The 60642-nt window shown below is 38.1% G+C and overlaps 1 protein-coding gene and 1 long non-coding RNA gene across 2 annotated transcripts in view; both read right to left on the bottom strand.

Moving 5' to 3' along the window:
* Positions 1-14481: 14481 nt before the first annotated feature.
* Positions 14482-32564, bottom strand: LOC107837910 (uncharacterized). The gene is made up of 3 exons (XR_001663958.1): positions 32041-32564; positions 21395-21400; positions 14482-14492 (listed from the first exon to the last, which is right to left on the bottom strand). It is a non-coding gene; the product is annotated as an uncharacterized LOC107837910 (long non-coding RNA).
* A 12921-nt stretch (positions 32565-45485) lies between these two features.
* Positions 45486-60642, bottom strand: part of LOC103147702 (zinc finger matrin-type protein 4) — a 72057-nt gene continuing 56900 nt past the window's right edge. The window contains exon 7 of the mRNA XM_007566171.2: positions 45486-49557. Coding sequence (XP_007566233.1) covers positions 49536-49557 — 22 coding nt within the window. The 3' untranslated portion in view covers positions 45486-49535. The remainder of the gene's footprint in view (positions 49558-60642) is intronic.

Raw genomic sequence — 60642 nt, 5'->3', positions numbered from 1 at the left:
CATTTTCATGTAAGGCCATTCTGTTTGCCGTCATGCTTTGCTGCCTTCATGCCCCCGAAGGCCCAGGCTGTTGAGAAAGATAACTTCAAATAAACTCAAATCAAATCGTCTCGGCCCCACTGACAGCTTGAACCATTACGGCAGATGAAGATCGCCCAAGCGGCATCGTCACCTTTATTAAAAGGTCATGTTGGAGAAAGGTGTGAAAGTACATCCAGACCCTGCAATTTTATATAGTGCTTTGAAAAAAAATATTTGCCCTTTAAGCTGATTTTTTTCTCTGTTTAACATTGTGCCATATTATTATTTTTTTTATAGCACCCAACTAATTTTAATATCAAAGTACAAAAAGGAAGTCTGATATGACCATTTAATTTCTTGTCGCCCATATCTCTGTATTTATTTTTATTTCATTTTATTAAAATACTCTGATTCAAATCACATTTTCATCTGAATCTGGGTCCAACCTAAACTGTCACAGATCTATTGAGTGATCTGAAACCGCTAAGAGTGTCAAAGAAAAAACAAACATCTAAAACAGATGGGACTCTTTAAGACTGCAAGTATCTTTTATGCCCCTCTCCCTTATAGCACATTGCAGAGTTCAGCTTGCAAGCTTACCTGTGCACTGCAGAATAAGTACAAGCTGAATCAAACAACAGTTTGCGACTTACTTGTGCAACTTGGCACAACTTTATCATCACGCAATCCTGATTTATTCAGACGTCTGCTTGCAGGGGACGGTTTACCGAGATGCGTGATAGGAGCATGTGCACATGAAGATCTGCTGGGTAAAGTGAGACTAATCTCATATTAACATGTACCACTGGTCTGGAACTAAGAGGGGGAGCAAATCTGAATAATTCACTTTAAAAGAAACTGCTGAGTCTGTGACACAGTATCCATAGAGTAACCTTCAGCTAATGAGGGAAATTGCATGCAGAGCCATTCGCATGTTTGAGGCTGAGCTTTTGCTTACATGTGCGTAATAACATACGTGAGTGCACAGACTTGCAGCGTCGGACCTCATGCTGTGTAGAAAAGTCGAACTTGAAATAAACTGTTGTCTCCCTCATTAGCAGCAACATTTGGTGACAAAACAAAGTTCAGGACAACGTTTTTTCTGAAGTTCACTAAATCCGTCATGGCTTGACACTTTTGTTAAGACCTTTTGATAAAAGGACAATTAAGACTATGAGAGACAAAACATAGATGGTAATTTATTCACATAAAAAAATGTTATACACAATTTATTACCAAAATATTTCACTTACCCTTCAAGGTTACACACATTCGTGTACGTATGTGTGTGAAGGTAAGTGACTCAATACGTTTGACAATATGGTACTATTTACTCAAATAGCTTTACTCAAATCAAGATCAGAAAAAAAAAATCACATCTGACATCTTCTGTCACTTAATTCTCTGTGTAGCACTACTGGCTCGATATTTGTGACTGAAGCAGTTCAAAAATCTATCACACAGGCGACATAGTACAGGGTAAAAAGTTAAAATATAAGAAAGCAGCTTAAAAAATGGAAAATCCAGAAAGGGAGGGTTTGGAGTGAGGCTTTGTCTGCGGCTTTAGGGAATTTATCACAGTCACTCTGCTCTCTGCTCATATGCTCCTTTGCTGCTTATTTTCCAACCTTGATTAACACTGTTTTTTTTTCTTTCTTTTTATTCTGCGGCTGAACCGTTTCAAAAGCTTGACCTTCATCTTCTGCCTCCATGTGTGGGCTCTGACTGAGTTCCCCTTCAGTTTCTCATGTTTACTCCTCACCTGCTGCTCTGCAGTGCTTGGTGCATGGTTATGGGAAGTAACGGGAATTGAAGCACTTTATACTAAAGAAAGAAAACTCCTGCTACAATAGGAAGCAATAGAAAATCGATTCATGCAAAATTAGCCCAAAAATATACATTTCCAAACTATTCTTAACTAAAAAACATTGTAATCATTACTCTCATTTTCTCAAAAAAACACACAACAACTTTAATCTAATAAGTGAACAATGGAAATCAACATTATAACATGCCAATCTGACAGCAGAGTCATTTATGCTGCTCTTTATTGTTCCACATCTTCTGGATATTTATACAGAAGAAAAAAAAAACACGACAACAGGTCAAGATTAACTATAAGAAGAGGGTATCCAGAAAATCTCAGTTTAATCCTCTATCCTAGTTTTGTGAAACAGCCCTCTGGTTTTTCAGAACTGATTTAAACAAAAACATTTTGAAACCGCAGCTACTCCTCTGGGCTATTCAAATCAGAACCACAAGTACAGGCCTTTAACCTCTGTGGGTTTATGAACCCACAGAGATATAATGCTGGTTCCCAGTGCCTTAGAATGGACTCAAACTCTTGAGGGTTTCATGATATTTTACCAGACTTTCTTGATAAACTCAAAGGATTCACAAATAAAGTGGATGGAAAATGACACAAGCCTTACATTTCTACTAATCTGAAAAGTATGTGAATTTGATCAAGATATCTGTTGTGCGCTCCATGAAATGGATTTTCGTATATGAGAGGCAAGTGTGTTGACAGAAAACTACAAGAAGTCCCATTGGTAGTTTGCCTAAAGGTCTATCAAGGACTTGATAAGCTTCTGGAATAAGGCGCTCCGGTCAGATGAGACCAAAGTGCAACTAGTTGCCATAAAGGTGAAACACAATATATGGCAGAAAACACAATAATCCCAGATGAAAACCTTAGTAAAAGTCTTCATAAAAGTTGAGCTAGATCTTCTAGCTGAAAAATGGCTGAAAACAAGCAGGCATACTTATAATGGAATGGTTTAGATTAACCAGAGCCTTTGTCTCTGCAGCCAGTTTCTTAACTGGCTTTTAGAAACTCTGCGAAGAGTTTCTAAATAAAACTCTTCGCAGTTTAACAGGGAAGAGTTTTATTTAGAACTGCAGCCAGTTTCACAACAACCGAATTGTGAGAAGAATCCCCATAGATGTCCAGACACAGCTTCTTATAGACTTTTTTAACTGACTCATACCTATAGCACATTTCTGCAAAGTGGTTCTGCAAAGTATTGACTGAAGGTTGCTGAATACAAGTATATGTCACAGCATTCATATATTTATTTAATAGAAAAAATTGTTGATTACCACATAAATCTTTTGTTTAACTTAGATAAAAAATACACTTTTGTGCTGTTGTTGTGTACGTGCTAATGATTGCAAAAAAAAAAAAAAAAAAAAAAANCTTATTCATGTTCATGACAGGTGTTATGTCATGTTTATGACGGTGTCATGACAGTCTTATTAACCCCCTTCAAATAAAGTGTTACCCAATTTATTACCAAAATATTTCCCTTACCCTTCAAGGTTACACACATTCGTGTACGTATGTGTGTGAAGGTAAGTGACTCAATACGTTTGACAATATGGTACTATTTACTCAAATAGCTTTACTCAAATCAAGATCAGAAAAAAAAATCACATCTGACATCTTCTGTCACTTAATTCTCTGTGTAGCACTACTGGCTCGATATTTGTGACTGAAGCAGTTCAAAAATCTATCACACAGGCGACATAGTACAGGGTAAAAAGTTAAAATATAAGAAAGCAGCTTAAAAAATGGAAAATCCAGAAAGGGAGGGTTTGGAGTGAGGCTTTGTCTGCGGCTTTAGGGAATTTATCACAGTCACTCTGCTCTCTGCTCATATGCTCCTTTGCTGCTTATTTTCCAACCTTGATTAACACTGTTTTTTTTTCTTTCTTTTTATTCTGCGGCTGAACCGTTTCAAAAGCTTGACCTTCATCTTCTGCCTCCATGTGTGGGCTCTGACTGAGTTCCCCTTCAGTTTCTCATGTTTACTCCTCACCTGCTGCTCTGCAGTGCTTGGTGCATGGTTATGGGAAGTAACGGGAATTGAAGCACTTTATACTAAAGAAAGAAAACTCCTGCTACAATAGGAAGCAATAGAAAATCGATTCATGCAAAATTAGCCCAAAAATATACATTTCCAAACTATTCTTAACTAAAAAACATTGTAATCATTACTCTCATTTTCTCAAAAAAACACACAACAACTTTAATCTAATAAGTGAACAATGGAAATCAACATTATAACATGCCAATCTGACAGCAGAGTCATTTATGCTGCTCTTTATTGTTCCACATCTTCTGGATATTTATACAGAAGAAAAAAAAAACACGACAACAGGTCAAGATTAACTATAAGAAGAGGGTATCCAGAAAATCTCAGTTTAATCCTCTATCCTAGTTTTGTGAAACAGCTCTCTGGTTTTTCAGAACTGATTTAAACAAAAACATTTTGAAACCGCAGCTACTCCTCTGGGCCATTCAAATCAGAACCACAAGTACAGGCCTTTAACCTCTGTGGGTTTATGAACCCACAGAGATATAATGCTGGTTCCCAGTGCCTTAGAATGGACTCAAACTCTTGAGGGTTTTATGATATTTTACCAGACTTTCTTGATAAACTCAAAGGATTCACAAATAAAGTGGATGGAAAATGACACAAGCCTTACATTTCTACTAATCTGAAAAGTATGTGAATTTGATCAAGACACCTGTTGTGCGCTCCATGAAATGGATTTTCGTATATGAGAGGCAAGTGTGTTGACAGAAAACTACAAGAAGTCCCATTGGTAGTTTGCCTAAAGGTCTATCAAGGACTTGATAAGCTTCTGGAATAAGGCGCTCCGGTCAGATGAGACCAAAGTGCAACTAGTTGCCATAAAGGTGAAACACAATATATGGCAGAAAGCACAATAATCCCAGATGAAAACCTTAGTAAAAGTCTTCATAAAAGTTGAGCTAGATCTTCTAGCTGAAAAATGGCTGAAAACAAGCAGGCATACTTATAATGGAATGGTTTAGATTAACCAGAGCCTTTGTCTCTGCAGCCAGTTTCTTAACTGGCTTTTAGAAACTCTGCGAAGAGTTTCTAAATAAAACTCTTCGCAGTTTAACAGGGAAGAGTTTTATTTAGAACTGCAGCCAGTTTCACAACAACCGAATTGTGAGAAGAATCCCCATAGATGTCCAGACACAGCTTCTTATAGACTTTTTTAACTGACTCATAGCTATAGCACATTTCTGCAAAGTGGTTCTGCAAAGTATTGACTGAAGGTTGCTGAATACAAGTATATGTCACAGCATTCATATATTTATTTAATAGAAAAAATTGTTGATTACCACATAAATCTTTTGTTTAACTTAGATAAAAAATACACTTTTGTGCTGTTGTTGTGTACGTGCTAATGATTGCAAAAAAAAAAAAAAAAAAAAAAATTCTGATTAAAAAAAACAAAACAAAAAAAAACAAGGGGAGTAATTTTTGTGTGCATTCTGCCTACACTGTAAACCAGCACTTGAGAGGATGAAGGGCTTGAACGGTAACTTGTTAAAAGTGTTTCCACCAACACCTTTGATGTTGGCTTAGCTGCCGGGAAGGACGTGACAGAGGCCTAAAACGGATGAGAGCCTTAATGGAAAAAGACCCCTGCAGCACCTCTAAACCTCCGTGAGCTGACGTGAGGACAGAAAGACTGTAAGTGTGTGTGTGTGTGCGCGTGTGTGTGTGTGTGTGTGTGTGTAGCAAAAAATAAGAAAAAAGAAAATCCTGCATCCAGAAGGCACGTCTTCCTGCCTATCTCGCTGCATTCAGATTACTGTCTTCAAAGGGGCTAATTTAAATGCTACAACAGCAGATATGTTGGAACACAGTGTAGCGGAAGGGCTGTCATTGAAAAAAATAAATAAATAGATGACTAACACTAAGAATGAGGAGTAAGTTAAGAAAAAAAAACAGCAAAGGTAAAGTCACAACTAATGCCGGAATTTTTGTGAGAACTTGTCAGTATTAAGAATAAGATCGTCATTTAACCTCATTTCCTCAAAAGGCTTTATATTTACATTTTCTACATGCAGTCTTTCTCAATCTGAGGATCAAAGCAGTGAGCCACAAAAGACCTTGTGTGTCTGCATGCTGTTACTTTAAATTAATTAATTTTTATTTAAGTCACAGACAGTCATCACCCAGGACAACCTCTCTCATCTTTGGTGGGGCCTGATTTATCTCTGGCTTGTCATGATGTGTTACGACACATTAAGACGGCTCTAATGGCTTCTTGCATTACTTATGACTTTTACTTTATCATTCTGTAGCTCTCAGTGGGCTACATAAACTACTCACTTATCATTACAGGGTGTGGAGGGGGGGCTTACAGTGTGAGATGAGTAGGGAGAGAATCTGTCACTTCATTGTGGTTTCAGGGTTGGAGGATTTTCACCATCAGTAGTTGTCAAATTTTCTCATCCCTGCTCTGCTCACTTTAGACCTTGCAGAATTTATTACAGGCTGTCTTTTTAATGGCATCAGAGCGGCTTCATCTCTGACTGTGCCCTTACCTCACCTTAGACAAAAACAGGATCGTTTACCCTCCAAAATATTTGAGAAAAATTCAGAATTCTTCACAAATTTTACTCTTAACAAACACAAAAAGAGAATCTTGCGGTTATATACGTACTTTATTTAACAAGCGTCGGGATAAAACGGTGTTGCATTTCTAGAAGTGTCTCTTGTTGAAAGATAAACTGCATGTTTATTCCTTGGTTGGGCTACTGAACAGTTACACCTTTAAAAATCACAAATATAAAGAATCTTCTTTCAGAATTGAAACAAAAGCTAAAAGAAACTCACATGATGCAAAAATAATAACAGCAATAAAAACGATGAAAAATATTTTCAGTTACCCAAGGCAGCACAAACCTAGATGCTTACCTGGATTTCTTTAGTTTCTTCGATCCTGACCACTTCTTGGAAGTAGCAGGCCCATAAACAGTTATCAGAACAAAAACAATTTTTAGGGCAGTAAAAGTTGCAACAAGTAACAAGACTGTGAAAGGTCTTGTTAACCCTACCCTCCACTCAACTGATTTAGAAAACCCTAGGTGACACAATTAGATTATCAAGTCACAACAACCCAATCACTGAACTAAATGCATGATAGTGCCAATGACTTGTGTGACGATAACACTCCCATTAGTGACTTCAACAAGGTGGACAGAGAAGCTCTGACAGCATCATCTGCATACATAAATAAAGAACATTCTTGATTTGACCTTGTTTAAGCTATTGAACCATCAAAGCATCAAGTTTCCATCCTGGTGGAAATGTATACCAAATCTGTGGCCCTTAATGCCAAAAAAATAAATAAATAAATAAATAAAAAAAATGCCCAATTGATGTTTTGTATCATCTTATGCTATGATCAGAAACAAAAGTAAAAGAACAAAATTTTGGCTTGATTGTGAAAGAAACATAGGCAATTTAGATTCTATCAAAAATAACAAGATTATTCTTCAACCATAGAAAGATTCTCACCATTTGTCCATCAAACACTTCACAGCCTGCTTTTGCAGGCTGAAGAAATGAACAAGTTTTTTTTTTTGTATACATTGACACTGAGCCTTTATACAGCTGTTACATGAGTTAGTGGAACTTCCTTGGGTAAAACACTCCTCAAACGTCTCACCTGAGTTTTCTGGGAAATTTACCAATTGTCAATTGTTTGGAGGACTGCAGCCTGGATCTTTGTAAAATATTTTACTTCTTTAGTTGCAGTCGATACTCATGCTTCATGTAATCGAACATCCATCTCTGGGACACAGAGCCCATCTTGTTCTTCAGTTGTATAATGGTTGCACTGTTTGATTCTATTTGTGTTGGATCAGATGAATATGATGCTTTCAGACACATGGAGACTGTACTCAAGAATGAACCGGACCTGTGGAGGTCCATAGTTCACATTCTGCTGTCGTAGGATTTCTTTAAAGTTTTTTCACGATGTCACACAAGGAAACATTGTGTTTTAGTTGTTGCCTTAAATACATTCACAGGTGTACCTGTTATTGTTAAATCATTGTAAACTTTGTTTTTTATATATATATATTCAAATAATATTCAAACAGTTGTAGCATATGTACACTTTTGACTCTGAAGAAAGTAAAAATACACTATTTGCTCTCACATTCTTTATTTTAAAAATTGTGACAGACCTTATATATAAAAGGTCTGTCACAATTTTATTTTAATTGTGCAGTGAGAAAAACAATCTTTTACACACTGTTTATCTGGTTCATCCATCCTTTCCTCCAATAAGTGGCTTCGGGTTGTAAAAATCTTGTTTCAGGTTTAAATAGTAAAAAGCTGTCAGTCTAGGAAAAGTGAAAAAGAAATGTCTTCAGGCAACAGCAACATGTTCACACTCACATTGTTTATGGTACAACAAGCAAGTCTGAGTCCCAGCACTTTTTCCACTCCAAATTCAAAACCTGATGATCTGAACTGAATGTTCACTGAAAAATTGTAAAAAATAATCTTATTCTCACATATTACTTAAAGACTCTGTAACTGTATGTATTTCATAGCAATTTATATATATATATATAATTTTGTAAGAAAATCAGCAATGCAGAAGTTAACTGTTTCAGCCATTATATAACAATTTTATTCAACTGGCACAGTTTATTTACACTTAGTCATTGCAGAAATCCTCCATCTGTTACAAAAGCTTTTTATTCAAGAAGAGAAACAGGAAACGTCGTCTCTTTGACTGAATGACGCCCAAGTTAAAGAAAATGGATCAAATTGTTCATGTTGTGTTCAATGTAAAATTATTATTTTGAAGAAGAGCTAAAAATACAATATTGAATTCCTGTATGCTCCTTTCAAATCAAAACAAGAAAAATGTGTTCCTATCAAAAAAAGGTAATTTCTGTAAATTTGAAAAGCTATCCAGCCAAAACTCATTATATGTAAATAAATACAATTTCAAAAAGCTAAAATTGTCATTCTGTGTGTTTGATGATGGACCCAAATGCAGAAAAAACTGAGACGTCAAGTAGTGTTGAAGATTTAATGAAAGAAAAATTATCAAAAAGCTCACAAAAATCACATAGAACCAAGGGAGCCAGGGAAGAACAAAAACCATAATCCAAGGAAAAAGGACAGCAGGGAACTGACAGGAAAGACACAGGACTTAACAAGAGGAACCAGCGAGGAGTGAGAGGAGAAAAGGTGTATAAGTACTGGGAGAGTGAGAGCTGGAACAACACTAACCCATGAATTGAGAAAATATGATGTAATAGGTCGATTACTAAGAAAATAAGGAAAACGTCAGGGATTTCCAGCAGATCCCAAAAGAAACCAAAACATCAGAAGCACTGCAGCTTCCAGTTACTCGGGCCACAGTTCAGGATTCAATAATTAGAAAGAAACTGAGCAAAAGTGGCACCAATGACACGGTTTCCAATACAGCTGCTGACCAAATAGGAGACAAAGGCCGGAAGATCTTAAAAGAATGATCTGTAAGCTGACAATGTCAAAGTGAAGGTTTTTGAAAGGTGTGCTCCATTACAGCTGGCGTCAAAATGTCATCATACCGAAAGTCAAACATAGTTGTGTTGATGTGATGATCTGGAACTTCTTTGCTGTGTCAGGACCTGGAAAATGTTCAATAAATGATGGAACCATGAACAACCAGCAGAACATCCTGAAAGAGAATATCTGGCCACCAGTTCAGGACACCAAGGACATGCAGACAGCAGGACAATTATTCTAAGCTCAACAGCAACTCTGAATGACTCAAAAAAAAAAAAAGAAAAAAAGAAAAATACAAGAAGGTTTTGAAGTAGCCTCGCCAAAAATCTGGACTTACTTTTTCCACACTAGGGCGAGTTGAAAAACGTTGTTTCATTAAGAATTGAAACGGAATAATTTATTTTCTTACAAATAAAACTGTTGGGGGCAAATGCTTGTATTTTTGCATGTATTTTTAATAAAATGTCTCCAACCAAAAAAAAAACATGTCCTATCTATAAAGGTTGTGGCTGATGACCCTTGAATTCAGATTTTACAGATTTTTTAAGTTGAAGGAGATGTAAGATTAAATTCACACCTTAATTTAATCTTTGCCAGTGGGCAAAGAGAGAAATAATTTGAGATTTTGTCAGGGTTGCTTTACACTTCCAGATTCAAGGCAGGGATATCAAATAACTGTGACACAATTCCCACTGCTCTGCTCGTCTGTCTATCCATCAGTTAAATCTCTTTCATGAAACGTTCCTGTGCGACGCCGTTTCCCAGATCTGCGCTAATTATACCGAAGCATCCAGCTGTATCATTAGTGTGTGTGAGAATGTGTATGTGCTTCATTAAACTCTGTGAATTTTCAGAAGACACCAGCTGAAGCTCGGTGTGCTGATCTGATTTTCATACTGCGGGTGAGATGTGGCGGCTTAGTGTGGTTTTGTGAGTGTGGAGACGATTCGGGAGGTCAGACCTCGATGTTGTGGCTGCGTGCTGACTGGAGCTGTGCTCAAGGTGAAGAGGAAAGAGCAGAAAAAAGAAAGATGACAAATACACTTACTGGTATGCATGTGTGATGTAAATAGTCAACTGTACTCACCTTCTATCTGCTAGGACTTTCTATGGATGTCCATCGGAAACCCAGATTTATGCGCAAGTGTACCCCAGAGCAGCTGTGGCTACTATCCAGTAGTATTGTCACAAAAAATAGAATGAATACAGTCAAAAATAATGATGCCGCAGCATAAAAATCTGTACTTTTTAAAAGTGCATCATGTCACAAAGGACAATGAGATGAAACATATAATGATTTAAAAGATAGGGCCAAATCACCACGAAGTGGTTCACTTGACACAATATCAACCTTCTGTCATGGCCGTCACAGCCTCCAGGGCTAAATCCTGAAGAGAAGAAAGAATAAGCAAGAGTTCAGGCTCACTACTCTGAGTATTATGTAAAAAGTGATGTTCAAATGTTCTAACCTTGTTAGGCATTACAACAGAAATGTGGAACTATTTGTAAAGAGTTGGTAGTACAAAGTAGCAGGGTGCCAATAGTTGCACCATGATGAAAGGTCATCTGTCATGCGCACACAAGCTCTATTCATAAAAGCCAAGCTCTATTTATAACACAGAAATACGTATGTATTAATTTTTAAAAAAGGAAATGACGAGATCAAACCTTATTTAAGTTATTCATCATTTGCACCACAGCTGAGTATTTTGGCTCTGATGTTAGCTGCGACTTGATATTCTCTGGGCCCTTAGTCAAAAGCCCTGTTTATGAAAAGGCCTGGTGAATCATTTAGAGCTTTTAAAATATATATTCAAAACAGTAGCGGGGCTAGTATTTAGTACGAAGAAAAACAGTTTTGTTCTGACTTCTTTGTTTAGCCTTTAAAGGTTATATGAGGGGAGGCAGAGTGCCACTGAGAGCTACATGCATAGTCATACTGTGACAAAACGGCACTCAGATGACAGAAGCTATTTATATAAGCAATGGCCAGTAACGTCTTCCCAGATTTCGCCTTCCTCCTCCTGTTCTGTGAACACAAAGTCCTTGTGTTTCTGAACTCGATCCAAGATTGAAAACACAGGAATGGTTGTAATGGTCTTTTCACACACACATACACACACGTATGCGTGTGCGTTTATACTCATGAAGCTACTCCAAGCATTTATTAATGCTATGGGCTCTTTCCTACACAGACCCTCCCTCAGCAGGAAGGTTTTTCCACATGATGTTTTGTTTCAGCAGGAACGAGCAGCTGGGGGAGAGATATGGCACAAACCTGCGGGAGAGGAATAAAAATTAATCAAACCTAAATAGTTTTTGGGAACTTTTTTTTTTTTTGAGACTCAGCAGAAAATCTTAATTTGTCCCCCATCTGAGTAGCGAATCTGATGCCATGAAATTACCGCAGAGAGGTATGGACTATTTAATTACATCTGTGTGATTAAAGCGATCACACAGAGAGGGGCCTGCAGAGAGCAGCTGACAAAACTGAAATTCACAGAAGAGGGCTGGCTATTAAAAAAAAAGTTTGGCTGGGAATAATTCTGTTATTATTGATGGGTTGAGGATTTGAAGCCGCTGTCTAGCAGTTTTGATGCTGTGAAATCAAAATGACACCAGGCAACCCAAGCCACCGGTGTCCTTTCACCACCGCGCGATCGCATTACATCAAAGTCCTTCGCCGCCTCATTTCAGACGTTGACATACTATTACTCTCAGCTGAACATGCCAGTACAGTTAGCACAAGAACCCAGGTTCTTCTTTTCTCCCTCATTTCCTGTCAGCTTCTGCCTCACTGGTCAGTCCATCTCCAGATTTGTGCCTATCTGCCCGACGCCAAATCTTCTCTTTCTGTTGGCCTGTCAGATAAATGATTGACATCGTTGAGCTTTCACTTAATTGCATCATAACTTTCATTTCTTACACCACAGACTGCAATGTGCATAATAAATATAATGAAGACTGGATTTGCATGTATCATTCTCCGGACTGATTCTACAGCCTCGTTATCTGTCAGTGACAGTAATGGTGTCCATTTTCACTGAATTGAATCTGTCGCCAGGACAACTTAATGTCATGAACGCCACAAATCTTGCCTTTATGGATCAGTGACATGAAGATAGAAGTTTTTTTTTAAAGTCATGTTTAAAGTTTGTCATGAGCCATGCCACAGCAGACACAGCAAAAAAGGGATGAGATCAAAATAGAAAATTTTGTCAATCTCCAGAATACAATGTAAGGTTGAAAACTGGGACTGCGACATTCCCATGAGGAGACAGAGGGTTTTAATACTGTGGAGGTGCAATTGGTGACACGAAAAATATGATATAATTAAAAGAATAGGAGACAAGTGAGAAAAAAATAAGGAGCTATAGAGAAAGAACTTAACCCCCCCGAAAAAAACTGAAAAACAAAATGAAGCCAGCATGGGTTGAATCAAAAACATGTGGAATATACTAACCAAAGGAGATACCACTAAAGTAAAAGTCAAAACCAAGATCTATAGAGAATAGAACTAAAAGAACTTAGATACTCAACACAAGAGAAAAACAAACTATACGCAGAACACACCATGTGACTGAAAGAGACAAAGTTAATAAAATCCATCAAGTGATTTCCAAAAACCGAAATACCCACAGATTGTGTCACTTGGAATAAAACCTGCTGCGATAGGCTGCAAAATATTGAAACCATATATGTTTTATTTTCAATTCACCATTATGCGCTACTTTGTGTTGGTTTATCACATGAAAATGACTAAAATAAACAACCAAACATTTAGTCAGGAATGAAAATATTTATTTTTCAGCAAAATAGGAATGCAACTCAGTAATAAAGTCTTTTGATGTGATAATTAAATCAAAAATACCAAGGACAATTAAAGCTTTCCTAATATTTTCACATACACAGTTAGCTTTATTGGCGGCTATGATACTTGATACAGTAATTTAATTAGCATCAGTTTACAACTTTGTGCCAAAAAGAATACTTTTCAACTGAAAAACTAAAATTGAATAGCTTGATTGTTGTACTTAATTTTTTGGGTTGTAGACAGATTATTTGATTATTATTATTAATAAGATTAAGATAAGTGACCTTCTTTAAAACTAGCTTGCAAATAATACATTTGTTAGGGATTAACCAGTCCAATGCAAAAGTAACAGGCATTGCATTGGCATGATCAGTATCAAAGTATCTGACCTCATTCACTCCCAATGCCTATCATTGCTCTGCTGTGAAAGGTTTTAGATCAGAAACTTGCTGTTTGCCTCGTCTAAAATAAGGAATTTAAGTATTTTTAAGGTGGCAATGAAACGACTACATGGTCGTGTCTAGTAGATTCCCTTAGAAATGTTCCCAAAACAATAAAGCTAAAAGAATGGGGGACTAAATTTGTCACTCTGACCTCCACCGCACTGATGAGGTGCATGATGAGCCACAGTAGGTCTTTCCCTGTCAACACAGCAACGACTCGCCCTGGATAAAGAAAAAGTCTGGCCTCACCTTTGAGGATTGTTATGTAAAGGAACAAGTATTGGCTTTTGTGCAAACATTTGCAGTCCAGGGGTTTGCCTCCTTATTGATTCAACCTGTTCTGCATGCCCAGCAAATCCACTTTTTTACAGTGTTAATGTAAGAAATACAGAACAACAATAGTTGATGTAAAGATTCCAAGGATGCACAATCTGATTGTTTATGCAACTTCTGTGTCTCTCTGTTGCTGTTTTTCTGTAATTTTTCTATATGCTCTAAAGTTTATAATTGTTAAAGTGACCTTGATTATTACAGAAGCTCTGTAACTCCTCCCAGGAAAAAAAAAAATGCTGCTGAACTTATGCTATGGTTCTGTAATCAGCTGTACAGAGATATTGTTAAATATAACTGTCCAGCTTTTTTCCCCTTCCTACTTTTTTTTTTCTTTTTAACTCCCTGCCCTCAGATCCAATGTGACACACACTGTGCTGCTGCACAAGATCTGAGCTGGCTTCTCACTTCACCCCGATCTGCATGGCTTCATCATGGGGCAAATGCTGTTGTCTCCTCCAGCGCTGCCATGACACAAACGCGCATAAAGACACAAACAGCCGCATCATTCAAAGCACTCATGAAGCTCAATGGCTATTTCTGTTTCCAGGGAGCTTATGATTCATCTTTGGGTGTCTGTTAGTTTCCCATGTTGCCTCATCTCTTGTCTCCTGTGTGACTTCTAACACCTTTCTTATTAAACAATCACCTCTTTTTAGGTTCTGTAATCGGATTCATGCAAATATATGCTTCAATGTGTGGAATTTGTCTGTCTGTTTGCTTTCACTATTTTATGCTAATCTTATATGTTTTTGAATGATTGTATTGTTTTGTAGAAAAATATTTAGTCGCTATAATTTAAGCAAAATCAATTGAACAAATGCGATAGCAATATCTTTGGAAACTATTGACCCACAGTACTGAGCTATCCTTTACCATCTGTTTTTTAGTGTTGATTTATTTGCCCTCACTAATAATCTAATGAAGAAGCGACCAGAAGAGGGTCTGGTTGCTTTTAATGTTAGCAGCTTTTTAATGGCTTTCAGTTGTGAGAACTGAAGTTTTCTGATTAACTATTAATTATTACATTTTTTAACAATACGTTGACAAAGTGTGGAGTTTGAGTTGACAGCTATGTTAAAGCAGTCGACAAAAACGTTGTGACCCGCCAGCATTCGTAAGCACAGATTAATTTGGCTGATATGACATAAGCAGTTGGAAATGTTATAAAACAATTGATACATGTCCAATTGATGCAATTTATTAGAAGGAACTAGAAAACTGCTACTATGATGTGCATGGCTGACTACATGTTGTAGGGATTGAACTTAAAGATTTGAGAAGTTTTATTTCGATCAGAAAAAAAAAATGCATGAAAGCAATTGAGAAAAAAATGAAATTCATATGCAAAATTGTCCTGCCTTATTGCTATGCTGGAGGTAAAGAGACCTTGACATTTTGTAAACTTTTCGTCGTGATGAAACCATTTGGTATTAACACTGTGTGAAATTAAATACAACAATAAAGATTTCAGTTTATTGTTAGTGAAAAGGCTTTTTGTGTCTCTGAGGGACATCAGAATGCTGTTGAAATCTGTATCTCTCACTTCTGAATGCCATGATGCACACATTTCAAGATCTTGTTTTGAGCTGCAAGGAAGATCCACACTGTAGCTATTGTGCGACCAATAAAAAAAGAGTATTAATGCCCCTATATGCCCTAATGCACCACATGCTACATCAGAACAAGCAAGTGGCAGATAATAAAACTCTTCCAGATGAAGTGGTTTTTTTACTCGACTGGCGCTCTGGAAGCTTTTTTCATAAACTACTCATTTTAGAAGTGCTCTGAAAAGTCCAAATAACTGGATTAAATTAATATGGCTGCATTCAGCTCTGATTAATCTTAAAAGGTGACATTTTTCCCCTCTCAGACAGTTTTTCCACATTGAGGGTAGAGAATTGCATTGCTCAAACAAGGAGCATATTTTCCATTTTATTTAGTTTTAGCCATTTGTCTAGCCTTTGTTGTCTGTGCTATGTCGTCTATTCCTTGGGTTGTGGGTAGCCTTGTGTCTGTCTCTAGAAGCCAGCAGAGGAGATTTAGCTCAGACTCTGGCAGGTTGTCAGCCCATCATAGTTAACAGCTTCATTGCAACGCAGCCTCATATTTATTTAATGGTAGTAAGATGTTTAGCAGAACCCTGAATCATTGAAACCACTATTCATGGAAAGGATGTGATGATTTGAAGGAAGAAGGGTAAGTTAAAGAAGGGCAATGTCAAGGACGTGGTAACTGGCCTGGGCTCTGCTGCCTGATCACATAAAAAATTTATACATGATGGGACCTTGTCACATGTATGATTACAAACTTTAATCATCCATCCAACCAACCAGTCAAAGACGTGAAAAGAATATCCACATTTATCTGTATTACTAGATTAGTGGCTTTAATAGTAGAGTTCATGACCCCATCAGGGTGTTTCGAAACCTCAATTAAGGGGTCGTAAAATGATCCCCAGAAATCAAATTACAGCTCAGAGTGATTGCTAATTACACATCACATTTGCTCTTTTGGACACTTTAAATAGTCAAAGTTTATGAACATTTATCAAGCAAAGGTTTTAAATTACTTGATCTCTTGATAGATGATTAACTGTGTTTCTCTTCATAAACTTTTATCAATGTGTTTCAAATGCCCATAGAAATAACGTTCCCTCTTTTGAAAAGTGGGTTTTGAAAGTTGGTGTCTTTCATGTGTTCTGTAAAAATGCAGTAAATAACCTTCCTAAAAATAGATAACAGTTATGTACGTATTTTATACCTGTTTTCTGGATGATTAAATATTTCTTTCTGCACAAGTTCCTTTTGCTTCAGGAACAAAATAATTTGAACTCAAGGTTGTTTAATATATCAATATTTCCCTCTTTACGCTTCCCCTGCCTCCTTCTTTCTAGCTCTGCTCTGTATCAAGTAAATAAAGCATAGATTTCATAAAGCTATTTTTAAAACTTTAATCTTCTCTTGGTAGTTTTCCAGCAGAACCTTCTTCAGTAGAGTCAGGCAACTGCTAGAAGATCCCAGGAAATAATTTATTTCTCCACAAGTGGGTCACTAAGCAGCTGTGGAAGGTGAAATATTGAGATGCATTAAGTCATTGGTAGCTTAAGGATGGGAAGCTGTGAGCTTAGAGACAGTGTGGGAGTGCACCAGCTGATGTGTGTGCATAAATGGATGTGTGTATGTGTGTCAGTGTGTAGGCAGGAGCTGCACACTCTGTGTCTTTAATAAGTTAGGGCCGCTGGAGTCCATGGTTTAATTAAGAGACGGAAACAGACTTGGGCCTCGGCAGCTCCATGCTGGTCTTGTCCTTGGACACACACAAAATGTCCTTGGATGTTTTATAAAACACATACAAACTGGGGGAAAAGACCAGTAATTTGCACAGCAAGCATGCAAAGAGAAAAAGCAGATTAGTAAAAGAAAAATGAAGGAAGATCATTTGTGGGGAAATAAAGTGTTACAAAGTGGAGTGAAATACATTAAGAAAAATGTGTTTTTTTTTTTGTTTTGTTTTTTTGGTAATGTTAAATCTCAGGATTTAAGAAAAAAAGTTCACAAAAATTTGGGTTTTCGACTTATACAATTTAGCTTGCGACTTGTTTTCTTCAGCTGCAGTTCAGTTAACGTCAATAAGACTCCACTCAGACTTCTGCTGCATATGTTCCTTTGTTTTCCATTTGTTGCTGTGCTTCTCTAAATCTGTGAATGCAGAAAAATGTGTACATCAAAGCAAAGAGTATGCTGAAGAGCACAGTGTGGGATCATTAAGCTCCAGCATTTGAAGTTTTATTCTCAGTGGTGCCTGAACTCGTCACATTTTTATTTGCAGACTTTTATTATGAAGTTATACATTAAATCTAACATCTTTATCTATCTTTTTCTTTTATTAAGCCTTTGTCTGACAATGTTCCAAACTTGAGTTTTGATTTAAAGATCATCTCTTAACCCAGAGATATTTTTTTGGATCAATAATTTAAATGCTTGTTCAACTATGTGAAGATGGTTTTCTTGCATTTATAATGTGAAGTAAACCACGGCATCTTATTTGTTTTAGGTAATTCCTACTTCCAATAGATAAAAATATCCCTTCGGCTAGAGAAAATCAATTAAAACTTATCATCTTACATACTTTAAACCAAAATGGCAAAGAAAACAAATTGGCCTCTTCTGGCTGTAGTAATTGTGTGTCATGGATGTTTTATCTATTTGCAGGTTTAGTATTAAAGGATATTTTTACAAGTCAAGGTTTCTCTATCTGTGCAATTGTGAGGTAGAAACACAGCAGTTAAACTTGGCTGTCCTGGCTGTTAAAATTACAAAAAGGGAGAAAACTGAGCGATTCTGTGCATGAACCTTAAAGGTCACGAACCCCAAAAGCCAGACTGAACTTTGCACACAGTAAATTTGCACTGAAACGTTTGAACTCCACTAAGCAGGAAAGACCTTCAGTTTACCCCCACTGTTATAATGAAGTGAGGTCACAGTCGCAAGGTTGTGCAATCATAGAGAAAAATCTGATTTCGCTGATGGTGCTTCCCGGCCATCATTTCCTTACTTCGTCTCTCATCCTCAATTCCACATGATATCTATCGACTTCACAGGAATCTTTTTTTTTTTTTTCCTAAAATGGCAAAGAGCTTCTCGTTAGTATGCAGAGTAGTCTTAGAAGAAACAGCACTCTTCTCTTTCAGAAGTGTGAAAATAAAAAATTCATGACTACAGAGTGCTATCTTTGGGTGAACGAGAGGCAGAGAAAGATAAGAGAGAAGGAAAAGCTGTTGTCATTTTTAACCAGTTTTCCAAAGTGTTCCTTCCTGCTTTCAGGACAGCTGCACTTGCCTTGCACCTGTTGTTTTTTTTTTAGACTTAAAGACAGGAGAAAAAAAAAAAAAGCAACTCTCATCAATTACCCTTTCAAACTGTTTGTCGTTTGTGCCATTTTTCTTCCTCTTTCTCTGCTATTGGCAGTATCTCCCTGGCAGTGAATTTCCAGGACACAGCCCTGTCATTGCTGACAAAAACACGGTGAATGGCGGTCGATGCTACATGTTAGATAAGTGCTTTCCCACACCTGTCTTTCCAAAAATTGATTGTGCGCTGTAACAGAAAACAACTGAAAACAATTGACTTTTATGTCATCTCAGAAGATCACAGATGTTTAATAAGTTAAATGCATATAGGAGTAAAGTGTAATTACAGCCCTACTGCTTGATTTTTAATTACAGAAAGTGTATTTGCATGTATCTGACTAATTTATTCATAATCTGAATGTGACAATGCTGCAATTGTAACGGTGTCTATTTTTAGACTAAGCACTGGAATTCAAATGAAAAACACACAACCAATAGAAAGTATTTTGAATAAATCCATCTCGTCATGCCGAGGCAGTGGTTGAGGCTTTTTGGGTCCTTAAGCTTCATATTTCTGCCTGTGACAGCTGTCATCCTAATGCTTGTAAATAATACAGGATAAGATTCTCTAAATACACTTAACTTCCTTTAATATTAGGCTCTGAATGATTTAATTCACTCTAAAGGGTTTACAAGGACTGATGAGTAGAACACAGCTATCAATTATATAAATGTTACCACTCTAGCTCATCTCTTCTATACGTCAGATAAATTGCGTATTATTGTTATTTTTTTTAATAAAGGACTGTCAATACCAATAGATGATGTTGTTAGTGAGATCACATCAATACAATACAAACACAAAAACAATCAGTGTTGCTGTTCTTTTGAGAAGTTTTCTAAACGGATTAAACACTTGATGGAGATCAGAGCTTGATAATGAAGAACTTATTTTGTGTTCTTCACAAACAGAATCTTTTTGTTCATCTTTTTCCTTTTCAGACTCTCTGTTCAGTGCAGAATGTTGTTGAGTTTGACCTAAATTTTCTGGATTTTTCTATAGGAATCATGGAGTGCAGACTGGACTTCATGAATCATGAGATAGAGCTTTAGCGTGGCCTCAATAAGAAACCTTGAACCAAATTCAGCATCGTTAGCTGTCATAGTGTGCCGACATTCTTTTTATATAGTGTACACACTGTGGAAAAACAATGGAGTGTCCATCCCCCATTGACTGAACATAGTACATACTAGAAAACTGGCTCTCACTGAGGCTGCTTTCCTGACGCTCACTGACGCAAAAATGTTGCAAATTGACGATAGCCAAGTTAAGGAAAAGCAAAAATGAAATGATCACTATTAAAGTTAACCTATTATTTTGAATTTTGACACTTATTGTCTGCACAATTCACAAAGGGATTAGTACATTTTTTGCAGATATTCCCTGAACATAAGGGAGAGGATTGCCTCTTTAATGCTGAGGACAACAATAAGAACGAGAAGTACATTTTGAGACACAGCAGAAAGGCAGCCAGCACCGAATTTCGAATGTATTGACTCAGGTGCTGAATAAGGAATCATTCATACGCACAATGGGAATGCCACGCAGGTGATAAATAAGCTGGGCTTTCGTGGCTTTCTGGCCACAAAGCTGCAGAAGAAAACAACTTTTCCACAGTGAGATAAAGAAAGGACAAGCAATGCAAAAAGTTAAGCGGGACACGCAAAAAGATTCAACTCTTGCACCTACTGCCAAACATTTACTAGGCAGCACAGATTTTGATTTATGAACGTTTTTAATAGTTGCATAATTATAATTGAATAATTTCACTATTTCTCCACTGACGTTGACAGTAGCATTTTGTTTGTGTGTTTGTTTTTGTGGGGAACACTGTGTGCTTGTGTGCAGTGAGATATCTCTGGAGCTCTGTTGGAAAGACATTGAGTCACCTTGATTTCAATACACCCCTGCAGGCTTCTGCATTGGGAGCCTAATGACTTCACTGCACCAAGGCTGGTGTAGATAGCCTGAGGGACATCTGGACATGAAGGACAGCTTCTTTAAGTGACACACTGAAAGCACACCCACATATTTGGCCAAGAAAGACAGAGCATAGCATGACGACTTGGCTTCATCTTATGTTGAAGGTTATTTATAGTAACTTGCCTTTTTTTTTTTTTTAAATCTATGATTATGACTCTCCTGGCTAAATGGATATCATTTTTTTCTACCGTGTTTCTAACATTTAGCATGCACTAATTTGTTATTATTGAGATATGAACACTTAAAATCTGATGAAAGTTAACTCTGTGCTATTCTGAATAATGCATACAAATGTTCTCTAATCATTTTTATAATGGTTAGAGAGGTCTGAAATTTTTTTTAAATAAAAGAGTTTGAACCTGTCTCATTTTCTGTACAAAACAAACAAACAAAAAAAAAGAAAAATATGTAGGTGTTCCTACACCGACAAATATGCCACTGGCATGTACAATTATCCAAAAACCATTATCGCATAAAAAAAAAAAAATAAATTAAAAATTGCTTTTTTGAAGCCAGATCTGCCTAAACCCGGAAGATAACTTGACACTATTGTGACCTTCTGCATTTCTGCTTTAAAGTTTAGAACGTGCTTGTATGGAGACGATAACGCAACACGTCTGCGAGTTTATTCATCTTGGTTGACTATGTGGTGGGCTTCACAGAGGGCAGATGACTTATTGATTAGACAGACTCATTTATTCAGATGAAGCAGCTGGAGTAGCCTCTGGGCTTGTTTTAGTCATAGAATCAACCTCTCTTGATTCCTCATTCCAACCGCCGAGAAGCACCGCTTTAACATTCACAAAGGGAAAACAGATTTTCTTTGGAAACTTTACTTTATGGATTACATTAAGCGGGAAGACTCAAAACCTTGACTTCAGTATTCTGATTCACTTCAATCCAAGGTATTTCTCCTTTTTATTGGTTTAAGGAATAAGGACTAATCCGCTTAGTTAAAATGTTTGCTAATAAGAAGAGCAACACATTCTGCTTTCTGATTTTATTTCATCACCTAGAGCATATTTGTGAAGTGGAATATTTTGACTTTTTTTTTCCTTTTTGAAAATCTGAAAATGTAGCTTACGTTTGTTTATCAGCTACTTTCTGTTCAGGCATACCTGGAAGAAGCATTCCTCAAAAGACCTGCATTAATTGAAAAAAATGGATATTGTGCTTGCAATTAACTTTTATTCACTACTTGGGATTGATCTCCAACAAAAAAATAATAAATCAAAACAATACACAACCATTAAGGTTTATTGTTGTATTGAGACAAAAGGGGAAAATGTTCAAGAGGTTTGTAAAGTTTTAGATTGCATAGGAAACTGTTACCACAGTGAGTTCATGTTGTTGCTGCTAAAAAAGTTGTGCATGCTATTGTGTGAAAATGCCAAAAGGTATTTACCTTTATCCCATTACTATGTCCATCTCCATCATAAATTACTATTTAATGCTAAGATACCAAAGGAAAAACAAATGATCAAGGCTTGAAAAGAAACAACTACACTTCATGATTGTGTTTTTAAACAATATCAACATATCTGTCAGAGACTGAAATTTCCCCAGTGCTGCCTGGATGCCTGTCTCCAATATTATTTTTTACCTTGGATGCAGATGAGACTCATATTCAGCATTATTTTGTCAGACCCAGCAGTCATAATTTGCATAAAGCCCTGATATGAAGCATAGTTCATGTGCCGTACTTACGCAGCATCAGAGTGGATGATGCTCACTCCACGTTCTTCGCTGAATATTCATTCTTCACTGAAAACTCCGGTGAGGTCATCCACTCCCTTGTTTGACACGGGGGACGCCTGATTGCTTTTCAAAGCTTTTTCACGCTTTCCCATATTTCTACGTTGAGGGTGACAAAACTCCAAAAGAGCAGCGCTCGAGGATAAAGCACACACACACACACACACTCTTCACTCTCTGCAGTCTGCCTCCTAAGCCTGTGTGCTGACACAATCCTGTCCAGCCTTCAAGTAATAGGTCACTGTTGTGATGTTGTTTTGCCAGGCTGTGATTCATGTGTGACTGGCAGAGTAAATCTTGTGCTTTGGCTTGGGCTGACATAACTTACATCAGCTGGATGGGGAGAGGTTCGGATTTACGTAGCTTTTCACCCAGGTGCCAACATAACCTGTCACTAATCTGCCTCAGAGCCCAGGATTTGCCCCATGCCGACATGGGGGGATGGCGGGGGGGATTGCTCTACTTGATGTGTGCAAGATACTGACTACTGGAAATAAATGTGTCAATATTTACTCATAATGTGAGAATGTACAACATGCTGAAGGGTAATGAGAAGCACTGGTGTATGTTTAAGGGGTCAGAGAGAGAGAAAAAAACAGCTATTAGTCTGACAAATTAAGATGAACTCTGTGGATTCAGCCTGTGAGTAGTTTTTTTTTTTTTTTGCTTTCTCTGAAATACAAAGCCTTTAATCTGGGAGTGTTATTTTTTTCTGCAACTCTGTATCTTAGCTGCAGTCCTCTATGCACCTCTGGTCATGATTTAAGTAGAGGTTTAAGTAAAACCTCGTGTTTTGACAGGTGCTTGAATCAAAGATTAGAGCCGAGATGAGAGGTGCATTAATAAAATGATTCAGTCTCTGCTGCTTTGCTCATTTTAGCGACAACGAATCCTTTGAAGGGCTCTGAAAGCTTAGCGACAGGTGGACAGACACGGCAACAGTGTGAATGTGTCAAATGGAGGCAGTGGCTGTTCTTGCATGAATGTTGCCCTGAGTGAGCCCCTCCATCTGCACACAGAATATCCTGGGTATGCAAAGAGGTTTTAAATACATGTTTGAGAAAACTAAATATTACCAATTATTGTTTTCACAAAAAAAGATTCACACCAAACCTGTCTTTTAAAAACCTGTGAAATGATTTAGCCTGTCACGGTGCTGGTTTAAAAGGTGAGAGCTGGGTGAAATACTTTCTTTAATGAATGAACCAATGAACGTAGAGAGAACCAATGGATGACCAGTGACACGGTTGCACCGGGCAACAAGGTGCAACAGGAAAAAAAAGCAGCGTACTAGAAAAGGAGGAAGTAACTGATTACAAGTATCTGATTGCAGCTGGGACTAATGAGGAGATGACCAGCAGCTGGGGGAAGGGAGCAAAAGGCAAACTCAATAGGACCAAACCTAAACAGAAATAAATAAAATACAAAATCTAACAAGATGAATCCAACGTCTAAACGAAGAAATGACAAAACTCACAAAACGACTAAATCAAGGGAGAAAAAAATAAACTCCAAATGAGAAAAAAAGGGAACAAATTCAAAACTCAAATGAGAGAACTGAACAAACAAAGGGAATAAACTCCTCAATCCTCAGGTACGAACCCAGCCGCTGAGAGAAAACTGCCCCCCAAACCCATGCCAAGTGCTGCCCCTTCACAGAATGATGCCCTCAGCGGTGAGCCTTATTCATATTCCTTCAGCCTATAAAAGAAAACCAACAAACAAAACCCTCCACCCGTCAGAGGTTCAGCACTAGAAAACGAGACACGAGTGTCTCAGTCCATGAACCTGAAACAAGAAGGTGAGCTGAAATTGACAAGTCTGAGAGGTTTGTTTGTTTTACCCCCAAGCCTTGCTCTCTTTTAGCTCGTCTAAAACTTCTAATGCAGTATTGCAAGAGGCAAATTGCTCTCTCCATGCCTCTCTCTCTCTCTCTCTCCTTTCCCTCGTTATGCAATTTTTTTAGCCGCCAGTTGCCTGGCTTTTGCATGGAGGTGTTGAGGTCACACCGAGAGGACATTTCTGCTCTCTGAGTTAAATTATTCAGCTCCTCTGTTCATTTGTCACCCCGTTCCTTCATGACTTGTTTTCAACAAATGGCTCTTATACCTCCAGGCCAAAAACCTGCACTCATAAAAGCAGTGACCCCCGAAAATAGAGAAGCCATTACTTGCGTTTTTACACGGGGCTTTGTGAGACAGAAGTCCACTTTCTGCAATGTGACCTTCAGCGAAAAGATACAAGTAATCGCAGGAGTTTGGATTGGAGTGAGTTTTTATTTGATGCAATGCTTTCCTCTAGTTTAAGTTGAATACACTCAGAGTAACCTTGAGAGAAGCAGATGTGTCTCTGTTTGTATTTTAAATCCACAATGATTCCACAAAAAAACCCCAAAAAACCTGATGAGTTGGAATCCAAATCCATCCGCTGAAGCTGTGGCATTAACCGCGCCGTGACTTTGGAAATTTGGAAAAAGTGTGCGAGTTGGCAGCACTGAGAGAAGAAATCAAATTATCCATTCGAAAAGACAAAAGCTTTGTAGATTGTTTACTGTTTTGCGTTGTCTCGGTTGCCAGTTGGCTCTCGTCCCTGTCTGCTCCTGCGTCTCCTCGTTCTGCTCGATGAAAACGCCAGGAAGCTCTTGGATTAGAGGACTCTTTAAAGCCTCGGTTGCATCCTGCTTGCATCACGTAGAGTAACCACATTTAACACACTCACACCTTCAACGGCATCACTAAAAAAAAACAAAAAAAAAACTATTTCTCTTTTCACAGCAAAGAAATGTTTAACTCTGTGATCGTTCCTATAATTTTTAATCTAACTTTCTGCCAAAATAACACACTTTTGGTCATTATATGTCTAATATTCACATCTATTAGTAAAGAGCTGGTATAAGACATTTCTGTCCGACCTCTAGAAATAGTTTTTTTTTTTTTTTCTAGGACAGATGAGCTGAGGAGGCAACATATTCATGTCAGTTCACACAGTTATGAGTAAATGATAAAATCTGAGCTGACCTGTTTATGTCATTGCAATAAATATAACAAGAACTGGGCAGATGTCGGCAAATGAAGAAATGAGACTTTGTGTCTCAGGAGGGGAGAAGCTGTGGAGGAAATCATGCCTGTCGCACTACACAGGAGATTTCATTTAAGTAAATCTTTGTTTGGTTTAATTTATTTGAAACAGCTGAACAGCCTGGCCAGGTTTACTTTAACATACTTTATGCCATTGTTGGGTGCAGGTCTTTATTTGAGACCTACTGCTAAGTTCAGCACATCAGACAATGACAAGAAATGGAGAAAACATGTTTTTAATGGAGTGCCCTCTTGACTTGATTAAGTTTGAATAGAGATTCTCCTGCAGGACAAAGTGAGAAATGAGAATTAAAACCACTTGTTTAGTTTTGGGGAAACTTTTCCCTCACCTCTAAATGGCAATTGGCGCTATACGAATAAACTGAATGGAAACTGAACTGAATTGAAAATCTGTAAGGAGTTCAAATACTTTCCTACACCATTGCACCTACTGTAGCACATGTATTAAGATGTGACATACCACAATTGCCAAAAGGACTATTTTGCACAAAATAATTCATTCCAAACATATATATTACTCACTTGAAAGCAAAAGTTTCTCCAGGCATTGATTCAGTTCTATAGCAGTGTAAGATTAAGACTCCCCCCCCCACCACTCTTTTGCACTTCTGATCAAATCTTTTCATTATAATATCACAAAGTGTTTTACAAACACAAACACTGTTGCTCCAGGAAACAGAAAAGAGGCAGACTCTGTTTGGAATCTTAAGTGGGAGAGACGCAGCGCTGGCAAATTGCTCATATGTAGGTCAGGGACATGAGTATGTGTCTATGTGAAGATATTGTGAGTCTCCGGGTGTGCCTGTCAGAATTTTATTGGGTGAATCTTTTTGCACTCTGAAGCGAAAGCAGTAAACAAACATCAGTGCTCAGTCAAGGCCTGCAGCGGCTGAGATGCGAATCATTGGAAAGACTGTGAATTTTTTAAAATAAGTTATTAAAATGAAAGCTTTCTGTTGATCGAATAATTGAGAACAAGCACAGCCGGTGCTGTCGACTTACAGTCAGTGAATCATAAACAAAATCAAATGGAAGGGAAATCAAGTGTAACCATTGAACAGGTTGTGAACCTGACATATAAATAACCCGGAGGGATCACGCACTTTTACAGGGAGAACACGCGAACTCCGTGCAAAAAGAGTCCAGGCCAAGATTCAAACCGGAGATCGTGTTGCTGCTAGGCAGCAGGGCTTGTCAATACACATTTGGGTTATTTTTGAAGGAGATTTCATTTAAGTAAGGGTACTTCCAGTAAAAGGAACTCTTAAGACCCACAGATTGTTGGGCATACTTCAACTCTGCAGAAGGGTACTTGAAGTGAACTTAATTCGGACTCAAACGTCCGATGGGTGGTAAATTTTTATGTCCTCACCGAGCCGGTAAGGTAGGAAGTCGGCGTAAAAAGTTGACTTGCACTCTGTGCCGCACTCGCAGGTGTGCAGTGGCTGCCCTGGAGGGGCAGATGTCTATTTAATGGACTTGGTACTATCCATTCGGATTGTAGGAAATGAAGTAATTTCATCACAAAAAATTTGATGAAATCTTAAAAGTCAGTGTGAGTAGAGTTCACGAAGGTCACAGAATGTCCACAGTATCCCCAACTATGTGGGAGCTTTTGATATATGAATATGAATAAATTTATCCAGTGCATAAAGAAAGGACTGGAAGACTAGAATATTCATAGAGCCAATCTTGGTTCTTTTATCTTCCTTACAGCAGCAGTTGCACATCTGTTCTTGCTGCTGTTTCATCCATTTGAAGGATTTAGGGAATTTAGTTTTTATTTGGATAATCTACTCCTGAGTCAGCTCAGATTAAATGTTACTCAAACCTAGGGAACTAGGTTTGAGTAACCTAGTTCCCTAGGTTACTCAAACCTAGGGTTTGAGTAACCTAGGTTTGACCTGTGTGACATCAGGTCAAATGATGTCACACAGCATTTGACCTGTGTGACATCTCTGTAGCTTGAGCTGCTTCATCTATCAGCAGCACACGGCTCTGCCTTCGGGAGGCACAAAAACGACCAAACATAATGGAAGAGACACAAGCATTCCCAGTTTCAAATTTAGAGATGTGAAATTTCTGCAGGGCACCAATTCCAATCACAGAACAGCTCTCTTGAAGTGTCAACAGCATGTCTTGGCGTTCGCAATTTCCCACACCGCATAATAAACTGTCCTTGTCCTCGCATCCATTCCTGTGGCGAAGCCTTCAACTGGAGTTGTTGAATGTGCTCATCATTTCTGCAGCCGTTGTGTTCACAGTTTTTTTTTTTTTTTTCCCTTTTCATGCGTTCCCTTGTGAGTGTGCCTCAGAGTCTGGCACCACGGTAATCCTGAGAATGTGCATGTGTTGGAGCCGTGTGCTTAATCCTTACAGCAAATAAAGGGAGGCTTACCCAGTCTGGTGCACACATACAAGAGCAATCGCACATACGCACACTTCACATGAACTGGCATGCTCTTCCTGTTCATAGCTTTGATTTTTTCTTCTCTCTCTTCTCCATCTGGCTCATACGTCCATCCTTCTGTTATTCCACCTATCTTCTGCAGGCTGTGCTTTACCCGTCTTCCCAGCCGCCCATTTTTCTTTCCCCCCTCTCTCTCTCTCTCTCTCTTTTTAACTCTCACTTGGAAAATCTCACACAATCCCCTGCTGCTCCCAGTGTCTCCATCGCTTTGCCAAGCCAATCTGGGTTTTGGGAAGAAGCTCAAAAGCGCGAGGATTACCCTCACACTCACAACAATTAGCCCCAACTTTCCTGTTCGGGGCACAACAGCTGCTAGCGCCTCATAATGAGAGAGCTGCAGAGTTGCTAAGATGGGATTTATGATTATTTATGGTGGACTTTGCCCCTCTGACCAGTCCAGAAAAACACTGTCAATGATGTAAACTGTTCTGTGGACACAATGGAGCTCAAAGGAAAGCTTTGTGGTCCTTTGGTCATAAATATGCTCGCTCTCTCTGCCTCTTTTTTTTTTTTTCCTGCAAAGACTTATATCCTCTACATTCATTACCCAGACACCCCGGGGCTTTGGTTGTCACTTAGAATTTAAGATCCTCCTCTTGTTATTGCATTTGCTCCGCGATAGCAAATATGATCAAGCAAGTGGGTGGGCTCAGGTGTTTCATTAGCCGCACACAGCTGTGCTCCTCGGCGCACATGAATCTGACACAACAAATGAGAATTTCTCAAGTGTTGATTCTGACACGTTGTTTCCAACCTTGAAGTTCAGACCGAGCCACCTGACCACAAGAGAAGAAAAAAAGTGGTCAAGTTGCATTTCTTCAAGCTCAAGTGTGACACACAAAGTTCCTTCTTTGGGGTGGCGTTTGGACGAGACGGGAAACTCTAATGACATGCACAGGTTCAATCGACCAGACACAAAGGAAAGCCATGTTAACTAGCAGAACAACATGGTGGTTCATAATCTCTTTCAGTTTTTTACTCAATTCTGATTTAGCTAAGACTCCAAAATTTCTTACATGTATCATGTAACCATTTCCAGAGACAGATTAGCTTCTGAATCTAAATCTTTTGAATCCCTTTACCTGGATGTAAATTAGAACTACTTGAAGCTACGCTGCATTTTACTGCCTTGTAAGTGTATATTTAAAAGAAATAGAGAAGATAGCATCATAGACATTTTTTTCACAAAATGTAAGAGTATTTAAAATGATTTTAATTTAAAAGACAATTGCTCATATTTTTGTTGAAATGTTTTCAAGCAGGTGTAACACTGCGTGCACTCCACCATCTGCAGTGGCTGAGTGTCATTTTACAACTCAGTAAAACTCAGTCTGAATTTAGTCCACAGAATCTGTACACTGTGGGGTTTTTTTCTTTCCACTAGCTAGCTTTGCATCAGTAATGATGACTTGGCAAGTTTTGGAACAAGACCTGCACACTGAGCTTCCAGGTACAATACTCAGAGATGGGAAGAAAAAAAAAAAGACGAGTCAGAAAGCCAACCAGCAAAAAATATTTCATTTCCTCGATTCTGTTTCGTGTATTCAGCTTATTTTACAATTTTGTGTCTTTTATTTTACTGGTGACACATTAGTCTCACAATGCAAGAAGTTTATTGTCAAAAAAATTGTGCCACAGCACTTTACGTTTCTTAAGCCAACATAAAAAGACAAGACTTAACCATCTGTAAAATGATGAGGCAGTTAATCCATATCGAGCTCTAAAAAAAAAAAAAAAAAAAAAAAAAAAAACGTATTATGAGTTTGAGAGAAAAGTCCAAGTCAGTGTTTTTGAGTTGTGGGTCTTATTTGAGCTTTTTCCATTTCTAACTGCAAGATTAGGCTGCTGATGTCTTCGTCTGTGGGGAGAAAACTCACACTTACACACACACACACACACACATACACACACTTACAGGACACTGTACCAAATGTCTGTGAGTCTGAGAAAAAGAGAGAAGAGCTTCTGGATGCTTAAAAATAAGCATCATGATGTAATAATAAATTGATTCAGCAAAACACTGCATGTTTATACTTGTAACATTGTTTTTCACACTTGAACCAGATTCAGTTCCCTAAGCTAGATCAAGGATTTGTTAAGGTATTTGCCATTAATTTCCATCTTGGTCAGTAGGCATTAGCATTAGCTTTTTCATATGTAAAGTACTGGATCAGTTAAAGGGTGGATGGATTTTGACTAAGACATTTTTTCCAACACTTGGTGTCTCAGGAACTGTTTTATGAACTGTGCTGTTTGTGCTTTGTTATTTTCAGCAGAAAATAACAAAGATTGGAGGGCGTGCTTCAATTCAGTTGGCTGCGCTTTTATTTTTGGGACATTACTTTGAGTCATTTCTGTTTTAATGTGTTTTTTTCCTCTTTACGTTTTCCCGTATGCAGCATCTGAGGCCTCAGTGGCTGTCGGTATCAATTCAAACTGACGTGAAAATGTTATTCATCATGCCTTCCCAGATTTTGCCCCCTTTTCAGTTCAAGTTTGTGTTCAGCTGCACCGCTGCCCACTCGGATTATGTGTAATCTGGACACAAATAGCTTTTGAAGGAAAATGCTAATTCAGTGCAATTATTATGAAAATAAAAAAAAAGCACTGCATTGCTTCCATAGTCTCTCTGACGCATAGACTCCACTGATGGCATAAAAAACAAAACAACTTGCTTTTCGCAAAGTGCTTTAGGGACACATCCTAGTCCCTTCATTGCTTTTCACATATAGAAAAGTTTCACTTGTATCTTTGCTGACATTTAATAACTGATGACGGACAGCACTGGGCAGACTTTGGTCATCTGTTTTCAACACTTCAAGATCAAGAGTCCTTCGTGATGGCAGCTTCAAAAATGATTCAGACTCTCCAAATGCGACTCTTTTTTTTCTAGCTGAAAACACGAGTCCTTTCCTTTGTTCTTATTTGCTTTGCTATATAATTTGAGTTCTTTTTCCAACTGCGCATCACGATGTTGACTCAGATGAGCTTTAGGGATGGAGCTGTTTTCAATCTGTGCACATTTTTATGTGGCTACTTTCCCATCTCCAATTCTGTGTCAAGTATATTTCTTGTTTTTAGCGCTTGGGAGCACACATGAATTTGCATTGTTTTGTTCTAGTTTCTGCAAAGATTATGGCTTATTTAGGATGAGTTTTCATGATACACCCAGGTTGATATTGGGTTAAAAAAAAGGAATATTTCTAGAAATATTATTGGTGAAACACAAAATCCCCATGTTTAAGTTCTTACAAATAATATTTTTACAGATCACTAACTGTGTTTTAAATGCTCCATAAACAGTCTGTGTAGAAGTTTCAAGTGCAGATTTGACTAATCCACATTTTATGGTTTTTATGCTTGCCTAATTATAAGCTTGTCCTAATGCAGCAATTGTTTTGTTTTCATGCATCAAATAAAGTTTCATAAATTGAAACTCTGTTTTAAAGAATTAAAGTGGACGTATTCTGTATTCTATATTTTCCAGGCACATAGAGCAATTTTATAGCACAGTCAAGGAATTATGTTACCTTCTATTGTTATGAAAATGCTATATATCAAGGACATTTGATTTTGGAATTTAACACCTTGAAATTGGGCCTCTGTCTCTTTAAGAAGCTCTTGCTCTCTCCAATGCCTTCAGCACGTCATCACAACAATGTTTCTCCATTAAGCCTATGAAGTTGTTCATACAAAAAGCTCAGCAGATGAGCAGTTCCACCAGGTGTTTGCAAATTGCTGCTGCTGCTAGTCTGAAGGAGCTGGGTGGGAGGAAGGATGCTCTGTGAGCTGGAAGCTCAGAAACTTGGAGACTGCAGGTCTGAGGAGGAGCTTTGTGTAAATAGGCGCTGGATCTTTGTCACAGGAGATTAAAGAATTTCTTAAACATCCTTGAAAGAATCAAGGGAACACTTCAGGTATGTTTTTGATGAGGGAATAACATTATAGCATGATTCAGCGCTCAAAAAAGTACCTCTAATTCAGGAAATTGAAGAGGCTGACTATAAGCTTCTTCTTGTATAGTTTTGATTGAAACTACATACTCAAAGTTGGTCCCTCATAATAACTAAATATAAATCGCCACAGCTAGATTGAAGTATTTTTTCGTATTTTCTTTACCTCAAACTGCTCAGCTGAAGCTCCCATTGTTCTTTTTCTGTTTGACTTGCTAGCTCCTGAGCTGTTAGATTAATCTTTGTCTCCTTAAGCAGTGCAGCATTATTAATTTAGTGAAAGGTGGTATTATGCGAGATGTTCAGGGATGAATAAGGGTGATTCCTTTGGCCATTACCTCCTCTGTTAGAGCGGAGCAGCACAAGTACGTCGGCACTCGCCTTGATGAGTCCAAGTTTGCCTCAAGCAAACACCAAGGTGATGGAAGCTTTGCTGCATGCCATGTGCTGTCTGTCTGTCTGTCTGTCTATCTATTTATATGAATGTAGTTGCCTGAGAGTGCTGCTAACATGATTCTGCAGGTGGATAACATGACATGTGTTTTATGACTGATCCATCAGCTACAGAGTAATGTGCATGTTTTATATATTTGTGATTTTCGTTTATTTAGCAGTGGTTTGCATCGTGACACTGATATCTGAGATTGGTGTCGGTACCTATTTACTCCCGATATCGATCCTCTCTTGGACCTCTCTCTTGTACACACTTGCTCCCCGCATTGCAAATTTCCCTCAGGGATTCGTTGCTCCTTCCTGACCTTCATAGGGATCCCAAGGCTCTCCTTCATTCTCTCTCTCTCTTTTTTCCGTTCTCATGCTTTCTGTGTGTGCTGGCGTTGAGCTGAGGGAGCAGTGCACTAATAGAAACTCTATTGACTGGGCCACTCACTTATTACTGCTATTATAGCTGCTGAGGCCTCTGGACGCCAGTCGATAAAACGGCTTGTCTCTGTTCACTGGTGAGAGACCTCTGTCAGCACAGGAGGAAAATTATATGTTTGATCGACCACCTTATGATGCAGTTTACTGTGGGGTTGGGTGTGAGCATGCAAGAGAGGGACTTGTCTTGTGTGCGTAGAAGAAAATAAGGAAAGAAAATAAAATGAAGCCAGGATTGAGAATGCAGCAGTAAATCAACTGTGTCTATCAGTGTGTGTTGCAGAATACCATGGTGAGCTGGAATGGATCTTGTTTGCTTCTCCAGATGAACAGACAATTAGTCAGGTCAATTTCTCCCAAGCTAACTTAGCATTGGTGGTTAAATTAAGGTAGCAAAGATAAATGGCAGAGTTGTGCAACTGGTAGCACGGTGGCCCATCAACAAGAAGGTCCTATAGGTTCAATGACTGACCGGGGGTCTTTCTGCATGACGTTTGCGTGCTCTCCCGGTGCATGTTTTGGTTCTCTACCTCCAGCTTAACTTCCATTCATTTAATTTGGTTAAATACACAACATTTTAGAGAAGAAACCAAAAACAGAGACCTACATCCTGTGCAATTTATTAAGAATTGACATGAATATTACACATGTGGTTTGTTGTTGTACAGGTAAAACTGATAAAATAATACAAATCAACATTTTAAGGTTCACAAGTACTTTCTATTTGATGATTTTGACCTGTGTAGCAAAATGTTTGGGCACTACTGCTTTGACCAGATGACGATACCCGACTACAGTCTCAAAGGGCTTTCTCTTGCTTTTTTATGCTCCACCCAACAAAGTGTCAGGACCCCAAGATTCAACAGTCAGTCACACCCCCAAGCTCTCTTTGGCCTGACTTCAGGAGAATCCACTGGTATTGCAAATTGTGACAAAATTTGCTATGTTCTGAGTCAATCAGAGTTGGACTTGGTGGTATGTTTCAGATTAAGGCACTGTTGCTTGACCTAAGTCACGACTTTCTTTCTGTCAAAGAAAGTCGTGATTTAAGTCATGAAAGCAATTTTAGGTAAGCTCCTAAAATTGCTTACCTAGACCACTGCCAACACCATGCTGGTGTTTCGTTTTTTTTTTTTAAATCTTGGTAGTTTTACCTCCAGATGATATGAAACATGCATCCTTCAAATTGTTCAGTGAATCATCAGTCATTGTTTTGCAAATATAAACTCTGTTTGTTTTTTTGTCAGTAGTTTTTCGTCTGCTCCTTTTTTTTCCTCTTTTTTTTACCCCTTGTCTTTCTTATTGTTAAACCATGAGCACTGACCTTAACTGAGGCAACTGAGGCCTGCTGGGCTTTACATTTTCTTGATTCTTTTATGACCTTCTGGATAAGTCATCAACACACGATGCCACATTACTGTGTAGTTGCAAACCTTATCTGTTGCAATTGTTTATTTTCACACCAGATTTCACCTCATTTATGTGTGTTAGTTTTCAGAATGTTGCACGACTAAGAAAGTTTCAAGATTCAGTCCAAAAATACATGTCGCCCTTCAGTTTAGAAAGCACTAGAGCAGATCGGAAAACCTTTACCCAAATTTTAAATAACGTACAATGATCACTGAAAGAATGGCAGCAAATTAATGCTGCGACGGACGCTTTTCTATACAGATACCTTCTTATGAAGTCCTCTAAATAAAACTTCCAAGAAAAGACCAAGCATTGTTTTTGTCTTCCCTCATATGTGGTCAAAGTTTTTCTTCATGTCGGACAGTTTGGCCGGTGGCGTTTGTCCTATAAGGCTGATGTGTTGCTCGTTAGAGGAGCCCGGTGGCAACACCGCAGGCAGCCGAGGAGAGTTATGTGATTGACAGTGCTGACATTCAAGCAGAAGGAGACAATATGCGAAACAGCAAGGTCACTGGAAGAGCATACACAGACGTGGAAAACTGCTGGCACGATGTGATACACCTTAGTCACATCTACATAAACACCCACAGTAAGAATTTATGTCATACGATGAGGACGACGGTGAGACAACGATACGTATGAATGGAGGGACAGATGAGTGTCACTGGGCTGTTCTCCAAAAAAAAAGTAGCTATGATAACAAACGAGGTCACGGCAATTTAATTTTTTGTCCCCAGAAAAGACTAATTAAAAGCTTTACATCAGATCTCATGTTTCCTGTCCCTTATAGAACATTCAAGTGAAGGTTTGAGATTCTCGTCATGTTGCAATGATGCATCACAAATGTTAGAGAACCACGGAGAAACCTGCTGCTAATTCTGTCCCACATTTATGCTTTTGGCAGATGGAGAGGGAATCTAGCTAATATGAAACTGGTGATGAGGTTCAGGGAAAAAAAAAAAGTTTCCAAATGGACAAACACACGCACACACAGAACGGAAGACGATGGGAAGTGGCTGGTTAAATTAAGGTAAAATTAAGCGAGAAGTTTGTGGAAGTTGTGCTGATACCCCTCAGGTGACAATCCTATTAACTTCATTAACATACCTGGCTGGAGTGCCAGTATTGAGAGAGAAAAGAAACAAGCAATGCACTGTGGGTATACGTGGGGGGTGGCGCTGATGGGAAGGTGGTAAAAGTGGGAGCCAGACGGAGAGGTGAGCGAGAAACGAGGGGAGGAAAGAGCGCTGAGTGATATCTGCGGTGTCCAGGGTGCGAAGCGTGTCATCTGTCATCTAATAGAAAACTGTGTGTGGCCGAGACTGAAATGCAAAAATACATTTTTTTTTCCCCTGCCCATCTCGCTCTTACATTCTGCCGCTATTTTTTACCCACAGGGTAACTGGTCCAATCACCGACAGTCACACCTCTGTCCCGACCATCCGCCTTCCTCCGTGTCATTCTGTGCAGCCTCGTCACCTGTCACACGTGCAACGGTGATGCAATTTCAAATTCAGCTGTGTGATCCGAATCTAAAGTAAGCAGAGGCCCAAAAGCCGCTTGGAGGTTTGTGCGCCAGCGGTTTAGTCTAAATATTCTGATTGAACTGCATTGGAAAAGGCAAAGCAAAAGCGTCTCGTTTCGCTTTCAGACGAATGCTTTCCGTTCACCGCTTGTTGGCAAACGGTTATCCTTAAATGAATAGGCTGATTTGCAAAATATGTTTGCAATTACGGTTTTAAGAGCGAGAAGAAGGATGCAATCACATAAATGTTGCCGTTGATGAGCTGTTGCTTAATTGTTATGCTATAAATGATTGAAATTGGCAACGGCGCTGTCTTGTGGGAGATTTTAAACACAGTCACGCATGAAATTTCATTTAACTCTAATGCTTCTGCACGGAGGCAGTCCCCCCACCCCATCTTTTTTTTTTTTTTTTTTTTTTTTTTTTTTTTAGGCAAGCCCATAGCACCGTTCAATAGAGATCTTATGTTTTTTTCCCCCCATCACACTCAAATGTTTTGGATCATCCAAAAAAAGTTAATATATCAGAAAAAAATAACCAGTATGGACTTATCAAAAGATGTTTTCAGCTTTTAAGGGATAATATGTAACCAAACAAACTTGTGTTTGTGTGAAAAAATAATTGCCCCTCCTACTTATATCATTTACTGTGATGACTAAATTTAAATACAGTGCAGATTCCTTTAAAAATACTAAAATAGCTCCTCAATTTATTCTGACCTTTTTTTTCCCTTCCCTTTTTCTTGCTCTCATGCCATCCTGAAACCTAAAACCTGAGTCATGTTTTCCCAAACCTAAAACTCTTCTGAATCTGGGAGATATTAAACACAGTCACGCATGAAATTTCAGTTGAATCTGAAGCTGCTGTGAGAGTCAGAGGATCTCGACTCTGTTTTTACTAAGCTAGATGATGATTAAAGCCTGTGAGCTCACACAGGCTTTATCGTCAAACTGCTCTAAATGTGCAGTCACATTTTGCACAATAGGACCGCTCTTGATCAGTGCTCCTTGAAAGTTTTCAAAAATACTTTGCAGACTTTGTACTCTTGTTCTTCTCCTTTGTTCCACACTCGGAGCCGAACTGCTTCAACTTTCTTGGTTTGCTTTGCTGAGAAGAAGCAACGCCTCTGACTCACATGAGCGAACTGTCGACTGCTTTCACAAAGATGTCAAAACAAGCTCAGATTTTAGGACAAATGGCAGCATCCGCCCTCAGGATGTGAGAGGCATTGGGAGACCATAGAAACCCTTGCAGTGTTTTTCATCCCACACACACTAGGTTGACAGCCACACTCTGGTTTGTGACCTGAAGGATTATGTGTCTCTCCCTGTGAAGAGTTCAACTTGGTTACCTCCCCTTCCTTTTACATTTAGGCTACCAGCATATGTATATGTATATGTTTTTTACTTGCTGTTCGGCAAGTAAAAACATAGTGAGCACAAGTAGAGTTTAATCATTTATTCATTTACAGCAACTTTTAAAGCCAAGCTATGTTACAAAAGGCATTAGTGAGTTAGTGTGCAACTATACAGACAATTTCTGTGATTTCAAGCTTGGTGTTTGCACTGTCATCTGTGGCACCTTATATAGACAGGATACATGGCAAAAGTGTGGTGGCTCTTCTCATATATACTTTTTCCTCTTTAAAAAAAAGTACTTTTCAGAATTATTTATGCCCTTTTTTACTAAACACCTAATGTATTTTATTGGAGTTGTATGTGACAACGTTTTTATGATCATATAAGTGAACACGCGGCTTCATAAAAATGAGAGAAGACAGTAGAAAGGTCAAAGTTGAAGCTGTGGAGATATTTATAGAACAATATATCAAAGCTTTGAGCTTTGAGAGTAATGCCACAACCTCAAACCTACCCAAATATAAATTCCTCAGTGAACGAACACCTTCGGTTATTTGCTCTTTTCAAAGGAGGCTTTTTTTTTTTTTATATTAACTTTGAGAACTGGCCATAAAGGAGGATAAAAGTGCAGAAAGAAATCGCAGTATTCAACCAGAGGAAACGTTAGTAGCATTTAACTTTCTAAAAGCTTTGAATCAGTACTTTACTTTAGTCATTCCTTAATGACAATGGGCACATGTTCCGGAACAAAGGACAAAACAGTAGGAAATGTGTCGCTGTGCAGCACTCAGCAGTTTTAAAAAGAAATACAATTATTATTTTTTTCTTCCTTCATATGTTCGCCCTGCTTTTCCCTCCATCTCTTTCTAATCGTGTAATGCTGATACTTAAAAAAAAAAAAAGCCTGTGCTGTTTTGTTTCTGCACATGCCTTTGATTTGGTTTGTGTTAAGGACTGTAAGGCAATTTTCTGCTTAGCTGAAACTCTTAATTGAAGATGTGGATTTCTTTGTATTTTTCCTTTAGAATAAGTTATATGATTTCTTGCAGCAGTGGCTGCAAGAAATAACAACAAAACCAACAACAAACCCACCAAATGGACTAGAGTATTTTTTTAAACTATGCAAATATACATTATGCAAAACTTTAATTGTAGGTAAATGTGAAATATATGAACTTAATTAATAGCTGAAATGGAATCCACATTTTAAAGTTCTTTTGAAATTTAGTTCTCTTTCCAATTTCACAGGCTTCCCTTGTCTTAGTTACAGTGAGATGTCAGTAATGACTCTAAATTAGCAACATTTTTTTCACTCAAAGGCGCATGCAGAAAGGAGTATGCGTAATTTTGAGTAATTTTAGTTAGTAATAGTAATCCTACGCCATTTGCTTTCAAATTACTACCCAAACTGCATGGAGTCACTGCTGTCTAGGCGCTTCTGTCAGAGGCATCAGAGGCAACGTCTTTATTTATTTTGAGTTGCAGTTTGATTCATCTATTGGCATGAATCTTAGAGAAACTGTAAAGATCCATTTGTTTTGAGCAATTGCTATAGTTTGAGATTGGCTGTGTCCATATTTTCCTCTCCTGCGCTGACATGGAAGATGTTGTTCAGTTTTCCAGTAAGTTAACCTTTGATGAAAGGTTTTAAATACTTAATAATTACTACTTCAGAGGCCAGATGCCGAGGAGGCACCCCACCGACTGAGCTGACCAAGGTAGGATATATTGATCATGCTGTGGCTCTCCATTGTCAATTCTCATTTAATATCTGGTTTGGTTCTCCATTGCAATCTGTTTCTTACTATTCAGTATTTGTAGGAACACCCAGACGTAGAGTGAGATGTAACGTCATTTTGGGCTTTAATCTTCTCTGCTTGACACTTTTGGCTGTTTGAATTTAAGACACAAATATGTCGGGTTATTTGAGTCCATCAGAACCACAACCTCGCTGTTTTCCATTAATGAGTGTTGCTGCAAATGATTTTATTGGAGCAATGACCCACGCTCCTGCGCGCATTCGCATCAACAATTGTGAGGAACCCGCTGCAATTTAGACACACTCGGACACACTTACACTAACTCATCTAGAGCCAGATATTAATTAGCAAAAGTGAAACCTAACAAGGGAGAAGGGACTTTACCTCACCTGTAAGCAACAACTCAGTGCTCATTTTTTAAAACTTTTCCTCACTTTTCCATAATACCTTATCCTCATGGTAGGCATTACTCCTACCTTGGATAATAGGATGGATTGTTTTCATCTTAAAGTCTACATGCAGAATGACAATTGCACTTAAGAGACTGCTGTATTTTTGTTTTTGACATCTTCGTGGCCTGACATCGATTACTTCTCTGTCCAGACAACCAAGTGGGTTTTGGTATTTTTATGGTCATGTTTTCCTTTTCCACAGCTTAAATTAAAAGCATTATAAAGTGTTTGCTCTGTCTTGGTTTTGTTGTCAGTATGCTTGCCTTGTTTGTCCATGGATTCGACTGACACATGGAGACAGACAATCAGGAGAGTCAGTCAAGTAAAAAAATTGGCGTAGCACCAAGGCTTTGATTCTTCATTACTAAAGTTGGATCTGAGAGGAAGGTTGCTTGACAGGGACACAAAGCATCTGACTACTGTAGCTGCCAGTTAGCTCAGACACCCCAGTTTTTAGCTGCTTATCTGTATGTGTGTGTTTGTGTGTGTAGTACGTGTGTGGTGGCTACAGAGTTATATCCCTGTTTGGGTTGATATCTGCAGGCTGAGAGCAGGATCTCAGGATGACAGCAGTCACAGGCAGGGAACCATGAGACGTAGCTAATAGATGACAGACATCCTTATTGCTTTGGCTGCTCTCCACATAACAAAACAACAATATTAGGCCATTTGTTGCCTAAATGTCTTTGTTAACCTGGTTTAATGCACACAACATGTTTTAAAGGACCCAGTTTTAGGATATTCTCTTTGAATATATATATTTTTTTACACTTGTGTGAGCTTGTGTGAAGCATGCAGAGGAAAACAGACCGATTTGTTGCAAAAGGCTCAGTGACAGACAGATAGATTCTAGGAAGAGCAAGCTTGTAATGAATTTTTAAGAGCGATTGCACTCAGCGTAGCTATTTGCACATACATCTGTCACACAGACACATTTACACACACATAAATATGTAACAAATACATCTCTCACTTACACATGAAATGCACATGCACGCTTGTGTTTTCCACGCTCAAACAAAGGCCCCCCAAAATCAGTGCCGGCACAGTCAGCACTGATTTCAGTTCCTGTGGACAGCTGCAGAGAAGGAACAACAAAAAGCTTTCACTGGTCCTGCGTTTGGCACTTGCCAATGTGTCCTCGTTTTAAAAAAAAAACAGCAGGAGACAGATTGCAGCAGAAGCCAAACAATGTGTCTGCTTGACTTTTGCCATAGTCTTTTTTTAGGCCAACCCAGCCTGCAATTAGCATTCAGCGTTGGCTCAGTTTTGTTCTTACAACCAGATGGAATGAAAAAAAAAATCTACAGATGCTTCATTGAAAAGTTTATACAGACTTAACTACATACAGATGTCCCAATAATATCTGGATAAATGCCCCTTTGAAAGCTGCATGGAGTTTCAAGCAGCTTTTGAAGCTGTCAACAACCTTCTACATAATTCAGAATGAATATTTCACCTGGCGGCGCTGATCAATATTTGCTCCCGGCACAGATTTGGTTTAAAGCTTGGGCCACAAATGTCCAGTGGGAATAAAATTAGGACGTGTGGCAGATGATTCCATCAGTTTAATTAGTTAGCCTTCCTTACCAATTCCCAAACCAGTTTTGATTATTATATTGAAAAAAGATAATCAAAGTAAATACAAAAATCTGTCTTTTAATGCTTTATGGAGGGAGAAAGTAATTTCCAAAAAACATTACTCTATATGAAAAGGTAATTGTCCCCTAAATGTAATAACTGAGTCTCTATCATTCCCACTGAGGAATTTTGGGCCACTCTCCCATTCAGAAATGTTTTATTCAGCCACAGTGGAGGGCTGTTGAACATGAACAGTGTGTTCAAGGTCAGTATGCAATATCTGAATTAGATGCAAGGCCAGACTTCAGCTCAGCCATTCCAAAACGTTGCTTTGTTTTTTTGTTGTTATTTTAGTTTCATTCTTACTTGGGCTTTCGATTGTTTTTTGGATTGTTATCCTGCCTATGTGAGGTTGGGCTTAAGGTCCTGTACTTATGGATTGACATTCTCCAGCAGACTTTTTGGGGAGAAAGCAAAATCCCTGATCATGAAGTAGCCCCTATCGCTCAAATTAACACCACCACCTTTAACTGTCAGCAAGTTTCTGAAAATCTGGACTGTTAAGATAGATTTAGATGACATGATACACCATTCCACTTTTGTCTCTTGACGTTTATCAAGATTTTTGGGAGGTAAATGTGAGTCAGACCAGAACTTTCTAACAAAGGCAATTTTGCACCATCTCTCTTTTTTTTTCTTTCCAAATATTGAACACTGACCTTAATTCAGGCGGTGAAGCCTGAAGAGCTTTAGATGTTGCTCTGGGCTTCTCGTGACTTCCTGGATGAACCGTCAATGTGCTCTTGGAGTATTTTTGGTTAACCAGGGCTGCATTTTCTCTTCAATTATGAATTATGACCCTCGTTTTTCCCAAAGTCTTACAAATGGGTTTGAAATCTTTTCTGGACTGTCAGATGCCAGTGACTTCAGTATCAAAGCAGATACATTCAGCTGGGATGCATGAATATGGTCACTTACATCGCCCACCAGGCTGTGATGCTTTATCTCAGATCGCAGCAAAGGGCATGGGGTCAACATTGTGACGACAATAATTTTTGACAGTGAAGCTCTGACAAGCCCTAACAATGAACAGCTTGCTGCATGAAGCAGAGCAGGGAAAAGAAAATCTGTGCTTCTGTGGTGTGTGGGGGGTTACATCATCTCCGTTGATAGTTAGACTGGAGCATGCAGATACAGTCTGTGACACATTGGGGAGGAAGGGAAGTTTAAATCTGTCGTTGGCTTGCAGGATTGTGTATTGAATCGCATCTGTTGGACAGAAATGCATTTGTAACAAAACAAACAGAAAATTCTTGTCCTGCTCGCTGTGCGCCCTGGCTTTTTTTGTTCACAGTGCACGGTTAGATAGTAACAGTCTTTTTCTCTTTTGCAGAATCCGCCACTGGATTTGAATTTTTCAGCCAGTTCTTATCGATCGTCAAAATGAAACTACAGCTAAATAAAGCGAAGGTTCAGAAACTGTAATTACGTACAAGGACTCTGTAAAGACCATTCTTCTTTGTTAATTCAAAAGTGTGTTTTTCTCAGAAAACCATGCTTTTTTTTTGAAGACTCCTGGGCCAAATTCATCTTTTAAAAAAGGAGACATATCCCACAGGTGACATGTTCACAAAACAACGCTCTTATTGATACAGCAGTGCAGCAAAACACAAAGGAAACTGCAACTTGAAATCTACTCTCCAGAGACCATCACCATCATGACTCGGTGTTAGTCACATACGTGTTTAAACTGATCACACGTTAGCGTTTGAAATAGCTAATTCATTGCAAAAACTGTGACGAAACTACAAACGTTTCTACATGCAAAGTTCGGAAAACTGTCCAACGTGCGCGACTAAGAAGGATTGCCTTTTCAAGAGCACATCCCAGCAGAATGCAGGGATTTTCAAGTATCTGGTCATGAATATGGATGAACTCAGATGACATGCCCTACTATCAGCTAAGTGAGGTGATGGCCCTGTATTCTCACACCTACTGTTTTCTAGTACATGGAGGTTGGGTGGTGCAGTGGAAACGGAATAATACCATCTTTAATGTTTTATTCAGCTCTTCTCCTGTTCGCTACAATAAGCCATTAAGGGTGCACAACACCTCCTGTTTGCACTGATTCCTCTTGTACTCCTGCTGCTCTCCTTCCTCTCTAGCTTCCACTTGTTTCTTTAATGCAATTACCGCTCTGGTCTTTGTGAATAATAAGTTTGGCTCCCAATTAGTAAAATCACAAGAAATACGTCAACAACTTTGTTCCCCTGCAAAAACTTCACACAGCTCTATCGTCTTGGAGGAAATTATGCTCAATTATTCAAATACCTGCTACGGCAGAAGCGGCGATGTCGTAAAAGTAAACATGTCCAAACGTAAGTGCTGAAGTGTGAGCGCCTGGCAGTCGCTCCCTAAAGCTTTTTCAAACATGTTTCTGCTCTGGTAGAGCAACCACTAATGAGCAACAAACTTTGGATCAAATTATAACTGTTTATTTTTAAAAACAAAAATCTTCAGCATACACACAGCGGTGTCTGTTTGCTTTAGTTCTCTTAAGAACTGAGATGAATAAAGTTATTCTTAAGCTTGAATAAAGTCATCTGTTTTAAGTTCATCGTCTGGCTCCATGAACTGATAACAAATATAAATATTTCAGCTCTATTTCTCTGCATGAATGAGAAAAGTAAAGTTTTATTTATGGATAAACAGAGAAATCAACTGATCAGCTAGACTCTTAAGTGTAGATGCAGGTGCTGAGTTAAGAGGACACAAACTTAAGCTTCAACCCTTAACCTTGAAGCATAAGGGTTACAATTAATAAAGACCATATCAGGTGCCACTCCTGTTCACTGGAGATCAAGGCCGTCATTCCCATGAACTCCAATGAAACACATTAGAAAATTAGATTGGAATAAAATTCAGATGGAAGGAGAGAATGAATCCTGTCACGTATGAATGGTTCAGACTTGTTGAGGTGGCGTTATGGTGTGAGGGACGTTCTCTTGGCTCATGTTGTACCCGTAGCACCACTTGAGCATCGTTCAAACACTGCAGGATGCCGGGTGTGCAAGCTGCAGTGTTACTTAACGGCGACAGTGCACCCACTTCATGGTGGCTACTTCCAGAAGGATAGTGCATGATGTAATGAAAGACCAAATCATCTCAAAGTGATTTCATGAACATGACGATGAGTTCACCGCACTCCAGCAGCCACAGATCTCAGTCTAAGCAGAACACCTTTCAAATGAAGTGGAACAGAGAATGTGCACTATGGATGTCCAGATGAAAAATGTAAATAAACTGCATAATGTTGACACGTTGTTGAATCTAATCACAATAAATAAATAAATAAATAAATAAATAAATAAAAGCTATTGCTAAAGCAGACGTGTCCAACCCAATGTTACAAAAGTGTACCTAATAAATTGGCCATTTGTCTAATACATTTATTATAATATTTCAGGTCTTAAAGTGAGCCAGGGTGGTACAGTGGGGTCAAAGCTGGAAAAAAAAAAAGAAAGATCTGATATTGTTCACAACATACCAGTCGGTGGCTGCATAATGTTAATTAAGTATTAAGATCTCTGTGTGTAAAAATGCTTTTTATCAATATTCCATGAAAAATAAAAGAAAAGTTATAAAAGAACAAAATTATGTAATTTCTACAAAAGTGTTAGTCTGTTCATTCATGTGTTAGGAATATTTGTTAAATGTCTTATAGTGGAGCAAAGAAAAAAAAGAAAGAAAGAAGAAAAACAGGTTTGGGTTTCGCAAAAGATGACAGATATACTGTAGATGCCAGTTTCATTGTGTTCATCATCAGGTGTGTTTACAAATGTGCTTACAGTACACATCTAACAAAGAGTCTCTCACTGTCAGTGCAGCTAACAGCTTCACATTCTGACACCCACTGAAAAGCATTTTATCACACAGTTTCTACTCATAGATGAAGCTCTATCACATATTATGTAACATCTACTAAAATATGTGACTCATGGCACAGTTGGCCTTTTGCACGGGCTGAGATATTGACACATATCTATTGTGAGTAAACCAGTGCAGGAGAGAGCAGTCAGAGTAAATATACATCAAGACAGTCTGATGCACATAAAAAAAAAAAAAAACTAACAAAAAAAAATCCTGTTGATTTTGCATTTTTGCTAGAGTTAAATAATAACCCAGCTGTATCTTGAATCCTTTTTTTTTTGGCAGTTTTCTGATTATATATGGGTATATTTATCGTGATGACTGCATATTTCATGATAAAAATGTCTCCCATCATAAACCCTATTAGCAAACACAGCTACTTGGCACATTTTGGTCCTTCATCACATTTTTCAGGTTATTATTTCCACAATAAAGAAAAAAAAAACATATAAAAACACGGCTCATCAAATGATTTTATTCCAGTGCCTGCATATTATAATTCTCATTAATAGAATAAGAAACATAACCACTCTTGGCTCAGTGCAGATAAACACTATAAATACAAAACTCTTCTTTTCAAAACACAAGTTTCACCTGCTGCTATTGTTAAAGAACACACACTGCTCTGTTTCCATAGATAAACTATCTCATTTCAAGCCCACGCTCTACGGTTGTTAATCTTACGGCACAATTGCATAAAAAACTTTTAACTCTCCCACGTCTCAGACGGAAAACCTTCCAAAAAAAGTTCAGTGTTTAACGCTGCTCATTGTAAAAGGGAAAAAGAAAGAAAAAGAAGAAAAACATTAAAAAAAAAAAAACTTTTTTTCCCTACACCATTAAAACCAATATGCAGATCCAGTTTTTAGTTTACATACACTTATCTTAGCATCAGTGTCGTTAAACGCATGTCCCCACCTAGACGGTGCGGCCTGGGGGCAGGCAATGTTAAAATTTAAAAAAGGAAAAGAAAATATCGTCAGCTGCACCTCAAACAACTTTCCCCTTTTCCCCAATTCTATGTGAGTAATGTGAGGAGCATCCCCTGATGTTTTATGTTAAGTGATAAAATACTCTCAGTTAGTACTAAGTTACAGAGCTATTTCACTGCTTTTTTTTTAAAGAATCTGACACATATTTAATCATCTCGAATGTGCTTACAGATATAGTTGTGTCACATGTAAAGTACTAGACTAGATTAACTAATTAATCTTTGTTTTTCTCATAAACTAAAATTATTGTGGGCATGTGGGTGCCAAATGCAGCATTCATGCAAGAACCACTGCTGATTATGAACAGCCCGTTATATTTTATAAACACGAATTATGTGAGCAACTTTTGATTTTATTCTTCTAATCTGCAAATTGTCAAAATTATAGACATGGGCTTAATAATATGCCCACAGTCAAATATTCCTTAACAAGTTGCATCTTGACAACAGGCTTTATGTAGCTAATGACACGTTTCTGACATCATTTTGTTTGGATATTCACTGAACTGGAACTGAAAATTGCTGGAGCACCAGTTTTACATCACTATTCAGTGAATAGATGTCGACCAAGAAAGACGCCGCTGTTTCTATAATGTCTTCAGAAGTTTTGTGGTCTGAGGAGACAAACACTAAGCTGTTGTAGCTACAGTGGTGCGAACATTTGGAGGAGTCGATGTGAAGGTCTCAAACTTCACACGGTCTCTGCTGTGGCGGAAATAGAATTAATGGAGAAACAAAAACAACCTTTTTCACACAGGACCGAGTAGGTTTGCATTTTTTTTTCTCCATTAAAATCTGCATTTTGTGTGAAAGCCTACTTGTGTTGTCTTTGACTATGTTTAAATTGGTCTAAAGGTGTGACAAACATGAAAAAATAAAAATAAGAAGAAGACTGCCCTGCAATTTTTCACTGTCATCTCAGTAAAATAGCTAGATTATTGAAACATGGACACAACTAGGCTTTCCAACATAAAAACGATATGCATCAAAACTGGCCTTGAGGTGGATAAAACAGACGAACATGAAAGCTTCAACCTGTTGAAAATTTTAGACTATTTTTCAAGCTGATCCAAAAATTCAGTTAAAAAACAGACTCCCAACATCAAGCGAGAATTACGCAAGAAGTTTGTTGATGGCTAGAAAGAGGATCTTCTTGAAGTGCAATATTCTAACCAAAATATGACCAAAGATTAATGAGATCAAATGTATATTTTTGAATCTGTCACTATCTGGATCTAAGAAATTCTAAAGTTAATTTAGTTTGACCAATCCTTAAATATAGATATTAAAGGGGAAAAGATGGCAACGATGAGTGTATGTAAACGTTTCCCTGGAACTGTTACAGCTCAGGATATTTCTTTTTAGGTCGTCCATAAGCTGACAGAAAAATACGCGTGAATACTTTTGTCCTTGCTGTTACATCGCATCTTTGTTCACTGAAAGAAACTTTGAATCCCCTATTAAAACTCTCAGGCAGAAGAAACAACACAAGGCCATTATGCCTTGTGCAGGTCTAATATCTAAGTATCAAACTGTTTTCCTTTGTTGGATGAATAAATCACTTTTGAATGTGACCTTTAAGTTCCATTGCAAGCATGTGCTGTAATGCATTACAAAGCTATTCCTAAAAAGCAGCACTACAGTCAAAACACGCAATAGGTAGGCTTGAAAAAAGTCAAATCAATGCAATGGTTGCATGCATCGAAAACAATCCCAGTTGTATTAGGTGCTACATGAATAGGGAGGGAAGCTTGTTTTCCTCTGGCTTTAGCAACCAAAAAAATATATAGAGAAATATTATCTACATGTTGCCCTTTACAGAGACAGCTCCTGTCACCTCCAACCTGCATTTGACATCAATACTTAGTGCAGTGGGAATGTTTTCAACAGTAGATGATTCAGACTCTCGTCAACAGTAAAACTCAAGAGTCTCTTTGCTCGTTTACCCTTTTTCTCCAGATTCTGATTAGGAGGGAGACATATATTGAAAACAGACCAATCCACAACACTGACAGGCATTGCTATGTTCAAAACAAAAACTGTTTATTTTTTTTGTTTGAACCTATGGCAAGTCATGCAGTCAGTCGTGGCTGAGGTCACAGGGGATTTTCTTGCTCTTAGACTTTAAAGTCTGGGCCTGAGTAGGTTTCAAGTGGTCTGAAAGTGAACCGTGCATACAGCCTGGCCGTCATCAAAACTCATCGCTGCATTACGGTGCCTTGCAAAAGCGGACGTGCACATTCGAGCTTTTCGCAGTTTGTCGTGTCAGAACTGAAACATTCGACGCATTTTATTGAGGTTTTATATGATTAATCTGTACAAAGCACTGCATAATTGTAAAGTAGAAGAAAAGCAATGGGTGGCTTTCAAAACTGTTTGCAAATAAAACTGAGAAGCATACATACTGTACCTGTGTCAAGACTTATAAACACTGTCATATCCAATAAATCAGAACATTTTTAAGTTGATTTTGTTTTCAGTAGCAAACTTTAGTAGGAGTAGCTTTCACTAAGAAAGTAGATTAATTACACACATACTGATGTTCCCAAGCTTTTAGTTCTATTAATTCTGAAGTTTTTTTTTGTGTGCTTTCAACATGACATTTTAGAAATGTACATGAGACCAACAAAAAAAAAAAAAAACATTTATAATACAAAAATTAATGAAAAGTATGTTCGACGCTTCAAAGTTATTTTCAACAGATGCACATAAGAACACATTTTCTAATATGACGTTCAATCGCATCCCATCAAATCAGACTAAGCTTGAGCTAGTTTGAAAAGAAAATCGAGTATGGATGTGCGTAGCGGACAGTGACATGGCCCACAGGACTTGAAGTAGTCACTGTAGAGGAAGGTATAGAGTCAATGGAGCTGAAGAAACAGATGTCAGAGTTTTGAGATCCTATAATATTGTATTAAACTCGTCATAAATGCATTTGTGATTGTGGTTTCAATGTAAGAACATCCGAAAAGGCTCAAAGCGTATCAATACTTTTGCAAGGCACTGTATTATAATCACAAGCACATAAAGGATTGTATCCAGACTCAGATCACTGTCAGAACACCCGGGTCACCACTAGTCACAGAGTTATTAGTACTCCTGTTCTGTGGCGATCAACTTAATGATTATTACCAGTCTGGGTAATGCAGTGACATCAGTTTAATTTATGATTGTGGTTCACAGAGGAGCTACGTGGTAATCCTCAGTCGCAAGTCTTCTGCAGATCGTTCAGACCGTTCAACAATCAAACACAATGTGCTGAATATACCTTGAATACTGAAATGAACACACCGTTATTCCCTACATACACTTACTTTAGATATGTGCATAAATGCCCACGGCACACACCTATACACGCACGCACACACACATCCGCACACACACGCACACACACGCACACACAAGCATACACACTGCAGTTAATCTGCACTACTTTCTGGCACGAAGTCCTTTTTTTTTCTGAAGTTGTTTATCCCAATCTGTCTTCATTGCTTCTTCGTTCCTGTGTGGTCTGACTTACTGCTGGTGTTGCTTTAGGCTGAAAAACAAAACACACGAAAGAATATGTTAGTCTTGTTCTTCAGATTTGACAGGACCTGGCCTTTTTAACCACAGGGAGCATGAAACCCAGTGGAGTGAAAGACCTTACCTGGTCCCTTTGAACTAATCCTAGTTTTCTGTAAATCCATTTGACATTTTAAATCCAGAGCAGATGGCACAATAATCACAGTCATCATTAGTATTTTAACAAGACAAACATACAGCAAAATAGTACTGTAATTCTGCATTGCTGCTACTTCTCATTAGGTGCTCCACTTAAAACAAATCCCCTTTACTGCAAAGTACGGCTCGGCAATATGCGAAACATTAACCAACACTCCTTCTCCACTGTCTTCTCATAATTACAGTCATCTGTTATGCCCGCTATCTGGCTGTGCTCCAAATTAAAACAAAGAAAATAGATAGGAGCATAAACCCTCATGTTTAAAGTGCAATATTTGCTGCGGATTTGGCCTTTATCACGAACCGCTAATTGTTTTTCTCAATGACAGCCGCCGCGGCTGCATTCTGCGGCTTTATCACTATGAAATAAAGCAAGTGGAGAGGCAAGAAAGCCGTATTCAATTAAAACAAAAGCGATAAGTAGGACTGGAGATCATAGAAGGCATCTCACACCACAGTGAGTGAGCCTTATTTTTTGAAGTGTTATAGAGGACAAACATCCTGGGAAATCCTGCCGTAGATCCTTATCGGTCAGATGACGAACGTGAGCCAGAGATGAGAGCTGTACGGAGTCATAACACAAACGTATAATGTCTTCTTTATCTCTTAAGAATTGTTGTGTTATAGATCCTCCATTTAGTCTGGGATGCTATTATCATTTCTTTTATTATACAGCTCTGGGATTGTTTTTGTCTCAGTGTGAGCTTATGGTTCCTCACCCTTTACCTTAGTTGAAACAAACAAACAAACAAGTTGAAAATAAAATGTCTCCTCCATACGCTGCGGCCAATTTGAGCCTGAAATGAAAACACGAACCACAGACAGCATGACCGATTCCACTCTTTTCATCACAGTCTTTGGTAAATTGCCACCCCTTCGCAGTGCGCCCTCATAATCACCGTTTGTGCAAATGCAGCGGCAGATTTTGAGGAAGAAAGGAGAAATTGCAGGCAAACCAGCCCGTCAGCGCCCGTCTCGATAATGGCTGTTAAAACAGAGGCTCCTGCAGCCTGTCTGCTCTGTCAGGACCTATCTGTTGGACTCTCTCAGAAGAGAGGGAGGGCCTGAGTCAGGAAGCTTGTTTTGTTTTCTGGAAAGGGACAGGTAGCAGCCAGGAGGGCTGAGAGATGAGAGAAGCAGAGAGAAAAAAAAAATGTAACGCAGAAAAGAGGATGACTAGTTAAATCATACAAATGTAAATCATATGTTGATACTGTCAATTATTTTGTTGTTCCAATGAAAGTATCTGGTATCTGAAAAGGGGAAAACAACAAACAAATATATAACAAAGGAAATTTGTAATACTAGTAGATCTATTCACAGAGTGTTTGCTGTGTTTGCCTGAGAAAAGTGACGCAGTAGTTGATCATCACTGCAGACTCACTCATCAGCAAGGTAAATTCCTGAACAGAAATTGTGGAGACACTTCCATATGTACAGATGGAGTTAAATTTATATTTAGCTTTATGCCAAACACATCAGCCTTTATTGTCAGTGTTATTTGTTTCACATTTACCTGAAAATGTTCTGCATCTTCTCTGTTTCTATGGGGACGACATTGCTTGTAGTCAAATAAGATTTACAGAACGTTGCTTTAAGCATCATAAATCTGCAGTATATAACTGAAGCTCACATAATATTAGTCCCACTGTCTTGTAAAAGCTTTACCAGTGTTGGTCCAAAAAAACTATTCACATCTCCTAAAGTGGGAAAACAACAATGACAACAAAAGAATCATAAACACAAATAATCTGAGATATAAAAGAATTGTACAAAGAAAAACAGAAAAAAAAAAAAAAAAACTAAAGCGTGGGGAGCAAAGACGCAAATATAAGTCAAGCCGAGGAAGGAGGCAGAAAAAAAGGTCATGGTCCGTGGATGAACAGGCTGTTAATGGACTAATCCAATAATCTGTCTCCTGGTCACATGTGCGCGATGTAAGATATATGAGGAGTGTGTGACAGTGAGTTCAAAGAGAGTGCATGCGCCTCTAATAACCACCGGAGGTGTTTGCGGAGATTTGAAGGTCACTTTTGCATGCTGTGAGTGTGTACTCATTTATGGAGCCCAGGACTTTTTCCGATGTATTTACTAACCTTCTGAAGCCTGGTCCTAATCCGGTGAACCCCGTTTATAGAGGTAGACATAAATGCAAAGAATGAGTCATTACAATGTCCTAATATGGGTTAAAATGCAAACATTTCTCACTCTGTAAGGCCCAATGTTCTGACAAATACTCCTGGATTTGGGCCCCACAAGGAGAAGGGCTCTTTTTGGGTCAGAGGTTAGGCTTAGGACTAAGGTATAGATTGAGTTTAAGTTAGAGTTAGGGTTAGGCAACAGAAATGAACAAAAAAAAAAGAAGAAAGGAAGTCAAAGAAAAGCCCTGTCTGTCTGTCTGTCTGTCTGCGTGTGTGTATGTGTGTGTGTGTGTGTAAGGAAGAATTTATATTCAGTTAAAGTTGCAAGAAAATGCTCCTTGAAGAAATATTAGAAGTGATTTCCACATTTATCACTTTTCCAGTCCAAGTAGCAATGAGCAATAGATGGGAGCATGGAGAGATTTCAGAGGGTCAAGGTTGCAGAGCTGCACCGGTCACCCATGTTCAGATGTCACTGGAACAACAATATTCTTCTATCATATAAACTTAAATGTCACTTAAGCCGTTCCAGGGTCTCTCTGAGCTGAACCTTGACGAGAACAGAAGCTGATAGCAGATAAATCTTAAAATATCAGTCGAGCGAGTGGACGTTAACTTCATTATTTTTATGTGAAGTAATTAGATTTTTTTAATGGGAAAAATCTCAAGAGTACATTTTTGGTCTGAAGCAATTTGCATTTATAAGCATTCAGTGCCCAGGAGCAAGGTTGATACTGGACCTGTGTTACCCAGGTAAGAACATTACAACTAAAAGTGGGTTTGGACAATGCAGCCCTAACATTTGTCCTCTGAAAGGCATCGTTTTCCCAAAACGTTCTCATTGGCCTCGATTTTTAGCAATAAACTCCAAGTACCAATAATTCTGTCTCAGTGATTACAGTTTATGCCTTTCTGCAAACCACTGAAAGCCCACTTGAACTATAACTGTAATAAACTTTGGATTTAGTAGAAGACTTTAGTATTTCTTTACTTTAAAGGCAAGCAGAAGATCTTTTGCTACACCATTGGTTTAAGAAGACTATTTACTCTCTCCACCTCCACAAAAACTGAAAGCAAAAGCCGGTTTAATTTAATAGATAAAAGTTAATTAAATGAATTAATTGCCAAATAACCTCAGTGAATATTATTTGAATAGTTGAGTGTAGGCATTCAAAAACCTGATGACATTCAAAATAAGTGATGTTGTTTGCACCAAAATTAAATCACTCCTGCTAAAAGTTAATAGAATATTTACCTGGGAATGATTTAAATCAAATGCAGTGAAAATATAACCTTTAATAAATGTTGATCATCCTCCCACCACAAAACTCTCATTTGGCGTCAGTTTATGTAGTGGAGATGACAGGAATTTCCCTCTGGAACTAATACGGTCTTATCTTATATTATCCTTCTTATCTTAACTTGATTTAGGTGGATTTCTTTAGAGCTCAATTTATGCATCTAATCAGGTATTTATTGCAATCAACAAGAGGCAACATTGAACTCTAGCATATTTTTTAGTGTGTTGTAAGGCTTCCCTGATTAACATGCACACATTGCATGTTACATGTTGCCTGGCTCATTTGAAAATCATCCCAGTAATTAATAATTTATTGCAAGTGGATGTTCAAGGGGTGCACTGCAGAATATTATCAGTAGTCAATTATAATATTTAACCTTTTTTTTCTTCAAATGTTTACAATGAAAGATTTGAAGAATATTTGAAGATATGATGATATCATCTGGTTGCATAATGTTCAGACAATGCCTACTTTCTGAAAATAAAACCAGATGATGCTGCAAACGTACACAGACCTAATTTATCTGTAGATGCCCTTTAAGCTTGTTGAAAACAAAACGTGTTTAGTACATCCTATATCTGTTAATCAGTCAGAGAAAGCTAAAAGCAATGCTGGTTTGTGTCTTTTGGATATTGTTAATGTGGATGTAATCTATCTTCAGTTATTAATATTTCAAGAGTAGCATGTGTAGCCCCTGCATCTTTAAATAAAGTGAAAGTTGTCTGCCTAAATCACAATATTATTGCTGGTACACTGCACAGAAGAAGAATTTGTTCAAGACGCATTTGCCCACTAGCAACAATACAACATGATCCTTTGCACTACAGCTGCCTTTGTCATGGGGAAGCAAAAAGCTTTTTTATGCTGGACAAAAAAAAAAAAAAAACATTTATTTTTTAAAATGATAATTAAAACTTCCTTTACAGTGATAATAAAACCACCTATTGTGTCGGGAGAGGTGGGTAGCTACTCAGTAACCTTTACTTGAATAAAATTTTGGAAAATAAATTGTTTTAGGAGAAGCTTTATGACACCATATTTTTTTTACTTTTGCCTCAGTAATATTATTATGAAGTATCACTTCTCTTCATTGAGTAAAATTTCCATTTTTACTCAACTAAAACTTCTTTCAGTGAAGTTACCATGAGTAACTTCACTGAAAGAATAACAAATATGTTTTAACCAAAACGCACCAGACACAAGTTTTAAACTTCACTGTATAAAAGCTTTGTTGTTCTAATGTTATTATTATTATTATTATTTTATCTACTGAGCCTAATGTGCCATTCAGAGCAAAAAGATGTGGTAAAAAATATTATTTACCATATTCTGATATCTTCACTACTTATTTTATTATTTTCATACAGAATACTTTTTATTCTTACTCAGGTAATTACATAGTGTCTACTCTGAGTCAAAACATGCTGAAGTATTCCTACTCTTAGTTCAGTAAAAGTTTGTGTACCCGCCACATCTGTGTGTCAGTGATCAGTACAACCCTTCTTTTGTTCCATGTTTTTCCTGGTAGTGGAAAAACATGCAACAATACACTTGCAACAATTGTTGCAATTACTTGCAACAATTCAGACATGTAATAAGTAGAGAGAGAGAGAGACAGAGAGGTCAGAGATCGCAGGGTCAAACATGCTACTTTTCATGCCATAATCATTTTGTTATAATAAAAAAAAGCAACATGTGTCAATATTCTAAGAAAACAAATGATCAGAAAACATAATAATTAACTCATAATCTGACTGCTCTTTGCTTGCATCAATGCCTCACTCTAATTACTAATATCTCAATTTCAATCTAATTCAAAAACCTGTCTCTTCTAAAATCCTATTTGTGCCACAGAAACAATACTGGTCAATATCTACTGCAAAAAGACAGTGTGCTTTTTATTATTTATGAAAGGCAAGATGCCACCAGACTCACTGAAATCTTTTATAACTTAGTGGCTATCCCCTGGTTGAGTGTTGTCCTACTTTTGCTGACTTGATTCTACTTTTAGTAACAGTCTAATTTATTGTTCCTGTAAAAAAAACTTCATTTGGAGTCTGATTTCTCTGCCAGGTAAATGGTTGAGAGACAGCAGTAGCTTAAGGGCAGAGACTGAGTCATGGTCGTCACGTAAGCTTAACATCACAGCTACCCTCAGCATCTGTGCATCTACAGCTGTATTACTACCTATATATGCATGAATGAGGTTGTATTTTTTAGCTATATTTAACCTTTACGTGATAATCTGAAATATTGTATTACCTCTTTGCATCTAGATTGTGAGTCTGCAGTCCTTTTCAGTTTTTTTCAGCAAGAGGTCAGGAAAAACACCCTTAAGAAACTTCTTCAAAATTGGCACGACTGTTCAGTTGGAATTGGAAAAAAAGACTCATTTGAAAGTTAAGTTTAAAAGTTTAAAAGTTTAAAAGTCAAAGTTACTGTGACCTAGATTTTCTCCATTCTTGTGAATGTGACATTTCAGGAACACCTTGAGGGAATGTCTTCAGCTTGGAGACATACGTCTACTTGGACAGGGAATGAAATGATGACATTTTACATCCAAAAGGTCAAAAGTGAATTTTTTCATTGCCAATACACAACAGGACTGTCTTAACTTTAACTTGGCTGCAAAATGCAGTTTGACAGACCACATCTACCATATGGTAGAAACATATCGTAACAGAAATCATGTCTAGATAATCATAGATAGATGATTTGACCAAATCCTTTGAGGAATGTGTTATGAAGGAAAAGGGAGTTTCATGGCAGAAGAGAGTCCAACTTGGTAGAAGTTACCCATAGTAAATTACCCACTTATTGTAGATTATATGACTTTAAATCAATTATTACTTGTTGTTAAACAGGGAAACTGCAGAAACAAAGAGACTGATTTTTAAAGCAGAAGAGATTAATCGGCAGAAAACTTGCTGTAAAGAGACAAGGACAAGATTTTCAGTTCTATAATGATTATTTTACAAAGGAATTTATGTAAAAATTACAAAACAAATTATATTTTACCTTTGTACTGCGGAAAAGAGAAAAAAGTTTGCTTTTCACAGAGCTTTCTTGTAACCTTTGAAAGTTATTTAAAGTTGTTTTGAGCAATATTTCCCCAGGCTTCCTGAAGGTCTGTTTGCTTTCACACTTTCTTCATTCATTCTGTCAAAAGAAAAACTCTAATACAGCACCTGAAAGTCTGATGGACTATTGATTGCTTCAGACCACTTTAAACTCCACTTATCTCTTTATACACAATGTATTTAGGCTTCCAAATGCCATATGAAAGCCTAGATACTCCAAAGGTGTATAAAGAAATAAGAAATGGTTTAAACATTTTCCAGTGTACATATTTTTTTTAAATCTAACAATGGTAGATGTGCACATCACTTTATATTTAGGGTTCCTTTTTGGAATTTGATGCTAGAAAATAAAATAACGTGTCAGATTTCTGCTAATTTGTATTCTTGCTGAAACTATAAAACATTTTTTTAGACAATATTATAGATAACTCTACCTGACAGTAGGGTATGCCATGCTTTTTATACAACAGCAAAGCTAAAACATTTTTTCAACTCCTGCTGGCTGGGGGCCTATACTTCCCATTGTTTCATTTTCACTTCAGCTATTAAGTTGTTAGATTTTAGGAGTGCTTTAGTTGGAGACTTATATTGTGTTTCCCAGTTCATGTGCCTGATTCAGTTGTGTTTGTCTGCTGGCCAGCTAAGTGCATGAGCTTAATCACCACACAGTGTAAACTGTAAAAAATGTTCTGGCGGTTTATCATGTCATAACGACTGCTGTTATCCTTTACAGGTCCAATTACAGTAGCCAGTTTGGACCAACTGTGGAGGGCGCAGTGCTTCCAGTGACCTGCGGCTGCCTGTGAAGCAGATGGCCGGCTTAGATAAGACAGAGAAGCTGGTAGACTGAGGAGTCCAGCTGTTTGCGTGATAGAGAAATCTGTTTTTGTTTTAGGATGATGGATTCCTAATGCCAATCACCACACAAAACACACACACACACACAAACGCGCGTGCGCGCGCGCAGACTCACACTTTTCATGGATGTTTCTTCAGTGGAAGCTAATCCTCTGCCGCTGCCAGCCGCACTTTCATCTCATCCAGAAAGCGCCTTACACAAACCAAAGCTCGTGCTTAGTATGAAAGAACTCATATACAACACAAGCATGCATATGCTTCCAAAGACTTAGGAAGGCCTAAATCTTTGACCTGATCAGAATACTGTCCAAGAAATAAAGAATCGCAACATATAAAAAGAACTGTCCATATAGCCACTTTCATGTATAAAGATAATTCTTAGAGACTATCCAGATTTTTTTCCACTGCAGGAAGTTTTCTGGAGCTACTGTTCAACTTTATCACAATAATTTCAACTACAAAACAAGAGGCCAAATGACATTAGCAGCTGCCTGCAGAAATGATCCCGACAGGGCGGTATTCTTTAATCAGGGATTTGTTGCTAGTTGAATTTTTACAGTACTGATTTTAACTGTCTTCCGTCTCAAACCCTTACACACTTAGTTTTTTGCTGTTTATTTTAAATTATACAACAAGCAACAAGACTAATTAGCATTTTTGTTTGCAAACAGAAATTAAACCAGTGACTCATGTTAAATGTCCTAGATTTTCATAAATCAGAAAACCCAAGAGATATTTAAAAAACAAAACAAAACAAAACAAAAAAACAATCAGCTCAAAGCCACTTTATGGGATTTAAACCAGTCATCAGTGACAGTTTTCCATGTGGGTCATATGGGCATTTTCCCAGGGCAGCATAAGAAAGAGGGACACCCTCTCACCAAACAGATGAAAACAATCATATGTCAGTTGTATCTTAAATGGTTTTGCTATTGCTTTCATACATCATGTTCAATTCAACGTCAGGAGCAAAAAAAAAAAAATCATAAAAGTTTCATACGTTGCAGAAATAAAGCTGTAGAACTGATATCCATGCTGCATTAGTCTGATCCAGCCCGTTTAATTGCATTCTGGATTCTGCTGTTGTGAAACAATTGTTGATGCTGAATCAATAACATTTTTTCAGTGTGAGGGACCCTCTCAGGTTGATTTTGGAAAACATCTTGTTTGCATTGTCAAAATGCACCTTTAAGTTTTATTATGCCATTATTATATCATCCCATGGACAATAAAGGATAGAATAAGTTGCCCGTTGGCGTGGGAACGATGGGAGATGAGGCTCATCCTAAACTGTTGTCAGACACAGATTTTTGGTGCAGTGTTGTGTTTCACCTAAGTGACTAGGTGAATACAGAGGAAGTGAGGCTGATGAGGTGGAACCTTTAGTCTTGTTCTCTGTTACCCAGAGGATCGATACCGCAGTGCAACAGAGCTGGCCAGGCTTCAGGTTTCAGAATCAGTTGTGTTCAGTCTCTCAGCACCTGCAATGTGTCAGAGTGGCTGTACTAAAAACATCCTGTGCTTTGAGGCTTTTCAGTTTGACATGTAATGGACTTAGTTCAATTAACTGTGGAAATGCAGTAACAGTTTCAACTGGCTGAAATTCTTCTCATGCTCCACATTTGTGTTTGTGCATTCATGTGTGTATGTGACCTTTTATTTAACGCACTGTAAGGACCATTTTCCAAACAGAAACTACATTGTTGGGACAACTGGTCTTAATGTGACCCAAAGCTCAGGCCCATAAGGCAAAGTGCTGTTTCTGGGTTAGATTTAGGATGAAGGTGTGACTTGAGTTTAGTTTAGGTTTAGGGTTAGGAAGAGACTACTATTGGTTACGGTTAGGGTCTGGGTTAGGCATAACTGCAGTTACTAAAATGATTGGAAGTCAATACAAAGTCCTAATGTGAGTAGAAATACAAACTTATGTGTGTGTGTGTGTGGAAGATATCATCCTCAGCAACCTTCCTCCTGTCCTCAAATGCCACAATGTTGAGGTGTCATCAAAAACTCAGTGAGTCAGAAAATGTATCTTCTACTTCTATTGAACCTTTTGTAACCATTTCTTATGCTGACTGGTGTGAGAGCAGTAAAAACAAAAGCCCTGTGCCTCCCCTGTAAGTCTTCCACATTTATTCTTATCTGTCTCTGGCCTATCCATCCTTTCCGTCCTAAAGCTCTGCACCTGTCAGCAGTGCTGGGTTAACCTCGTCGTCCACTCCAAATCTCCTCTATATCTCCAGCTCTAACTTTTTGCCCCGTCTAGAAGATTTATTGTTAACTGCAGTTCTGTTTCACTCTCTCTTTATTATCTTTGCAGTGTCCTTTCTACAATACATCCTGCCTCTCTCTGTGAAAAAGAAACAACACTATAGAGACATTTCTTAATTTTATTGTGGCCTCTTGCTATCTCTGAACCCGTCGTCTCAAACCTGATTTGTTTGAGACGACTCTCTCCCTGCGTCTCTCGTCTCATCTGTCTCTTGGTGTCTGCGGTGGATGCTGTCAATTAGTCTTGCTTATGTTCTCTTTGTCATAAACATGACTCTTTTAGTGTCTGCAGTCTGCGACAGTAAAACTGACACACGAGAGTTATGAAGAGTCGTCTTTTACCACAATATTCTTCCTGTGTAGAGTTATGATACTTTAGAAAAATCCTTCTTTCTGTGAGTTTACTCACTACTTTTTATTCAGAGCTCAGCATGAAGGTCTGTTTGGTATCCAGAACTTAATCTTTATTCTCGCTTCAAGATATAATCTTAAGCAATCTCTTCCAATTAACAGCAGCTCCTTACAAGTACATAAAGCAGCTGACAAAATGTTATGCCAACATGGTGACGTGAGACGTCGATGGCACATGGGCAGTCGTATTTTAATGGTGATAAAAACACAGACTAACTAAACACCATTGTTAAAGAACAATCATGTTATTTCTCTTTAACAGTTTATTTTGAAGTAGTTTTTCTTTTTTTTTCTCCTCAAACATGTTTGAATTGCACTTTCCGGAGAGGAACGTTGAAGGTTGAGCAATTAAAAAAAAACAAAAAAAAAAAAACATTTCTGATTCCTTAACTGTAAAACAAAAGAAAACATGAATAGAAAGCCAAATCACCCTATGGCTTTTTTTTTATATCTGGCAAAACATTGATGTTAATTTCACTGCTTTGAATACATCGATGCATTCACCCATGCATCACAACACAGCCTGCAACCACACTCACAGCTATCTCATGGTTAATGTATGGAATACAATGGTTCTGTTCCAGATCATATTTTGCTGGTGGATATAAAGTATTTTTTTTCCATTTTGTAGGTTACAATGGCAGTACAGCTCTTGAGCTCAGCACTCATCCTTCATTTGTCATTCATGGAGTCTTTCCACACTGCTAAACAACGTAAAACTCCATCTGGCAGGAATAAGACGAAACAACTTTGAAGAAAATGTTGTACACAAATATCTGACATCACTTTGATGTGGCGTCTCCAAGGCGACTTATTCCATTCGGAATAAGTCGCCTTG

This window comes from Poecilia formosa, unplaced genomic scaffold (assembly GCF_000485575.1).
Source record: "Poecilia formosa unplaced genomic scaffold, Poecilia_formosa-5.1.2 Scaffold188, whole genome shotgun sequence".
NCBI lineage: Eukaryota > Metazoa > Chordata > Actinopteri > Cyprinodontiformes > Poeciliidae > Poecilia > Poecilia formosa.
Note: the sequence above shows the minus strand (reverse complement) of the source record. Positions and strands in the feature narration are given on the sequence as shown.